Consider the following 61,951-nt stretch of genomic DNA (forward strand, 5'->3'; position numbering starts at 1 on the left):
ATAAGGTATGGATTAATGAGAAATCTGAGCTTCAAAATGAATCTGAAATAGGGTACAAAAGGAAGCCAGGGGAAACCAAAGAACTTGGGAAGAGAGAACAGTTCCAGCAAAGCACGGTGAATGGGTTCTTATTTAAGTCTTTTAGCATATTTTAAATTATATGTTATTGTTATGAACGAATGGTCAGAACCGTAAGGAGAACATGTGGTCGGGATGGTCAGGGGGTCGACGGACCTAGCTTCTGAGTATAAGATAGAATCTAGTCAGGGGGCCAAAAGGCCTAGTTCCTGAGCCTGTGGGAGGAACCTTGCATGGAATGGTCAGAGGGCCGACGGGGGCTAGCTTCTGAGCCGATAAAAGGAGGATCTATGTGCACATAGGAAAATAAGTAGTAATCGTTTTAACTATCCACCATGTGTGTAAGTAGGGTTGAGAACAAATTCGTTCAAAATGGAGGTTAGCGTAGTAACCTCATGTTATGACTTGTTTATATATTTATAAGTTGAAAGAGACTTGTAAATCTGCTACCACTCACTGGGCTTAAAGGCTCACATTTTTCTCTAATGTCTTCCTTGCAGGTAGCAGAAGAGTCCAGGTTGCTACAAAAAGATGAGGTCTGCCACGAGTTAGAATATTGCTAATTTAAGTTTGTAATTGGGATGGGACTACTGTTGTAAAATTTTATTTAAAAATATTTAATTGGTTTCCAAAATGAGTTACGTTTCTAGTTGTTTCTTAAAATTTCACTGGAAGTTTATTTGTTAAAAACGAGCTAGTAAAGTTGGGCAATAGATATCATGAAAGAGTGGTCTTTGTTGTCCTCACGCATCCTTTTGGGTTAAAAAGGTAAACTCGGGAGGGGGTATGACAACAATCCCTTGTGAATAGGAGTTCATAATATACTCAAGATTAAGACTAAGTCGACTAGGTCATCCTATTGAAATAGGAACCTAACTAGTCAATGGTGTTAAATCTAGAGGTTACTATTTCACAGTCCAGTTTTATGCAAACTCATTACATAGGATACCTTCACTTGTGTGTCACCTACAAAAATGCATTGGATCATTACGTTTGTATCAAATAGAAAGTGGGTCGTATCCACAATGTTACTAGGGTAGGGTACCCAACCTTATCCCTATACTATAGACCCTTTAGGGTGTATCTTGAACAATGGCTATTATATGAATACTTGAACTTTATATGGGGACATAAAGATGGATCAAGTTCAAGTAAATAGCAAAATGGTCTAAAGTATATGAATAAGGTTGGGTGTCTTATTCTGGTGACAATATTGGATGTGACCCACTCTGTAGTTGTTACAATTTGTTGTAAGGTGCTACAAAGTGATCTTGATTTGTTCATGTATTGACATGAGAAGTGGGGACATCCTACGCAATAAGTTTGCATAAAATTGGACCAAGAAATAAGTCACTCTTATTTTATAACGTTGTTTACTATTTAAGACTGACTATTTTTCATAGATGACCTAGGTAACTCGATCTTAATCCTGAGCTAACTATGAACTTCTATTTATTCGGGATCATCCTTAGATTTGCATCGGTAAGGGTTGGCTCAAGAATGCTGGCTTAATAAGCCTTCCATTTCAGAGGTAAAATTGGGTAGATAGCTGGGGACATAGGGTGTAAGTTAGAATTCACGCCTACCCGATTTAGGGATAAGAGAAAGGTTGTTCTCTTAAGTGCTGGATTGAAGTGTTGAACAAGGGGCCCCACCCTCTCATTGGTCCGAGAGGGATCCGGTTTAGTGGTTGGATCACAAACCAATTGTTCATTAGAGAATGAGTGGAACTTAAGGAGCAAAATGTAATTTTAGGGATAAAATAGCATATTGACCTAACTATTATTACGAAAAATCTGTGAAGGGTCTCGTTAAATCAAGTGGACACAAAAATATCTACAGTGAGGAGAGTGCAACTATTGAGCTATAGTGGTGTGACTCGGTAGTTAATAAATATTGATTAATTTGGTCTAAAGAGTTTGAGCTAATTAATCTCAAATCGTTGGAGCTCATAATCTGTAAGTCCATAAGGTCCCTTTACTAGCTCGTAAAACATGAACACCTTAGATTAGTAAATTGAGTGAATTTAAAATGGTTTTAATTTGAAGTGTTCAAATTAAATTTTAATTTGAATAATTTGAACATGTTCAAATTAAATTTTAATTTGAAATGTTCAAATTAAATTTGAATTGTTCAATTTCAAATTAAGGTTTGTATAATTATATTCGATATAACTAACGTTTAATTTATCGAAATGAAATGAAATTAGTGAGTTTTAATATTTAAATATTGACTTAAATATTAATTACATGAATAAGATTCATGTTTTAAATTAGGTGTTTTATTAATTTAATATTTGATATTAAATTATTATTTGATTAATTAAATTTATTTAATTAATTTAATTTTCAATTTTTATTCAACTTAGTGTAAAATTCTCATCAAACTCAAAATTGTATGTCATGCATGAAATGACCTATAAGTAGAAGAGTTCTATGATATTTGGTTTTTCTTGGAAAAGTGGATATTTTTTAGATTTTTGAGAAAAATCTTAGGCCTAAATCTCTCTCAAACCTTAACATATTCCTCTCCAAATTAGTCACTCACTGGATCTCACCATCCCGTTCTAAGGCTGAAGAATAGTCGGAAAGACTCTCAGGATAGTCTATGAACTGTTCATGAGGAGATTAGAGCGGATTTGGAAAAGCTTTGGAGACTACAAAGGTTATATTTCTTAAATCCCTTTGATTTATTTTGATTTGCATGCTTATTCTTTTAAATTAATCTAATTAGAGTACTTTAGATCTTTATTTCTTCCGCTACACATGTGTTCGTTTCTTCAATTTTAATATTAGAAAATAATAATTAGTAATTGTCAAAACTACCCCCAAGCCAACCCACATGCATAGCATTTGGAATTCTAAAGGTTAAGGGTTTCAAAACAATTTTAATACACTCTACCTAAATAGTTTTGATGATAAACAATAATGCATTTTGACAAGTGTCTAATCTAACTTAGAACAACTTATTAGCACCATAAACAAGGCATTCATTTAAACTAAAAATTCAACTAAATCTATTGCCAACAAAATAAGATTAGGAATTGCAAAAGGCTTACGGAGCCCCAAAACAACTTCAAGGGAAGAAAGAAGGCGTTTATGGTGCCTTAAAAACAACTTCATTGTAGGAAAATAAAGACGTGATTCCATTGCTCTAAAATCGTTGAGCCTAAAAAACCATCAACGTGAGTATAGAAAGACCTTCTCCAAACTATTTGTATCGTTGAACATTTTTTACAAGTAAACAAAACTAAACAATTCTCAAACTCTCTTCTAGTCCATGCATTGCAATCTCGTCTAATCTCATTTGCCCATTGAAGATATGAACAAAATACTGAACGAAACTATTTATATATAATATATAAGTATTCCATTATTTTTTCAAACATAAATAAAGATTTAACTACTCATTTTTTAAATATAAGAATGTGATTTTATTTTTAAATATTTAGATTCAATTCTTTTGGAAAATAAAATCAATATTTTATTTTATATAATATTATTGTCGTCTTTTTAGGATTTTTAAATAGAAACATATTATAGTTGGGTTTATATAACAAGAATCTATAAAACTTATAAATTTAATGAAAAAGCGATAGGATGACTTGTCTCTTCATATAAGGATGTTAAATGAAAGCATTGACAGCCACTGAAACAACAAAAATACTAACGGGAAGTAAACAAGTAGAGACACACATAAGTTTTAACCCAGTTCGGTGATGAACCATCTATGTCTGGGAAAGTGTGTCCAGGAAAGATAATCTACTAATATTAAAGAGTAGGGGTGTTCAAGAAACCCGATGACCTGAAAAAATCGATCATCAACTCATTTAGGTTGGATTGAATTCAAATAAATGAAAATTTTATGGGTTGGGTTGGTTCATGAGTTCACCTAATATAACCCGAACCAACCTCAACCAACCCGAATTTATTATTAACTTTAAAATATATTTTTTTGTTACTTATAACACAATTATTTATACATATATTGATTTTAATTTTCACTATATAAATTGAAATTGAGTAGTTAATCTTAATTTAATATATGAAAATAATTGAATTAGATTTTTACATATTTATGTTTTGCTTCTTTTTAGAACAAAATTTTAAATAAATGACCCGATTAACCCGAACCAACCAAACCAAAATATTTAATGGTTGGGTTGAGTTGGGTTCATTTTTTAATAAGGGTTATTGGGGTTGAAGAAATTTACAACCCGAACAATTGTGTTGGGTCTAAAAAGTCTTTCAACCTAACCCAACCCAATCCATGAACACCCCTATTAAAGAGTTAAGCAGTTTACAATACAATACTTATCTGTAATACACGACCACTATAGTGAATCACTTAGAGCTGAACTCACTGTCACCTAAGCTCCCCTTAGATGTGAGATTCTCTCTCAAGTATACTTAGGCTTCCTCTAAGTATGACAATATTAGTGTTGATCACATCGACTTTCGATGATGAATGAGACTCCTCTCACTATGTTATCTTTCTCAAGTCGGCGGACTCCCTTTCTGATTAATCTTATGATCCCTCTAAGATGAAGAACTTCTTCTTCAAAGCTAAATCTTAGGCTCCCTCTAAGACTGAGAATTCCTTCTCTAGCACCAATAGCTTAGGTTCCCCTTAAGACTATGATTTACTTCAAAGTATTACGCTTCAATGGATGAAGAACTTGCGCAGCAAAATGATAAGGAACAAGCCATAACACAACGATGCAAAAAAAATGGTCTTAAAGCAAAAATCGTCTTACTAGGTTAACAAAAGCAGCAACCCTAAGAGAGGGCTAGAAAACTCCTTATAAAATTGTGGCCAAATTAGAAAATAATATCCCTAATATATTTCCATTTTTGTCAAAATAAGATCTGCCATAAAAAGGAAAATATCGATCAAAATACTTTTGTTGAGATTTTCTAATTTAGAAAATAAAAATATTCCACAAATGAATTCCAAATTAGGAAAAAAAAATATTATGCATGATAACGACTTGTCTAAGGCAGATGTTAAGACAACAATTGTGACAACTATGAAAACCACTAGAAACTGGCTTAGGAAAAATATAAAGACAATCATTAGTTCTCCAACATTTAAGATTAATCAAACATTTGAAGTTATGAAAAAAAGAGAAAATTGAAAGAAGAAACAAAGCCAACGAAAGACTAAGAGTAGCTGGACTAATTGGTGGAAAAATACAAGTAACCAAAGGGCCAATAATTATAAATAATGATGATGAGGTATATTTTTATTTTTATTTTTAAGTATTCTGAGCATCAAATTTTGATCATATATGTAAAACAAGGAACAAAGGAGATAATGACCAAGGGGTCAGACATAAAACGTGCAACTCCAACAACTAGCAACAAACGAAAGTGGGATGCTTCTACAATAGAGGTCAAAGTTCAAGCAAAAAAACTAAGGACAAAGAGCAAGGTCAGGACTATTTGTTTCAAGACTTTATGTTAAGGGTTGAAGTTCTTATAGATCTAAATTGTGATGCAGGGTGTCAAAAAAATGATTGAACCAAAAAGGAAAGGGAGAAATGATGTAGTAGAAGAACAAGAGCAACTGGAAGTAGATGAGGGAAAAGTATGATAATGTAGATTTTATGGATTCATCGGTTAATTACAGTATATTTGTTACAATATTTGCATAGTATAATTAATAAAAATTGAAATAGGATGAACAAGACAGTAATGAGCATGAAGAGGAAGAAGAGAACCTTGAAGAGACATGAAAATGTGGAAGATGACAACAAAGACAGTGCAGAAGAAAAGTCGCACAGTCATGACGAAACAACACTATCAGAAAAAAGATCATCCAGTGGAGAGTCAGAGAAGAAAAAGGAAAAAAAAAAGGTAATCATCTACAGAATTGAATGTGAGGTATTATTACCTTGTAAATGTTAAGTAATAACTAGGTCAAAAAAGGGAAAAGGCAAAATAACAAGAGGCCAAAAGGGAAAAACAATCGATAGAATGGATATAGGTAAGGTATTATTACTTAAATACTCTGTAATTATATTTATTGGCTACATATTATTAAGATCGTGCTTATGTTTTATTTCAATTATGATAGGATTGTTTGTATTTGATGGATAATGCAAGGAGAAACGAATTACTGAAAGTAAACTTGTAAACAAAGACTTTTGTAATTGATAAAATCAAGAAAAATTTCAAGAAAAATTTAAATGAGGAGTCTCAAGAGAGATTCTGAGAAACTATTTTTGGACATTTCCTTGATTTTTCTATTACAAACCAATCTTCCCAGGTGTTGTTACATCTAATACAAAACAATGTAAACCAAAGTCATCATCTCAGTTAGATTTCTTCATAGGGGTCAGGTACTAAAATTTGGTTTACGAGAGTTTGCATTGACTAGTTCAAATTGTGGTGAATTGCCAAGCATTGATAAAAGTGAGATAAAAGGAGGAGATAATATAAGAAAAACATACTTTAAGGGTATGAAAGTTGTGGTTAGGAATTTCCTTAACATAGGTTTTAATATAGCAAGGCAGGATGTGAAAGCGACGAGATAAAAATGGTGAAGTTGTATTTCTTGGAAAGTTTTCTTCTCCCATGAAAAGATTTGGTGAATATGGATGAAGACCACATACTGATGGTGGATGACGATGATCTCTATGATAACTATCCATGGGGAAAGTTGCTTTTGATTTACTTACTGATGTTATGAATAGAGCAATACACAATAAAGGCAAATTAGAAATATCAATAGGGGGATTTATATTCTCAATCTTAGCATAGGCATACAAGTTATACCCATCTTGAGCTCCACATAAAATTTCTTTGCAAGAAAGATTTTTAACAATGTTCAAAGGATAGTAAATTGGGTTGCAGATAACCAACCCAAGTGGAAGGATCTCAAGCGAAATGTATTTCATTCAACAGAGGTATAAACATCTATACAAACAAAATAGGCGTAGGTTTTAAATTCTAAATTATAAACTAACATCTTATCTTCTTGTTTACTTGATAGCTCAAAATATATCCATTATTTGCAACCCCCTAGGAAATGAATATGCCAGATTTTTTCCCGTTCATTGGGGAGTTAAAAAGAGTCCTGCAAGAGGTCGAAGAAGAACCAAGCAGATATAGACTAAGAGAGAGTGGTTGAACTATCCTTGAATAGAGGACTGACTTCTACATCTAACAAAGATGAAATGAAACAAAGGTTCGAAGGAATAGAGAAAATACAACAATTGATGACTACAAGAATGGAGGAAAACTTTGATGCCATGAAGATTAATCAACAAAGGTTGACAAAGAAGATATATGACTTGGTGGAATCGTTCAACACAATGATTGACTACATGAAGACTACATAAACTGGTCAATCACATGCATCGGCAAGCAATCTGTTAATGGTATGTAAACTAACTACACTATATTTGTTGTGTTCCCTAGTATAAATCTTTTATAAATTATATAAAAGTAGGCTGCATCTAAGTTGAAAAAGAAATTTGATGATATTGAGAAAGACCAAGAAGAGAAACAAAAATAGAAGAAGTTGATTGATGCTTTTGATGCTCCCACAATAGTTCGAATAAAAGATGATGACGAGAACGAAGGAGGCCAAGGAAACAAGGATCGTGAATTGAAAATACCATCAGCAGTACACAAAGAAGCATGCGATGAAGATAAAAACAAGGAGTCTGTAGGAAGAGGAAGTAAAGAACCAGAGTGCAAGGTGAGTTGATATAAGTGTGTTAAAAATTATATCGTTTAACAATACATGGAAATTGACTAGCAAAATTGATTATGATAGGATAATCAAGCCGTTGATGAAGAAATCAATGAAGTCATTTGATCACTTGATGAAAGAGAGATTTACAAGAAGCTGAAAATGTCAAACAAGCAAAAGACAATAATATTGGTATGTTTCTTCAAAACTGTAAAACATTAAATTATTATATTATATCTCTATAGTAAATAAATTATTTTGCATTTTTTAACGTGTTAATAGAATGACACTCTTAAGACTTCAACAGCTAAGATTCTTGAAAAGGTACAACCATTATGGTACACGGGTCAACACTAACAACAAAAAAGCAAGAGGTAAAATACTAAAATTAATGTCAATTTGGAACTTATGATGTATATATATAAAAAAAATGTTGTTTCTTGAATAAAAAATTAAAGGTCACGAGGAAGTTGGACATGACTAATAAGTTGGATAACATTAATGAAAATAATCCTGCTATAAGGATCATACTCAAACATGTAATAACAATCGATCTTATAAATTTGATCATTACTAGAACTTGTTAAGTCCTAACAACAACTAATTGTTTATTAAATGTTGTTAGTTAAATGTAACTAATGAAGAGTTGGTCACAAGGGTTAACCAAGAGGAAGCAAGAAGAGTAAAGCAATGGGAACTTATAAGACAACTGTCAAAAGTGAATTATGCAAAGCCACCATGACAGGGATATGGATAGATGCAGCAAGAGGGATGATACAAAAACCCAAACCACTGATGAAAATATTGGATAGACCATCATTTGACTTGCACCTAAGTCAAGCTTGAACCTATAATGAATGAATCAAGTAATTTGAACTTTTATATCATTCCTGTTTTGCTATACAAATTAAATATTTTGGATTTTGAAAGTAGAATAGATTTGGATTCTATGCATCTATTTGAGACAACTCTATATTCTCGTTTTGGTATAACTTTTAAACTTTAGATTTTTTTAGTAGAATTGGTTCCTGCATTGAAAGGAGTGATTTGGATATATTTATATAGTTTTTGTTTTGGTATACAATTAAACTATTTTGGATTTTGGAAATATAATAGATTTGAATTTAGTGTAGTTGTTTTGTACAAGTTTATATTCCTGTTTTTGTATAAAATATTTGTATTTGTATTATACCATATATTCCATTATTCTGTTGCATATGGGTACATGATGCAAAATGACACAAAAAATACTGTAATTCTAAAGTGTCCCAACTTATGAGACAGTTTGTCTGGCTAGCCCTATAGCAAACAACATCAATAAGGTAGGTTTATTAAAGTCTCAATTGTCCAAAGGGCATATACATAAATTATTTGTAATTTTAGGTGAATTCAATTTTTCACATTGCACCTTTATATATAAAGTTCAACAACAACAAACACACTGTAATTCTAAAGCGTGCAACTCAATTTTCCATCCTCAATAACACAAATGACCAATGAATATATTGAATGACTTGGACTTTTTATATCATTATTACTTTGGTATACAATCTAAATATTTTGGATTTTGAATGTAAAATATATTTGGCTTTCAACTATTTGGGACAACTTTATATTCATGTTTTGGTATATCTTTTAAACTTTAGAATTTTATAGTAGAATTGGTTCATGTATTGAATGAATGGAGTAATTTGCACATATTTATATGATTTTTGTTTTGGTATACAATTTAACTATTTTGGATCTTTAAAATAGAACAGATTTGGATTTAGAGCAGCTGTTTTGTACAAGTTTATATTTCTATTTTGATATGACATATCCATATTTTTGTACTAACCATGTGTTCCGTTATTCCCACTGCATATGGTACATGATGCAAAATGACATAAAATACACTGCAATTCTAAAGTGTCCCAATGCGTGGGACAATTTGTCTGGTCAGCCCACCTCAATAAGGTAGGCTCATTAAAGTCTCAATCGTCCAAAAGGCATATACATACATTATTTGTAATTTTATGTGAATTGAATTTTTCACATCGAACCTTTACACATAAAGTTTAATAATAACAAACACACTGAAATTCTAAAACGTTTAGCTCAATTTCCCATCCTCAATAATACAAATGGCTGAACAACCAACGTAGGTTAGTTATATTAACTTCCAATTCCATGTACAATCATATTAATTAGATGTATATATACATTGAGTGTAATTATAACTAGGAGTAAGATAGATAACAAACTGTAATATCAATGCAAATGACATTTCCCTTCATAAAATTCAGTAAGTTTGAACATTAAAGAAATCTCTCATAAACTAATGTCTAGAATATTTGAATGGAAAACAAAATGCGAAGGAAAGACAAACAATACTCGAAAATATAAGACTGCTAAAAAACAAACAAATAAGAGCATTCAATGATATATGGGATCCTTACAAGACCTACAATTATGACCCCTCTTACCACACCGGCTACAACAAACTATAGCTTTGTTTTCTAAATAAGACGTGGTTCTTTTCTTCTTAGGCCTCCGAGCCGAATATTTGACTTTAGGAGGAAGAATCTTGATCATTGCCAATTGCATGAATTGTAGTAAATTGTTCAACATTATCAATAGGTCGCATTTTCTTTCTATATAATAGAACTAGGTTGGAAACACAATAGAAATCATGTGTGTATGACTACAGTTGAAGGTTCCTACGAGACAATGGAATCTATGCATGCGAGCATGAGATCATGTCTAGGTCCCAATGCCAACATGAGCAAGTAAAATTCAGAATGTTCACAATCTATTGGTTGGTGTGAACATGCACTTCAAATTCATACGAGTTAATAGGATATACCTATAAAAAAAATGATAAACTTACAATGTTAACTATTAATAACAGGCTCGATTATATATCTGTCTCTTATACACATCTAGATGTGTATAAGAGACAGTTCAAATATTGTGTAAATAAAAGAACACTTACATCCATTGACCTACTGTCACTTAAGGCTGATCGAATAATGTTCTTTACATACGAGGACAACTTTAAACGCTGGAAACTCCAATGACTATGGTGTTTATTAAATTATTTTTGAACCAAACTATTGATTGATTCAAGGAGACCAATAACAGGTAATTCACGTACTTCCTTCAAAACTGAATTCATGCATTCAGATATATTGGTTGTCATAAAGGAATATCTTTTCCTCCGACAAAATTTTCTAGCCCATTTAGATTCACCAATTAATGGAATTAGCAAGCAATCAACGAAAGAAATTAGGATCATTAAGCACTCTAATTCATCAATTTTAGCATCAAAGTAAGCATGTTCATAAAATGCAAGAAGGTTTTGAGAGTTTACCTTTGAAGAACTTCTTCAATCCTCAAAATCCAGCTTGATTCTCCTTAGCAAATAATTGTAGACCACCACTTGATTTTCTCTACTATTCTCTAGGATCTTAGATTGAATTGTGGGATTCAAAATGAACTGAATTTTTTGGAATTTAGAAAGGAGAAGAACCAACTTCTACTAGAGAGAGAAGAACCACTTCTTCAATCTCTCAATACAAAAAATTCCAGTTTGCATGTCCTCTCTCAGCTCAAATTAGAGTTGGTTTTGTTCAAATTTCCCATGTATTCAAAATGCCTCCAAGGATGACACCACCTACTTGGATAATAGAGTGAGAATTTGAGTGTCTTATATGGGATAATCCCATTAATATGTAATTTTTCTAATTTAAATTGAATTTATAATTAAATTCATTTTTTAAAAAATTTTGAAACCAATTTTCAAAATTAATAAGAAAATTCAATTCATAAAATATTAATTGTATAATTAATATAAAAATTCATTAATTTTATACAAAATTAATTCAACAATTAATTTCAAATAAAATTAATTCTTTAATAAATAAATAAATAAATAATATTAATTTAATATCAAATATTAAATTAATTAAACACCAATTCCACAAGCATGAATCCCTATTCATATAATTAATATTTAAATCAAATTTAAATATTATCCAATTCTTTAATTTCGTTTAATTCAATAATTAGACGTGTAATTATATCGTATATAATTACTAATTCCCTTAATTCGAATCTGAACTTTTCAAATTTAACTCATCACTCTATTTTAAGGTTTAATCCATTTGTGAGCTAATAGGGGACCTAATGGACCTACAGATTATAGACTCTAACGATTCAAGATTAATTGACTACAACTTTTTAAACCGAATTAATCAACATTCGTTAATTACCGGGTCACTCCACTAAAGCCCAGTAGTTGCACTCCCCTCACTGTAGATATATTTCTGTCAATTTGATTTAACCGTAATCGGTACGTCAACCCTTCATAGGTTGTTTGTAATAACGGTTGGGTCAAATGTTGTTTTACCCTCGAGATTACATCTTTCTCCTTAAGTCTTACTGATCCTCTAATGAACAATTGGTTTATGATTCAATCACTAAATCGAGTCATTCTCGGGCCAATGAGAAGTGGGGGCCCCTTATTCAAAACCTGGAATCAGTACTTAAGAGAATAACCTCTCTACTAACTCTAAAAGAGGGTATGAGTGAATTTCGTCTTGCACCCTATGTCATCAGATATCTACCCAGTCTCACCCTTAAAATGGGAGGCTTATTGAGCAAGTGTTGTTGAGCTAACCCTCACCTATGTAAATCTAAGGATAATTCCGAATAAACAAGAGTTTATAGTTAGCTTAGGATTAAGGATGAGTTACCTTGGTCATCGCTTTGAAGCAGTCAGTCTTAAATAGTAAATAGCGTTATAAAGTAAGAGTGACTTGTTTCTTGGTCTGGTAACACACTCATTGCATAGGATGCCCTACTCGCATGTCTCAACATAAACAATTTAGGATCACATTGTTTATACTAAATACAAAGTGGGTCGCATCCAATAATGTTGCAAGAATAAGGTACCCAACCTTATTTGTATATTATAGACCGTTTTGGCTATCCATTTGAACTTGATCCATTCTTATGTCTCCACATAAAGTCCAAGTATTCATGCAGTAGTCATGGATCTTAGTTTATTGGATTTGGTGCAATTTACATATTCAATAACAATTTTATTGAACAGAACTTCAATAACATCTTTATTGCAAATAGAATATATTTAATAATACAAACTGTGAGTTTTAGGACATACAACCCAACACCAACATCCTTTAAAATTCAAGTCTAATGGACAGAGTAACCTCGTTCAACTGCCTCATGTAATACTCAAATTCAAAATTATATATGCTCTTGCACATACATGGGAAGTGTCCTCAATTAGACATGACTTATGTTTCTTTTTAAGGTTTTTATACAAATGAAATGCACACAACTCATGTTCAACAAAATCATGGACAGAACTAACATACTTGGCTATACTTTTATGACCATTAGACATAATAACATAGTCGTTAGAATCTCCAAAAACAGCTTTAAGATTACGAAAAAAAACCAAGACCATGATGCATCATTATCAAAATCGACAATGGCAATTGCAAAAGGTACAATCTGCGAATTGCCATCAGATGTACAAGCAGACAATAATGTCCCAAAAAATGTGTTCTTTAGATTAGCACCATCAACTGACATAATATGAAAACAAAATTTTCATGCATCTACGAAAGCAGCAAGGGTCAGGAAGTAATACATAAACCTACCTTCATCATCAAATTTTTGTGTTGTATATGTTCCTGTAAGGAATAGACATTCAGGTTGATTATACAAGACAAAATAAACTATATATATAATTGCTTAAACTAAATATAGACAAGAAAAATACAATGACTGTTTCTAATCAACATAGTTGAAAATGATGACAAAACGACATGTGAGGACTCAGGAGTTTCCCTGATGAATTGAGAACAATCTCACGACTTCTCTAAACTTTATTATAACTTATGTTTACACCATGTTTTCTTCTCATATAGCTTACTACATCACAAGGCCAACATGAAACTTTGTCATTTATTTTAAGAAAAGATTTTGTACACTTAGCAACAATCCAAGATGTTGCTTGCCATCGACCATCTTTAACAATGTTCATAGAACATTGATGGATATCGATGAATTTCCACACCATCCACACTCCGCTATATATAGATGCATGTAGATACCAACCACGAGATAGATCCTTGCAACAATTTTCAAATGAACTTTTGTTTGACCCAGTAGTAGTAAGTTCAAAATTGTTTTTAAAAGCAAACAAATAAACTGCTTTATTCAATACAAACTTGCTCCTAAAAAGTGAACCTACTTTAATGGGAATTCCAGATTGAAAGGATTTAAAATCTTGAAAATCAACGATGTCAGTGTTGCCCTCAGGAGATTGAGAAGAATGATCAATTTCTGCTTATTTATTATTTAAATATAGTGTATTTCCAGTGTTCGAGGCAATAGATGAGGCATAGTTAACCACTACACATAAAGTCAATTTGAGGGGACTCTAATGAAACTGACATCAACCACAGAATTATTGGGGTTGATGCCCTAAATCTCTTGGGTCTTGTAGTTTGTAATTGTAATGTACAAATAGTTTATTTATTTAATAAAATATGAGATATTTTATTTGAAATTTAGTAGCATTTACCCACAAAACCAATAAACTAACATCCAAGGTCATATTTTATAGCTTAAACATGTATGTAGAGACATATAGGTGGATCATGTTTAAGTGATAACTTTATCCTCGTGATACTACGAATAAGACCCATATTGTAGATTTTATAATTGTTGTAAAGTGTTATAAGTGATCTGATATTAATCATTCATGTGGAGACATATGAGTGGGGGTGTTCTATACAAAAGCATTTGTATAACGTCGTACCACGAAATGAATAGTCGCATTATATAATGTCGTTAGTGTAGAGACTTACATTTCACCAGGATGACCATAAGTGACATGACCTGAATCTTGAGTGAGTTGTGAACTCTTACCTTGAAGGTGGTCCTTTGATTTGTATGAGTGAGAGTGGCTAAATCATCGACTCAATAAGCTTACCATTTTGGGGATTCGTCTGATTAGGGAGCTGGGAACACAACTACACAAGACGGAATTCACTCATTCCCTAATGTCGAGGTAAGTAGAAAAATTGCTCCCTTAAGGGTTGATTCCAGAGCTAAAAACAATGTGGCACCAAATTCTCCCTTGGCTCCAGATGGGTTTGATCATAGTTGGACTATGACTTATTGTTCATTAGAGGGTTTAGTGAACTTAAGGAGTTAGATGTATCTACAGGGACAAAACGGTAATTTTGGCCCAGCCGTACTTACGAGCAATTTGTGAAGATTCATCCCACTATTGACTAGTTATATCCAATAGACATAGAAATATATCTATAGTGCGAAGAGTGCAGCTATCGATCTTTAGTGGAGTGACCGGAAGTTAATGGATGTTGAATAATATAATTAAAGGAGTTTCATTAATTATTGAAGTACCATTGGAGCTTTAATCTATAGGCTCATAAGGTCCCCTCTGTAGCTCAACTAGGGTTATTGAGCATTAATTTTGGATTAATTTGAATTATTCAAATTAAATGAGCGAATTAATTATATGATATAATTATATGATATAATTAATTTGAATTAATTATATGTGTGATATAATTAATATAATGTACTTGATACTTTATAATATAAAGTTTATTTTGAGAGAAATTAAGTATTTGAATATGATTCAAATACTAATTATATGGATGAGATTCATATAATTAAATTTAATATAAATGTGATTTATATTAAATGCCATACATTATTGAGAGAAATATAAACTATAGGTTATATTGTATTTGATACAATATAAAAACTATAGATTATGTGTTATATTTGATATAACATATAGTTTAATATATATTATATGATGAATATATATATGGGTTTTTTCTTTTTAAATATAGAAAAATGAATCAAAATATTTACAAAATATAGAAAAATGAATCAAAATATTTACAAAATATAGTACATTTTTAGAACTATCAATTATAGATGGTGATAGACACTTAGGGACTTCTATCAGTGTCTATCAACGTCTATCATTGATCGTTCTAGGATTTGTTATATCTTGTAAATATTTTCAACAGTTTTACCATTTGAAATAATATATATATATATATATATATTACTAAAATAATTGTTAATTTTTTTTGTTTTTAAATTCAATTAAAATTTTTAAATTAATTGAGGAGAGAGTTGTAATTCCCTCCCCCTCTTTTCTCTCTAATGGTAGACGTGTGTGTAGGTGGTTTTTTGGATTTTGAGGGATTCATCTTCTTCACAGAAGAGATACGTTTTGCTCTTTGAGATTTTCTCCCAAGAATACACACAAAAAAAAAAAAAAAGAAAAGAAAACTCTCGTCTCAATTCTCTCCTCTTCCCAAAAGAACACAGAGCCCACTCCTCCTGTAATTCTCATCCCCTATAGAGAATATAGAGGATTAATTTATGGTGGTGTCCACGTTGAGATGGGTTTTCTGTACGTTTTGATCATGATTATACGTGACCATTTGGAGAGGAGGAATTACATGAAGAATTTGTTCTTCAAGGGTAGTTAATCCTTAACCCTTTCTCCCTAATTCCCTCTTTTTAGCATGCTGTAAAATTATGGTTTTGCATATATTATTGTTCTGTAAATTTACAATTCTGTGTAAAATTCGAAATGGGGACGATCATGCTTCTACTGCGAATCTCACCGTTCCTTAAAAAATAACTCTATCTTCAACAATCCTAATAAGATTCAAATCGGCAGAACCAACCCCGTACATTGTTAAACGAGATATAGTTAACTCACCCGAGAAAAAAAGTTTATCTTGGATATATTAAAAAAAATTGTTGAAACGATAAATTTGACGAAATATGCGCCTCAAAAGTAGAAAATTATTGAACCAGTGTCATTGTTTACGATTCTACTCTTACTAGGTATTTGTGGTTTCATCCATAACAAAAGCTACGATCTAGACAAGGTAAAACAGGAATTTGAAAATTCATGGACATGTGCATGTCACGTGAGTTTCCATAAACCTTATTAGTTTTCGATTTTTCTATTTTTTAAAAACAGACCCTAAAATCTGTTATACGCTCCAATTTCTCATATATTATTGTGGTAAAAGAAAGATAGAGGGCAAAATTTACCTTGACAATAATAGGAGCGAGATCTCAATGTGTGTGTAAAGAATTCCAATATTAGGAATTCAAAAGAACAAATTCCAATATTAGGAAGCTTTTGAGTCTCTCAAACATAAATTATGTACATGAGATGGTATTGTGTCTATCTTTTAAATGAAATTAGATTTGACGAAATAGGTTAAAACCTAGAAAAAGAGGTTGAACTTAACATGACTAACTAATCATTGAATCAACCAGATCTAATCCTAACTTGTGTAGAATGGGAAAAAATCCATCTCATTCTAATCTTTAAAAAAAAAAAATTGTAAACTACATATCAATTTTTTTTTATAAATATATACATTATTAGAACTAGGTGTGAGGAAGTTGATCTTGAACTAACTTTTGACTTCTTCTCCATTCTATAGAGATCTCTAACTCTGTCATCAAAACATTTTCTCTTTTGTTTTGCATATCCTCTCTTCCCCAAATTATAAATTTACTGTTGAACCACGAGAAGGTGATGTGACGAATTTTTTTCATGGTTGGATTTTGACATCAAACACTATTATATCCTAATTAACTAAAGGAAGTTCGAGTATAGGATGTGTGTCTAATTTCAAAGTAGATGCATACTTTGTGTTGAGTTTAGTCAAGCCCAACAAAATTTTCTCATTTATGAGAAGGGTATCATGACATCAATTATACAATCTATTTTTAAGTAGAACGACAAAATTTATATAAATGTAATTGAGGTTACGTTATTACAATATGATCACAAAATAGCAAATTTACCTTCATTATTACAACACAATAACCCATATTCAATTTCATATTTATGGTGGATCTATGCCTTTTAATTTTGTCTTTATTTCCATTGAGGACATATTTTCATCTTTTTCATGTGTATTTGTGAAGCTACTTTCCCTCTTTCCTTTAATTTTTCTCCAACATTAATTTCCTTCTCAAAATTTCCTCTGACATTTTTGTCCTTATATTGTTTCTAGTTTGGTTTTTTTTTCCTTTTTCTGATTTCAAAAAGCTTTGTGTTGATTTTTCTGAATTTCCATTGGCTTGTCTTTCTCTCATTTTGTCTTTCCTCTCATTAGCTGAGGAGATGATTAGACATTACAGCTTTAAATTCAAATAAAAAGAGACATAAAGTAGAGGAGATCAGAAAGAGAAGAAAGGGTAAAACATGAGCTCTTATTTTTTTCTTCTTTTGGAATTCTAAGAGAAAATGTCCTTTTTTATTCATATTATCTACCATTCCAACCACCTTCAACAGAAAAATTACATATCAGAATGAGAAAAGTGCAAACTAAAGAACAAACTTTTGGGTAATATTCGTTGAAATGCAGATGTGATAAAAATCAATTTGTTGCAATTTCACATTAATCATAACCTGTGCCTAAGTTTCTCAGTTCAGTCTTAAAGGTATTATTTTTAAGGACAGTTGTAAATATAACAATCATGTTCAAAGAATTAGCAAATATAACACATTTCAAAAAAAATTTAGCAATATAACAAAATTTAAATCCAGCTTTCAAATTCTATTGTGATAGACCATATCATTAAGAAAAGTCTATTAATAATAGACCATATCACTGATAAAATTCTATTAGCAATAGAGTCTATCACTTATAAATTTTGTTATATTTGCAATTCTTTAAAATTGTTATTTTACTCTTAAGTATTAACCCTAAAAATGTTATCAATAACAATTACCCTTATTTTTTTTTTTAACTTGAACATAGGGCTTTGACTTGGTGTGAATCTAAATAAAAGTAAAAAAAAAAAAAAAAAGAAAAACATTTTTTGTCGTTAAATTTTTATATATGTAACACTTTAATTCTTTAGCTGGTAATAATTTACTTCTTGTATTTTTTTTCAATTTGTAACAAATATTTATTGTATGAATTTTAATAAGTGTTGATTTAATTATTGTACTTTATCATTTGTATTTTTATATATGAAAAGTTCAAAGTCTAAAAGTGATTTTTAACGTTTTGTTAATGACAGTGACTTTTGGTAAGTCTTAGAAATTAAAGAAATATGGTCCAGTAACAAGTTCCTATACTATTAAATTTATAACAAGTAGCCTTTAAAATTTCACAAATAACAATTTAATTCTTATATTTTAAAATTTTAAACCATTTTAAAGATTAAATCATAATTTTTAAAAATTTAGAGATTAAAATAATTACAAATTTAAAAACGTATATATTAAATCGTTATAAACTAAAATATTAAAGTTTTGGAATTAAAACTGTTTTATAATTAGGGTTAAAAATACCGTATTTGAGCAAACGAAGAAAAAATAACTAGAAATAAAAGAAAAGAGAAAATTGGACTCGGCCCCATTAATTACACAGAGACATAAACTATGTTCAAATCCGATCAGCTGAAAATATACTGCCTTTGTCTTGGGTTCGGTGTTGACCTTTTGGTTTGACTGTTGGTAAGTTCATCATATTATTAATTATTTATTTATTTTCTGTTATTCATTACTCATTACTCATTACTCATTACATAACAATAAATTATAAAGTAAAGAAAATAACATCAATAGAATGTGCGGCTTAATTAATTTTAATTACTACCTCTAATTCATATTTCAACATTTACCATTTTTTTTGGCACATTTCAATATTAACTATGAATATCCGTATTAATTTTACTTAATTAATTCAGTTAATAATTATATTTTAATGGAACTATTGATATTAAAATATAAGTAGGAAGTATCGTTAATATGTTGGAGCTAAAAATATATAATTTTGCTCTTAAAGGTAAATTTCAAGTTTTAGTGTCTAAACTTATATTCGTAGGTATTTGATTCTTGAACTTTTAAAAGTGTCATAATCTTTAAATTTTCAATTTTGTATCATCCAATAGATCTCTCAACTTTAAAAATATTTAATAGATTCTTAAACTTTTAATTTTATTTCGATTAAATTTTTAAATTTGAAAAAGTATCTAATAGATTTTTAAACTTTCAATTTTGAATTCAATAGATCTCTAATTTTTCAATTTTTCTTAATAGATCCTTGACCTATTCAATAAGAGTTTTTAAATTCACATAATTACTAAACATAAAATTTAAATTTTAGGTTTTATTAAACATAAAATTTAATTTAATATCAATTATCAATTCATTTTTATATAATTGAATATATCATTGATTTATTAGCTACAATATCGAAAGTTTAGACATCTATTAGACACAAATTTTAAAGTTTAGGTTTCAAGTAAATTAAATTATATAGAATTTTCACCAACCGAAAAAAACTCAATTAACATATGAGTGTGCTAGAAACATGAGGTATGTGATTCGAATCTCCCTACATATCTGTATGTTAATTGAATTATGCTCACAACTAGTGTTTCCAAATATATATAAAATAAATGTTAAATATGAAATAATGATCCCTAATCATCTATATGTATATATATATTAAATTATTGTTTTGTAAACACATATTTAAACATTTGAACATGCCAACTATATTCATGAGAAGGAAAAACAATTTTTTGTCGATCCAATGGACAGGGCAATTGTGTTGATACAAGGATTACAAATATCATTTTGGACAATGTTTGGTTCAAGGTAGGAATTAGGAGTGAAGTTATTAACTCTGCTCTTTATTTGATTCAATAGATATTTAAATTTGTTGTAACTAACACAATCGATCAATTTCATGATTTATTAATTTTTTTTCCCTACAGATCTGGGACTAAAGAACTTTATTTTAGAGAAAAAAAAAAGTAATTGCTTTAAACAGAAAATGTTGGAAATATTTACAAATATAACAAAATGTTACTATCTATCAGTGATAAACACTGATAGACATCTACCACTGATAGATAATGACATTTTGGTATATTTGAAAATAAGGGTGTGTTTGGAATATATTTTCAAGTGTTTAATTTAAAAAAAAGTCATTTTAAAAGAAATTAGAGTGTTTGACAACTACTCGATATAGCTTTTGAAGTGTATTTTAATAAGTTTTTATCAAAAGTGTTTAAATAAAAATGAATTTTTTGAAAAATATTTTTTTCAAACGAATCCTAAATTGACTAATTTTTCTATATTCGAAAACAACTCGAGAAAAAAAAAAGTTATTAGCTAGTTAGTAATGAGTACTGTAGGGAATAAAAATTAAAATTTGGAGATAGGTTGAGGCAAAGAAAAAGAAAAAGAAAACAAGGAAATACCGTTGGATGTTTGATTGAAATGAGTTAAAAGTTAGTTGAGTCGTCTTCTCTCTTACATCCAATATCTAACAGTCAACCCCTACCGGTCTCTCTCTCTATCTCTAAAAATTAAAAAAATTAAAAAAAGAAAAAGAAAAAGAAAAAGAGTGATCGATCTGTAGAGAACGACAGCAAATACCCAATGAGCTCAGCCATTTTGTTGTCATCTCCTTTAAAATCTCTCCACTCCCTCTTCTTCACTTGTCTTCATCTCAATTTCTTCTCAATCCCCTTTTAATTTCACCATCCATCGCCCTTCTTTCTATGGGTGCCGACATGTCGAACAACAACAATAATACTAATCGCCTTGCTTTCACCAAAGATTTCTTCTCCTCTCCGGCTCTTTCTCTTACCCTTGTATCTATATATTCATTTTTCTTTTCCCTTTTTTGACAATATTTTTCTAGCTCTGGCTCTGATGAGTTTGTTTCTTCTTTATTTTTATTTTCGAGGCGGGGATTTTCCGTCGGGGAGAGGTGACGGAGAAGGGGGATGTTGAGATGGAGGAGGTGGACGATGGAGCACGGAGAGATGATACGACAGCGGAACTTAGTAGCGAGAATTCGGGACCGATGAGGTCGAGATCGGACGACGAGGGTCTTGACGGCGGGGGAGGGGAGAATGAAGATGGGGTGGATCATGGGTGTCATGTAAAGAGAAGGAAGAAATATCATCGGCATACAACGGAGCAGATCAGAGAAATGGAGGCGTAATTTGTCTATCCACATTATTTATTTTTATGTATCTTTTTGGAAAAATGTTTTGAAGTGTTTTCTTTTATTATTATTATTTGTTGAATTTTGTATAGGCTGTTTAAAGAATCACCACATCCAGATGAGAAGCAAAGGCAGCAGCTAAGCAAGCGATTAGGACTTTCACCAAGGCAGGTCAAATTTTGGTTCCAAAATCGTCGAACCCAAATCAAAGTATGTTTTAAACAATCTAACCTCTAACCCTATCTTCTTTTCTCTTCTCTATTTCTTGAGAATCCCAAATAATGTCTCCTATATGTTGAAGTAAAAAGCGTCAAATTTTAGGACTGGTTTGGATTGATTTTTTTTCTTTTAATTAGATAACATGTGGTTTCAACTAAAAATTAATTCATAATAAGAAAAGTACTTTATCTATATTATAAAGTGTGTGAGGTTCTTTGATTTTTTCAATACGAGTTTTTCAACATTTTAAGCACTTAGAAAATCAATTAAAGCAAATCCTTATAATGTATAGAATAAGTACCAAAGATCCTATTATTGGTATAAAATTAAACTAGTGGAGTTTTTGTTTAAAGTTTAAGAGTGGTTGTAAATATAGCAATCAAGTCCAAAGTATTAATAGATATAGCACAACGTAAAAGAATTTGTAGATATAATAAAATTTAGATGCAACTCTCAAAGTCTATTAGTAATAGACTATATTGCTGATAGGATCGGTTTATCAATGATATAGTCTATCATTGATAGGAGTCAAAAGTACTACCCATTATAATTAACCTAACGTTTAATATCTAATATCTAATAGGTTCATAAACTTTTAATTTTGTATCTCATAAGTCTCTAAATTTTTAAAAAATATCTTACAACTCTTTGAATTTTCTATTTATTTATTTTTTGATAAAGATACGTTATGTAACTAAACTTTCTATTTGTTACCTAAGCCATTGAACATTCAAGTTTGTGTCTAACAATAGTTTAATGATTTATTAAACGTAAAATTCAATTTTATATATAATGGATTCATTAAATTAAAAACGTATTGAATACAACATTAGATAATTTTATTAGACACAAAATTGAGAGTTCCTCAACTTATTTCGTAGTTTTAAAATTTCAAGGACCTATTAGAAGTAAAATTGAAATTTCAAGGATTTATTAGACATAAATATGAAAGTTGAAAGATTATACATTTGTGATTTAATCCCTTCTTTCATTTCAACGAATCGTGAAGATGAAAATCTAAACGAATCCAAACATTTTAGTCGATGATATATGTGGGTGTTGTGGGTTTAATGGATTATTGTTTGGTGCAGGCTATTCAAGAGAGGCATGAAAACACATTGTTAAAAGCTGAAATGGAGAAACTTCGAGAAGAAAATAAAGCCATGAGAGAAATTTCTAAGAAGAAAGTTGGCTGTGCAAACTGTGGAATTTCCGACGCTGGGGAAGACCATGTCGCTTTGACAACCACGGAGCAATTGCGTATTAAGAATGCCAAGCTCAAAGCCGAGGTAACATTAAATTTACCTAAATCTATCTAACTATAGTGTATAGAGTGAACATAACTAATATTAATAATCTAAATGAAAATTAATAAATTCATTAAAATCAATTACTTTATTGTTTTTGTTTTGGGCAGCTTTTAAATATAACAAAATCAACCACATGATATATAGGAAAATTTCACTGTCTATCCGTGATAGACCGCGATTTATTACTATCTATATCTATCTGTATCATGAAAAAAAATTGTCTAATGACATTTTGTGATTAGGTCCTTAGATAGGCTGCACAAAGATAGCATAACTCAAGATGTACTCAAATATTCGTCTAAGAAAATATATAATCATTTGCCTAGAATTTATATTCAATTTTTATTATTAGACAATTACATTGAATTAAGGGGAGTTGCAAATATAGCAATCACACTTGAAGTATTAGCAGATATATCACAATGCAAAAAAAAAAAAATAGAGATATAGCAAAATTTTGATAAGTTTTATGGATCTATTAGTGATAACACAATCTATCACTGATTTGTAATTTTTTTTAAAATGTCATTATAACTCTATTATTATCTCTAAAAGTACTATCCGATAATTTCTTCGACCTTTACACCCTTAGCTTTGTAATTTTCACAGGTTGAGAAACTACGAGCTGCACTAGGAAAATACCCACAAGCAGCAGCGTCTCCATCGTACTCATCAGGGAACGAGCCAGAGACGACGAACCGAAGCTGCTTAGATTTTTACACAGGAATTTTCGGGCTTGAAAAATCAAGAATCATGGAGAAAGTTCATCAAGCTCTTGAAGAGCTCAAAACAATGGCTGCCGCCGGCGACCCACTTTGGGTCCGTAGCGTGGAGACCGGAAGACAGATTTTAAACTACGATGAGTACTTGAAAACCTTTCATCACAACAATAATAATTCTAACACTCGTTGGCTCAAAACACACATTGAGGCCTCTCGTGAGACCGCTCTTGTCTTCATGGAGCCCTCTAGGTTGGTTCAAAGCTTCATGGATGAGGTAATAAACAAATTCTCGATGAACTTTTAAGCTATATTTGATCATTTATTTGATTTATTATTTTTTTTTTTAGTTTTTGAAAATTGTATTTGTTTTCTCAAACATTTGATCACTTGGTTTTTCAAAAGGAAATCTATTTCCTCTCAGTTTCTTATCATAGTTTACGTTTTTTTTTTAATAAAAGAGTTGACTTCTTAACCAAATTCTAAAATAGAAACAAGCTTTTTAATTTTTTTTTTTGTTAAATAGTTTTCAAAACTTGATTTGGTTCTTGAAAACAATGGTAAAAAGCGGATGACAAAACAAGAAATTTAGAGGTGAAATGAGTGTTTATAGACTTAATTTTCAAAAATTAAAAAAAAACAAATCGTTACCAAATGATGCTTTAATTAGTTTTCAAAACTAGGTTTATATTCAAGAGATTAATAGGTGAAACTAGTGTTTGTAGACTTAATTTTTAAAAATCAAATGATTATCATAAATGGGTTTTCGATTTTTTTTTCTTTCCAGTTGTTTGATTAATGTTACTCCACTCAATAAATAAATAAATAAATATATTTATTTATTGGACCAACTTTAAACATGCATACTAACATGTTGTTACAAGCATGGTTTCGAGTTACATTGATTTGAGTAGAGCATTAATTGGCAAAGTGGCAAAGTGCATATTAGATAGGAAAATAAGAACAATGATTAGATGCAGCCTAGAATGCACTAACTCTTGTGCTCTCCACATCTCTACCACACAAAAAAATTAGAAAAAAAATATTTTTTAAAAAAATAAAAATGTCACGTGACAACATTTTATTGAACTATATTTGGGATGCACCAAGATATGGTGCATCCAAAAGGGACCAACGTAGTTATAATTAAAGTTTAATATGAAACAAATTGATCATTTATCGACTATAATGAAATTGAAACCTCTTTTTTCCTACGTGTTTTTATTAAACTCGTTAGAAATCTTTAAGCATTTGAATAAAAAGATCAAATTTATTGTTACTTATTAAAAAAAATTTAGGTTCAATATGGTTTATAAGATACAATATGTCATTTTGTTTTGTTTTCCTTGCAATGTTAAAATTACACACTTGATCTTTTTAAATTATCAAATGAACCCCAATTAGCTTGATTGATGGGTGTAATATAATGATAAATTTAATTTTGTATAAAGACTTTAACAATATACATATGTTTTCCACCAAAAAAAAAAAAGTAATATTCTTTAAAATACCAATAAAAGATTAAATTTAGTGTAACTCAAGTTTTAAGAGATTGATGAAGTTTAAAAGATTCTAATTAAGTGTCATTTTGTTGGTGTTTTGTTGCTCGTTAATGATAGAATTAGATATGCTTAATCCTTTTGTAATTTTGTATAAATATAGTTTTATAGAGAGAGATATTACTCTTTAACATAGGAATAAAATATAAAATTTAGAGTAATTAATTCTATAAAATTAGCTTAGTTCAACAATAATGAAATGCAATTTTATGATGTCTTCTTCAATTGTCTCACATATGATTTGATGGTAGAATAAATGGAAGGAGATGTTTCCTTTCATGATATCGAAGGCAGCTACAGTTGATGTTATTTGTAATGGAGAGGCTGCCAATTGGAATAATGGAGCAGTGCAATTGGTAAGCCTCCATAAAAAACTTAACCTTTTTCTTTCCAATTTGTGAATTCAAATTCGTTTTTTGTTTTTGAAAATTAAGTCTCTAATTTTTTTTAGAATATTTATATTTTTAGTTGAATTGATAGTTAAATTTTAAAATTTTAAACTAAGTTGTTAAAAAACAACCATTACAAATAGAAAAAATATTAAACTATTTATAGAAATATAAAAAAATACTGATAGACTTCTATCAGTGTCTAGCAGCGATAGACTTCTATCAGTTTCTATCACTAATAGACACTCATAGAATTAAAATTTTCTATTTTGTGTAAATACTTTTTCTTATTTTTCTATTTTTGAAAATTTCTCTTTTAAAATTTGGTTTGGTTTTTGAAAACATTGGTAAAAAGTATAACAAAACAAAAAATTTAAAGGAGGGAGTGTTTATAAACTTGTTTTTCAAAAACTAAAATTAAAAAAAAAAAAACGAAATGGTCACCAAATGGAGTTTTAATAATTAAAAATAAAAGACACCTAATTGTCAAACAAGACCTAAAAATCACACTTAGATCATGAATTAAAAAAATGACTCTTTCAATGTCTACTATAGATGTTTGCAGAGGTGCAAATGCTTACACCATTAGTACCCACGAGAGAAATGTATTTCATCCGCCATTGCAAGCAGCTCGACATTGAACAATGGGCTATTGTCGATGTTTCGATCGAAAACATTGAAGATAACAATATTGATGCATCGTTGGTGAAATATAAGAAACGTCCATCTGGTTGCATCATTAAGGATGAATCTAATGGCCATTGCAAGGTATGATTTTGTGAGACAACTTAATTTTATATCTTAACGTCTAATTGAGCTATACTTAGATTGACAGCTGTATTGCGGTTTATTTTCAGGTAACAATGGTGGAGCATTTGGAATGTGAAAAAAGCAAAGTTCACAACTTGTACAGAAGCATAGTGAACAATGGCACTGCCTTTGGGGCAAGACATTGGATGGCAACTCTCCAACTCCAATGTGAACGCCTTGCTTTCTTCATGGCAACCAACATCCCCATGAAAGACTCAACTGGTTAGCCCTCCTTCCTTCCATACACTTAACATCAAAGAAAACTTTAACACAGGAAAAAGTTAATAATCGAAACTAAGAAATTTTTTGGGAGGCTGCCACAATACGGCTAACAGTTTTTCATCATTGCATATATGAGGAAAAAACGGTAAAAGTACTTTCGATTTGTTTCCAGTAATTACTTGGAAAATGTAAATTTTCAAACCTCACATCCAATGGTTGTTAAGAGATGACAACTTCTCATCAAATAATTTTTTCATCAAAAGAAGGCCAACCATTGCTTAGTTAATTGTCTAAGGGATTGAAATAACTGAAAATTAATTAAATAAAATTTTAAAGTTTACTTTCTAAATTTGCAATGTACATATTAAAAGATTATGATATGAAAAATGTTGAATTATAAGTTTGGTGTATGAAGTTTGAGAGTTATGTCAAATAAATGGCTAAACTTTCTATATTCTTATATCCATTAGATATAAAAAGATGTCAAAAAGAGGGGCAATTAGAATTTGTATATATATATAGCATAATTATATAGCAAATTCAATAGTATTACCCTAAAGAATATAATGAGATAATACACAAATGTTTTGGATTGTATCTAAAAGATGTGTCAAAATAGAGGCTCTAAAACGTATTTATAAATTAAAGATATTTTAGACGACACAAAATTTCATATGAGAACTAATTTGAAAGTGTAAAAATATATTAAAAATTTCTAAAGCTTAGAGATTTCATTATATTCGATATTAACATATATAATTCAGAAGTTTAATTAGACATACGACTTGAAAAAATTAACGAGAATTAATAGCTCTATTGAAACGGTATACGTATGAAATTAAATGTTACACAATCGATCAGGAGTTGCAACACTAGCTGGAAGAAAAAGCACATTAAAGTTGGCACAGAGAATGAGTTGCAGCTTCTCCCAAGTAGTTGCAGCTTCAAGTTATCAAACATGGACCAAAGTTGTGGGAAAAACTGGAGAAGATATTAGGGTTTGTTCAAGGAAGAATGTTAGTGACCCTGGTGAACCCATTGGAGTTATTTTATGTGCAGTTTCTTCTCTCTGGTTGCCTCTTTCTCCCCATCTTCTCTTCGATTTCTTCAGAGATGAATCTCGTCGAAATCAAGTAAATTTTCATACGACGATTTAATTTTTCTCAATCGAATCAAAGCATGACATAAAATTGTTAGAGACTTAGAATTTCTTTTTATAAGAGAATTTGTTCATCTTCCATAAAAAAAAAAAATATTTATAACTCCTATTTTATATGGAAGAATTCTTTTATTATTCATCGTGGTTTTTAATTGAAATCATTTTACGTTATTTCTCTTTCATTCTTCTTCAATATTATTCTCAATCTATTGTTATTTGAGTAGAATCATTGCCCAAAATATATAACCCATCTATCATATGTTTCTGATTTTAATAATTTTCTTTTGTGATGAATGTTATAGTGGGACGCTATGTTTGGTGGAGATAAAGCTAAGTCCATTGCAAATTTAGCTAAAGGACAGGATCGAGGCAACTCAGTTACCATTCAAGTAAATTTATTCTCTTTTTCTCCCCTCTCTCTTATATTCTACTTGAAATTGAAATCCAATAAGTAGTCAATCTTGGAGGCATAATAATTCTAATTTTTTAACCTCAACTTATAAAGAAGATCATCTTATATCGATATCTAAAATTGAAAAAATAATAATAATAATTATTATTATTCTAGGATTAATAATGAATTATATTGTAACATTTTTAAAAGAAGAAAAATTCTTATAAATAGAAAAAGCTAAAAAATATTTACACTCTATAGCAAAAAGTTCCAAAAGTATCAAGTATAAATTTTTTAAACATTTTTTATATTTAAAAAGACTCTTTAAAAGAATTGCAAATATAGTAAAATCTATGACTTCTATTAGTGATAGACTCCTATTTATAATATAGTCTATCATTGATAGGCTTAGAGAGTTAGAATCTAGATTTTGCTATATCCATAAATTCTTTTGTATTGTACTGTATCTACTAATATTTTGGGTTTGATTGTTATATTTGCAACTTTTCCTTAAAAGAATTATAATTAATTAAGTTTCACTATTTTTTAAGTAACTATTAGAATTATAATTAACTTCATTATTTTAACGTAATTAATAGATATTAACGTCAAAGACTAATGTGAGTATTTAGTTGATGTAAAAATGTAAATCTTGAAACATAGAGGTCAAATTGAAACAAAACTTAAATCTCAAAGATAAACTCAAAAGCTAAGAACTAAAAGTTTTAACATTTTAAAACTTAAAGAATAAATAAAAATTAATCCAAAAATTTAAAAATGAAATTTTTTTAAATGACAAAACTGCTAAAACTATTTACAAATAATAGCAAAAAATCACAATCTATTTGTGATAGATTGCAATAGAAAGCGATAGACTACTATTTGTGTCTATATGTTTCATGATAGACACAAATAGTAGTCTATCACTATCTATCGCAGTCTATCGCAGATAGATGATTATATTTTGCTATTATTTGTAAATATTTTGGTTAATTTTTCTATATTTAAAAATAGCCCAATTTAAAAAGAAGATTTTTTTAGGAACAATTACAAATATAGCAATCAAAGTATTAGCTAATATAGTATAATATTAAAGAAAAATTACAAATATGACAAAATTTACATAGCCTATTAATGATAGAGACCATATCGTCGGTAAGAGTTTATGAGTGATAAATCATATCGCAGGTAAAAGTCTATCACTATAGACTTTGTTATATTTATAATTTTTTTAAAACATTGCTATACACTTGATTATTATTTTTAAAAATGTTATCCATTACAATTACCTAAAAACTTATGGCATAGTAATGTAGTTGGACCATTAAGATACGTTACAAATATGGTATGGCAAGGAGTTTTTTTTCTTTCTTTCTTTTTTTTCTTTCCCTTCCATTACAACTTTATCGTTCATTTTTTATATATTAGATCGTCAATAACCTTTTAATTTAAGAATTTCAATAAAATTTAAATTTTTATCTAATACTTCTATCATATTTGACATTATTTTCAAGTCATAAACTCGACCTTTATTTTTTGGAAAAAACCATTCTCTAATTAATTTGTAAAAAGAGTATTTTCTTTTTATTCTTTTAAGTTAAGTAATAGACATTAACATAGACACTGATAAGTGAGTATTTAAAATTCAATTTAAAAATATAATTTTGAAATTTAGAGATCAAATTCAAAACGAAAATAAATTTCAAGAATAAATTTGTAAAATCAAACTAAAAATTAAAGATTAAAAATGTAACATTTTAAAATTTAGCGATGGAACGAAAATAGTACCAAACATGTATTCTTCTCTTTTCTTTAAAAAAAATGAAAAATTAACAGTAAAAATGAGTGCAGCTCCAGGTTATTTACCATACAAAAAGTTTATGATGAGTGAAACCTAAACTAAGAAGAAGAATTGTTGCAGACAATAGGATCAAAAGAGAGCAACAACATGTGGATCCTACAAGACAGCTCCACAAACTTATCGGAATCCATGGTGGTCTACTCCGGAGTAGACGTTACCAGCATGCAGTCAGTGATGTCAGGTTGTGATTCCGGCAGCGTTACCATCCTCCCTTCAGGCTTTTCAATTCTCCCCGACGGCGCCAACGCCAGGCCGCCCCTCCTCATCACTCGTTGTAAAGACGACAGAACTTCCGACGCTCATGGTGGTGTTCTACTGACCGCCGCCATCCAAATCCTTACCGACACCTCTCCCTCTGCAAAACCCACCATGGAATCCATCGAGTACGTTAAAAGCATCATTTGTTGTACGTTAAAAAATATTAGAACCAGCATGTGCTGTGAGGATGATTGATACTTATATAGCTTATTATAATATTATTGATCCATATATATATAACTGTAAGTAAAGCTTTTCTTTTTTCCACGATTGGGGTTCTTCAATTTGTTTAAGTAGAAAAGGGTTGGTGGGTGGCTGATCTCTTGAAGTAAGACATTATGTCGTTGCCAATTTGATGTCTGAAATATGACTTCTTTTTGTGTACATATACTCATTTTTGTCAGCATAATTAATATATTTGTTTGGGGTGGCGAATCTAGAAATTTATGTGCAAGGCACAAGGTTAAAAATTTAGCTCATGAACTTCTAGATTTGTGTTTAGTTTCTAAACTTTAAAAATGTATAATAGGTACTCAATTTTCGAATTTTGTATTTAATAGATTTCTAAAATATTAATTTTGCATACAATATGTTTTTTTACATATTTGGAAATGTTAAAAGTTAAATGTTATATTAGACATTATGGCCACGTTTACCAATTCATAATAAATTTTGGTGTAATGAGAATTGGATTGCATTGATGGATCAATGGAAATGGACCTAAATTGTAACCGTTATTTGGTTACAATTGATCACATTTACTATGCATTTCACAAAGGTAATCTAATCCTTATTGAGGTTGTTGACTTAGAGTTATAAGTGAAAGGACAAAATAAGATTACAAAAATACCCTCCATTGTAAATTAAATTTTCGGGCAAATGACATAACTCCTATTTTCGCAAATGTTTTGACAATATATCTGGAATGTTCGATTATCTTCTTCTTCTTCCTCTTGTTTCTAACGTTTGAATTACAATTTTAGGATTTAACATCTAGGCATTCGGTCATCAGTAAGATATCATTTTTAGTTATTATGCTCCATTAGTCATTCATTTCACAATTTGAATATATCCTCTCTCCATACCTATTCATCTAGGGCCATAAAAATTTTGGGTGTTTTTTTCGATTTTCTTGAACTTGTAGTCCGAGTTTGAAAAAAAAAAAAAAAAAAAAAAAACTCCATTTTAAAATTGACACTGTAGTTGCATTGAAATGTATGTCATTGCATGTTATGTTTGTTCTACTGAATTATTCTAAAGTTAGCACTTGGTATATCGATAGACTCTTGTATCTTTGCACTTGCCTGTTACTGTTTCTGTTTCTAGCTATGACACAATTATGATAAGCCATCACAAGAATTTGAACGTGACCTTGAACCCGAATGAAAATGGTAAATAGGTAATGCTAACTGAAATGGTAACCTAAACAGTAATAGATGAATATCTATAGTTTCTTACATAAAAATTGTTACAGAGTTATCATGGCACAAATCCAATAAAAGATTTCTATGATTGAGTGGTTTCCTGCTCAGCACACCAGTCTATCCCATATCAAGCATGTCAACATTGTTATCAAGAGGAAGTTGACTCTTACGCAATTGGATATGTTTAGAAGAATGATATTCATTCACTTTATTGATTTGAATATTATATTCAGTAGTGGTCTCATTAATGAGGCCTTATCCATGGAGATTGTGGACGACGGAGAAAACTAGATGTCATTCAACATTATGAGGAGCAAAATGAGGTTTTGGAAAGAAAATTTTCTATTGGTGTTGGGATCGTGGTTACCCACACTTGTCGTTGAGCGAGCGAAATTTGTTGGTTATTGATACAAGTCATGAAATGCATATTTTTAAGCCTTTATTTGTGCGCTTTTACTTGAAAAATTGGACTTTTGCATGTGTTTTCCCCTAAATTTAGTCTTAATTAGTGAAAATGAGATTATGAGAGTTTAATTGAGTTCATAAGATGTTATTTACTGATTTAGAGTTGTTTTTGTGAATTTTTGTAGGAGATTGAGGTTAGATTGTTAATTCTTGATCGATGCGATCGCATCATCAGATCCACTACGACCACTTCAGTGAGCCCTAATTTTCCAGATTTCGTCTCAATCAAGAGTAGTTGCAACTTTCATATTCTTGAAGGAAAACCAGTGAAGGTGTCTGAGCGGAAGCTGAGATCGATCCTAATTTTTACTTTTTTACAGAATTCCAGAATTACAGAAACATACAGAGAAAGGAGATTATGCATAAATAAATCCTAAATTTTACAGCATGCATTTTAAGAGAAAAAGGAGAAGAAATATCCTTTGAAGAACACTTTCTTCACGAATTTCCTCAAACGAATCTAGATCACGAACCGAACTCCCAAGCTTTGCACAATTCTTTGGAAGAAGGAAGAAGAAGAGAGATTGAGAGGGAAAGGAGTTTTTTCTTCTCTGTAAATTTTTGCAGATGGAGTTACAGTAAAAGATTTTTTCAGATCCTACGAAATTGGAAGAAGATGACTGAATCATGAGATGAAATATTAAAAGTATAGGTTACAGTAAAAATAATTTAATTTAATTAAATTAATATATATAATAACCACCTTATTATATACATATATATTTTATGTTATATCAAATATATAACTTATAGTTTTATATTGTATCAAATACAATATAACCTATAGTTTTATTTTCTCTCAATATTACATGATATTTAATATAAATCATATTTATACTAAATTTAATTATATGAATCTCATCCACATAATTAATATTTGAATTATATTCAAAATTTAATTCCTCTCAACTAATTATGGTATTTAATATAAATCATATTTATATTAAATTTAATTATATGAATCTCATTCATATAATTAGTATTTGAATCATATTCAAATTTCTCTCAAAATACTTTATATTATAATGTAACAATACATAATATTAATTATATCACATATATAATTAATTTAATTAATTATATCATATATAATTAATTGTCTCAATTAATCTAAACAATTCAAGTTAATCCAAAATTAATTCTCAATTAAATCTCTGTTGAGTTACAGAAGGGACTTTATGGACTCATAGATTGAAGCTCCAATGGTGCTTGGATAATTAATTGAACTCTTTAATTAAATTACCCAACTTTGATTAACTATCGGTCACTCCACTGAAGACCAACAGCTGCACTCTTTGCACTGTAGATATATTTTTGTGTCCATTGGATATAACCAATCAATAATGCGATGACCCTTCACAAATTGCTCGTAAGCACAACAAGGCCAAAATTTCCGTTTTGCCCCTATAGTTGCATCTAACTCCTTAGGTACCACTGATTCCTCTAATGAACAATAAGTGATATTTCAACTATGACCAGTCCCACTCGGGCCAAGAGAAGGTATGATCACATTGTTCAAGCCTCAGAATTAGCCCTTAATGGAGCAATTTATCTACTTATACCGACATTAGAGAATGAGTGAATTTCACCTTGTGTAGCTGTGTTCATAGCTCCCTAATCAAACGAATCCCCAAAATTGCAGGCTTATTGAGTTGACAATCTAGCCATTCTCACCCATATAAATCAAAGGACCGCCTTCATGAGCAGGAGTTCACAACTCACTCAAGATTCAGGTCATGTCACCTATGGTTATCCTGGTGAAATATAAGTCTCTATTATTAACGATGTTATATAATGAGACTAACCATTTCGTAGTTCGATCTTATACAAACTCTTTGTATAGGATACTCCCAGCACATGTCTCCACATGAATGATCAGGATCAGATCATTTGTAGCACTTTACAACACTTGTAAAATCTACAAAGTGGGTTGTATCCGTAGTATCACCAGGATAAGGTACCTAGCCTTATCCATCTACTACATACCGTTTAGGTTATTAATTAAACAAGATCCACCTGTATGTCTCTACATACTTGTTTAAATAACATAAAATAACCTAGGGTCTTTAGTTTATTGGATTGAGTGTATACTTGTAAAATAACAATTATTTTATTAATAACAATTTTTTATAAAATGGTTACAAACTACGAGAATATAAGAGATTTAGGACACCAATCCCAACAATCTCCCACCTGTCCTAAAGCTTAGGGAACCTAATGTAAATACAAATAAAGTACAAAATACAATAAACAAGGGCATATACTATACTCAGTAACATCTCCCACTTGCCCTAGAAAATATGTCGCATATCTCATAGAACCAGACTTTCTAGATGACCTTCGAACACTTTAGCCGTGAGAGCCTTTGTAAACGGATCAGTAACGTTGTGATCCGAAGCAATCTTCATGATAATCACATCACCTCGATGCACAATCTCTTGAATCAAATGATATTTTTATTCAATGTGTTTACCTTTTCGATGACTCCTTGGTTCCTTTGAATTTGCCACAACATCACTGTTATCACAATAAAGTGTGATGGAAAAAGTCATATTTCAAACAACTTCCAAATCAGTAAGGAACTTCTTAGGTCAAACAGCCTCTTTAGCAGCTTCACAAGTAGCTATGTATTCGGCTTCCATAGTGGAGTCGGCATTGCATCCTTGCTTGATGCTTCGTCAAACTATATCTTTTCCATTCAGAGTAAACACTGACCCTGATGTGGATTTTCAAGAATCTCGATTAGTCTGGAAGTCAAAGTTCGTGTATCCTGTAAGGATCAAATCCTTATCTACATATACAAGCATATAGTTCTTTATTCTCCGAAGATACTTGAGGATTATTTTAACTGTTGTCCAGTGATCTAATCCTGGATTGGATTGATATCGACTGACAATCTCTATTGCATAGCAAATGTCAGGTCTAGTACATAACATTGCATACATAAGGTTACCAATAGTCGATGCATAGGGAATTCGTTTTACTTTCTCAACTTCTTGAGGAGTCTTAGGACATTGTTCCTTAGTGTTGGGGTTGATGCCCTAAACTCTCGTAGGGTCCTGTAGTTTGTAAACATCTGTATGAATAAACGCTTGTGATGTAATAATATGGGATATTTTCTTCACTGTTGTCTATGAAATATGAGATATTTTAGTTGCATTTACCACAAACCAATAAACTAAGATCCCTAGTTATCTTTGTAACTTAAGCTTATATGTGGAGACATACAAGTGGATCATGTTGGGATTGGTGTCCTAATTCTCCCAGAGTCTCGTTGTTTATAATGATACACATTGTTTTATGAATAAAATAACTGTTATTTCATTCTAGCATTTACTCATATCCAATAAACAAAGCTCCATGGTTATCTTATGTAAACTTAAGCATGATGTGATATACAAGTGGATCATGCCTAAGTGATAACCTAAATAGGTTTGTAGTATAAGGATTAAGGTGGGATACCTGATCCTGGTGACACTACGGATGCGACTCGCTTTGTAGAGGTTTGCAAGTGTTGTAAACTACTACAGATGGTAGATCCTGACCATTCATGTGGAGATGTGTGAGCGGGGGTGTCCTATACAAAGAGTTTGTATAAGATCGGACCACGAGATGACTAGACTCTGTATATAACGTTGTTGATACTAGAGACTTACATCTAACCTAAACGACCATAGGTGACACGACCTCAATCTTGAGTGTTTTGGGAACTCTTGCCTTTGAGGGCGGTCCTTTGATTAGTATGGGTGAGAGTATTCAGATTACCAACTCAACATGCCTACCTTTTTGGGGACTTGTCTGATCTGGGAACTGGGAACTCAATACACAAGATGAAATTCGCTCCTTCCCTGAAGCAAGGATAAATAGAGAGATTGCTCCCTTAAGGGTTGATTCCGGGGCTTGAACATAGTGGTCATAACTTATCTTTGGAAGAGAGAACTCATTCATAGTAGGACTATGACTTATGTTCTTTAGAGGATTCCGTGGTACTTAAGGAGTTAGATGTAACTACAAGGGCATAACGGTTATTGGCCGAGTTGTATTTACGAGCAATTTGTGAAGGGTTGTCGCATTGTTGATTGGTTAAGATGGACACATAATATATCTGTGGTAAGGAGAGTTCAGCTATCGGTCTTTAGTGGAGTGCCTGGCAGCTAACGGTTGGTGGATCCGGTGACTAAATGGTTTTAGTCAGTTATTCGCATACCGTTGGAGCTTCAAGCTACAGGTCCATAAGGTCCCCTTGGTAGTTCAATGGATTCAGTTGAGAATCAGTTCTTGGTGTTGATTTGAAATGTTCAAATTGATAAGAAGTAATTCGATTATATATGATATGATCGGTATGACGTATGAGATACATCTAGTGGAGGATTAATGCAAATGAAATTTACATTAAGTACCATGGAATAGAAAAAGAGCTACGGTTTATATGTTTCATGAGATGAAATATTAAAAGTATAGGTTACAAATATAGTATGATAAGTTAGTTATCATTTATATTTATAATAATATTAATTATTGGATAATTAACTCTTTTTCTCTAATAACCAATTGATTGGGAGGTTATTGGTGGTTTCATGGTAACTGTGAGATAAAAGAAAAAATGTTTTCCTAATTTTAGTAAGCTTGAGATTTTGTGAATTTGAGATTTCCTCTCTCGGAAATATTCTCATGAGAAGTCAAGTAAATAGGATTTACTAAGTGACAACTTGGATGAGGTAAATGATCGTGGAGTGTTAGTAGGCGACAGACACTCAGCTAAGCGATGAGCTAAACGATCGCATAGCTTTTGCTAGACGATTGTATAGCTTTTCCTAAACAATTGGGCATCGACCTATACGATAGGTTCTGCCATCTCCCACTTGCCCAATCGTTTACACGATAATTTAAAGGAAAATTATTTTAAATGACAAAACTGTTGAAAATATTTACAAATAATAGTAAAATATCACAGTTTATAAGCGTAGATTACGATAGACTGTGATAGACTACTATATGTATCTATCATGATACAAATAGACACCTATAGTAGTCTATCATAGTCTATCGCAGATAAATAGTGAAATTTTACTATATTTGTAAATATTTTGGTTTATTCTTTTATATTTGAAAAAAAAAAACCCTAATTTAAAACTAATAAAACTTAACCAAAACTTAAAAGGAAAAAAGAAAAAAGTGCAACCCACTGTACACTTGTCAATGGCAGAACAGGCACTGACTAAAAAAAAATTTAAAAACTTCAAAATATGGGTTTAGTGCCCATACAAACCCACAAACACAGATAAATAGGAAAAAATTGATTTGGCACCATTACATCCTCCATCTTTTCCTTTTCCTCTTTTTAATAACAAGAATAACAATATTAATTCAAATCTCCTAAAACTCTTATTTTTCTCAACTTCTTTTCTCTCACATTTCAAACTTTTTTCTTTTCCTTTTGTTCAAACTTCTCACTATTTTTTCCTTCCTTTATTTTTCTTCAACAAGAGGCTAAACTTTTTTCAACACAGGAAGATACACTCACTCAAAGGTATGTATTACTCTTTTTTTTTTTTTTTTACACATTTTAAATCATTAATTTTTCTTTAATAAAACAGCAAAATAAAGAAGAAACTAAGAATAGATAGAGACGATAAAGAAAAAATAAAATAAATTAAGGTCAAAATAGAAAAAATATATACATATTTAGATATAGAACAATGCAAATAGAGATAGGTAGGTAAATGATCACATAATAAGAAAATAAAAAGGTAAGAATCTAGCGTCCAAACGTCATGGATAAATCGAGCTAAATAGATTAAACACTAAAAAAAACTCACTAGAAATAAAGATTTCCGCGACAACGGTGTCAGCGGCGACGGTCAATGATTGGCGTGACGGCGTTAGCGTGATTATGGACGTGCAACGACAGAGAAAGGTGTGACCACACTTGTACATAGGAGAGAGAGACGAAGTTGAAGGAGAGACAAACGAAGTTTAGAAGTTCAGAAGGCTAGCGACGCACTCGTGACAATCAAAGTTTGGAAGGCTAGGGGCAGGACTGGGCGGTTGATTGAGGCACGGCGGTGTTCTCCATGTGGCTTCGTGCGCATTGGTGGTTAGGCGCGCGTGAAGTACAGGGGACCCGATTTGGGTGTTTCATGTCAGCTCCCAAAATCTTCCTTCTTTATATCAAACCCTAAAAAAAGTTTTAACTTATAAAATCAAACTCAATTATTCAAACGTGTCAAGTAAATTAAGAAACTTCTTGATGTTTTTAAGATGTTAAGTTTATGACAGCGTGAAAAAATTCATAAATTTCAGTCAACCTCTGCGTTTTTCATCAAAATTACATGTTATTTGACATTTTTTTCATAAAAACGTTAAGTACTCAAAAGTTCCAAGTGTCAAGAAAGGTAGTTTTTCTAGTAGTGTAATAGCAAGAAAGTAGATTTTCTTTATAGCCTTTCCTTTCTCTCTATTTTGTAAAGGTTGTTTGGGTGCTGAGATAATATAGGATGTCAAGAGTTCTGATATCTGTATTTTAGTGTGCAAAGTTGTTATGCCAAAGTTGATATGTCTATGTTTGAGTGTGCAAAGTTATTATGTTTGAGTTCATGTCTGTGTTTGAGTGTGCAAAGTTCATATATCAATGCTATCTGGTTCAATTTTTGTACTCTATAATAATTTGGCTGTATGAACACTATTTTTTCTAGATCTTATAATCCAATTATTATATCCATCCTATTTGGAATAAGACATTGATTACATTTTTTTTAATTCTTTCTAATCTTAAGATATAGTATACAGTTCAATTTTATATTATTCATTCCAAACTTCTCATCAAAGAAAGTCAAATGATTTTACAAAAAAAGTGTTAATTTAGACTGGATATGAAATTCATTAAATTCATTCCATTGATAAAAAAATAAAAAATAAATAAAAAAAAGACCGGATATTATATTCATTCCCCTCAAAAGATTTTACATAATTTGATGGCCTTATACATGACCATTTTACAACTTGCCTAGAAATATTTGCATTCATGTCTAAGGGCCACATGCCACGGGCTATTTGTACATGTCACAAAAAATCAACAAATATATAATACCTATGGAATAAGAGACTAGGAGAAGTTGCAAAAAATAATAACAAACTAACTTGCAAACACCGAGAGCGTAATTAGTTAGTCTTGCCCAACAAATGCATGCAATACCTTTTCCTTTGTGGTATTCTTACATTATTATATGATGTATAAATATTTCTTCATCGAGGAATAAAAAACATCAAGTTCAATTTTGCTATGATCAAGTATGAACAAATATGATCGAATATGATCAAGTATGAACGATCGAGTATGATCGAGCATGATCAAGCATGATTGAGTATGAACGATCGAGTATGATCGAGTATGTTCAAGCATGATCGAGTATGAACGATCGAGTATGATCAAGCATGATTGAGTATGAACGATTGAGTATGATCAAGTATGTTCAAGCATGATCGAGTATGAACGATCGAGTATGATCAAGCATGATCGAGCATGATCGTGTATGATCGAGTATATTCCAACATGATTGATTATGATAAAGCATGATCGAGTATGGTTGAAAGAGACGTGAGAGAGAGTACTACCAATATGCGTGAAATGGAAGGAAAATAAAATGTGACATACGATACATGGAGGAAAATGAAACGGTGAGATAAGAAACACGGAAGAAAAATGGGCCCACAAACAATTCAAATCGGTGAGAAAAGATAATGGGCCTCCAAACACTAAGATGATATACCAACCCATGTTATACCATCTCATGTTAGGCCCCCCAAATAGCCCCATAGATTTTTAAGAGACAAGAAGAAAATTGAAGGTTGAAATCAGAACTTGATGTCGCGCATTGTCTGATGTGTGGATCCTTGGGACAAATGCCCTACCAAGTGCAACCTCCAACGAAGCTAGACTTTTCTTGGTGTTCTGAGCTTTGAGAATTTTTTTTATAAGGACTTTTGGGCTGTTTTTTGTGCAAAAGCTCATTGGTTTTTTCTCCGTCTCTCTAGATTTTCTTTATGTAAATCTCAAATGTTCTCTCTAAGTTTTTTCTCTAGGGTTTCTCTCTATGACTCTCCTTTTTCTCTCTCTCTCTTTGGTAAAAATCCCTCCTTTTGTTTGGCTAAAGGAAGAAAATATTTATAGCAAAAATACTTCTTCAAATGACTGCAAATTCTATTGGCTATTTTTTTGAATTTGAAATCAATTCCAAAATTGGCTCAATCTAAAAAGGAATGAAATTTTGAAAATAAATACCAATTGAAATACTTACCTTTTTTTGTATTTTTTTCCAACCAACCTAGTTACTCTAACTAACCAACTTAGTTATTTTAACTAAACTACACACAAAAGTTAAAAAATAATAAAAATAAGCTTAAGAAGGTGGATAATCATAAAATTTAAAATTAGTAAAATTAAGACAAAGTTAATCTAATGATTAAATTATTGGGTTTTATGCCCTAAAATTCGTAGATAGTAAATGTAATTGACCGTCATCAATAAAGAGTTGTCGATGCTATTTCATCAATAAAGAGTTATGGATGTTATTTCAATAAATATTATTGATTATGTTGTATTCCATTTTGTCTTAATAACCCTAAATCTAATAAACTAACATCCTAGGCTGTCTTGTGAGTCTTGAACAGTATGTGGAGACATACATGGAGCAACATTCAAGATACAGCCTGAAGGGTCTATAGTATAGGGATAAGACTGGTTACCTTATCCTGGTAATACTATGGATACGACCCACTTTGTATTTGATACAAAAGCAATGATCCAACGTGTTCATGTAGGTGACATGTGAGTGGGGTATCCTATGCAATGAGTTTGCATAAGACCAGACTGTTAAATAGTAACTACTAAATGTAACACCATTGACTAGTTAGGTTTTTATTTCACTAGAACGGCCTAGGCAACTTAGTCTTAATCCTGAGTGTATTATGAACTCCTGTTCATGAGGTATTGTTCTTTAATTTATATGCGTGAGAGTAGTCAGTTCGCTGACTCAATAAGCTTACCATTTTGGGGATAAAACCGAGTGGGGAACTAGGAACATAATATTACAAGATGGAATTCACTCCTTCCTGACTTTGGGGTAAGTAGATGAGTGTTCCCTTAAATAGTGTCTCTAGGACTTGAACAAAGGGCTCTACCAACTCGTTAACCTGAGAGGGATTGCTGTTTAGTGGTTGGACCATAAATAGGTTGTTCATTAGAAGAGCACTGGTACTTAAGGATACAGAGGTAACCCAAAGGTAAAATGGTAATTTGACCCAATTGGTGTTACGAACACTCGTGAAGGACTAATTTATTGTTATTAGTCTATATCCATGGACATAGGAATATATCTACGGTGAAAAGAATGCAGTTGTGGGTCTTTAGTAAAGTGTACCAACAGTTAACGAATATTGATTAATTTGGTTAATGAGTTTAACCAATTAATCTCATATCATTGGAGTTTCTGATTTGTAGGTCCATAAGGTCTTATTGTTAGCTCGCTAAATGATATTAATGAGGAATGATTTGAATAGTTCAAATCAATTGAGGAAATTATATATTAATGTGACTAGTATATAATTAATTATAAATGTGATCTATAATTCACATTATGTGAGAGAAATATATTTGAATCAGATTCAAATAGCAGATTTATGGGAATTAGATTCTTAAAGAGTTATATACATATAAATATGTAATATTTATATGTTAACTCTATATTAAATATGATTTAATGTATTTACTTAATTGATTAATTAATTGTCAATTAATTGATTAAGAAATGTTACAGGGAGGTGGATACATATAAACATATGTGTTTATATTTATTAGTTAACTATGTATATATATTAAATTGGAGTTAATATATATGGTTATTTAATTGGTGTGTTAATTAATTAAATAAAGGTTATCTAATTAATTTAGCCCAAGGGTAAAAAAGGAAAGACTTGGAGAAGGACACCCTCCTCCATATAAATTCCTCCTTATGACCCTTTTTAGGATAAGTTTTCATTTGGTGAGATTTTAACCTAGCCACCAAAAGGAAAAACTCTCTTCACTCTCCCAAAGATTTTTCTCTACCTCTTCCTTTTCTAATTGTTAGATGCCACTTATCTAATTATTGGAATGCCTAAGACAATAACAAGGTTATTCTTGTGGTCATTTTTGAGATCGATTGAAGAGACATTTGTTTGAAAAGCTAGAGGAAGGTTTGAGAGGCCGGGAGTCTACAAAGGTAAGAACAGTTTTTTCCCTTTGTTTCTCCTTCATTAAAGTATGCTTTTATGATGTTTATCCCTTTTATGTTCTATTTAGCATGTTGTTTTTGTTTCTCATAAAATGTAAAAATCGAATGCAAGACGACCTATACACTTCCACTCGGGATTCAACTCCGAACATAAATTTATTTTAGATAAGACCAGACAAAAATAGATGGCCACAACATGCCTCTCTTTCGTACATCCTTGTAGAATTAGAAGGTGAATGAAGGTGTAGCCAATATTTTTTTTAAGATAAAATAATTCAAACGTATTAACAGTGTCAAGGGCTAGGGATAAAACAAGCGCCTTGTGACGAAATAAAAAGAGAGCTGGAGGCTGGGGATAAATAAGCGTCATTGCAGCAAAAAGTGTCATGTGTCGGGATAAACAAGCACCTCATGACAAAGTAAACAAGAGTTGGAGGCCAAGGATAAACAACCACTATCGCAGCAAAAAGTGTCAAGGGTTAAGGATAAAACAAGGGTTTCATGAAAAAGTGAAAAAAAAAATGAGTTAGGGGCCAAGGATAAACAAGCATCATCGCAGAAAAAAATATCAAAGGTCAAGGATAAACAAATACCTCATGACAAAGTAAACAAGAGTAGGAAGCCAGGGATAAACAAGCTCTATCACAGCAAAATGTGTCTAGGGCCAAGGATAAAACAAGTGCCTCATGAGAAAGTAAACAAGAGTTGGAGGTCAGGGACAAATAAGTATCATCGCAGAAAAATTGTCAAGTGTCAAGGATAAAACAAGCGTCTCATGACAAAGCAAGTAAGAGCTGGAGGTCAAGGATAAACAAGCATCATCTTAGCAAAAACTGTCAAGGGCCAGGGATAAAACAAGAGTCTCATGACAAAGTAATTAAGAATTGGAGACTAGGGATAAACAAACACCATCGCAGCAAAAAGTGTCAAGGGTTAGGGATAAAACAAGTGCTTCATGACAAAATAAATAAGAGTTGGAAGCCAGGGATAAACAAGTGACATCAAAGCAGAAAATGTGAAGGGCCATGAATAAAACAAGTGGCCCATGATAAAGTAAAAAATGAGTTAGAGACCAGGGATAAACAAGCGTCATCGCAACAAAAATAAAATGTTGGGGGCCAGGGATAAAACAAGCACCACCACAGCTAAAACATAAGGATCATACATGAATATATGTATGCATGTATATGTTTGCTAAAATATGCTTATTTTAATGGACGTTTTTTAACACTTCTCTTGATTTTTTTTTTTTTAAAAAAAACAAGTTAAAGCATCCAAAATAACTTGTTTACTTTTCCACAAAAACTGACAATTAGGTACCACAAACTTGAGTTGTAATCCGACTTCTATCTTGTCTTGAAAATCTCCTTGAAGTGATTAATCTTCAAGATCAATGGTAAAAAGTGGATCCATAAAAGATAAAGTGAACTTGTAACTTAGACCTTGATCAACTTAAAAGGCTAGAGTACTTAAATCTTTAAAGACTTTTTTTTATAGGCTCCTACATAATCGTCTTTAATAGTCTTTAATAAAATGAGAGGATTCTCATCGAAACTAATTCTCTTCTGCGAACATTTCATGGCCTGCAATGCAGTCCTACTCAAGCGAATGGCACATTAACTTCGATAGGGAAAGCTGGTTTCACCTTATATATTAAATAAGGAGAGACTACTCGAGATGTCTTTAATAAAATGGGAGAACTCTTTTAAAAACTTTACTCTTTTGCAAACAATGATGACGAATATTAGATATCCGACAATATAATCCGCATCTTCAAATGTAGTCACATTCAAGCAAATGATACTTAACTTTTGACTGGGAAAATTGGTTTCAACCTAATATTAAATGAAATGAGGCTACCCCAGTTGATGTGTAAAGAAATGATAGCATCTCAAGACCATTTTTCTCAATAATACTGATACTTTGTTGGATATTTCCACTACACCAACTCAAATTTCAACAGAAAAGAGTTGATGCTACAAAATTTTTACCCAATCTAGGTATAACCTAATGCATCTTTATACTCACAAAGTGGAGGTATAATGGCTAAATAAACATACTTTGTTGACCAAATGCAGGCTCATACTACTTCCAAAGGTTTTGGTCTGGTAGCTGAATAATCTTCTTGTTCTTCTTTTCAACTGCTTGAGCATATTTTAATTTGTCTCCCCATGATTAAGGGATAGAAATTTGAAATCAAACATTGATGTTGATTTCACTTCCAATGTTCTTATTAATCCTATATTATCTTTTATGATTAGATTAAGAGGATGAACCACAACATCAAGAATATACTTGAAAAATGGTAGCTAATAATCCACTTTATCCCAAAAAAAAATGAGGCATATGGGGCTATCAAGATGCCATCCGATTCAACAAAAGATTAAAAGGTGCCTCTGTTACAAAAAGGTCTTGCACGACCTTCAAAATACCTGGTAATAATTACTCTCGCATTTCTCTAACGAACTTTGATGGCTCTTTGACTTCCTAATTGTTAAGCTCAGATTTTGGGGAGCATGGATAAACCAACTCATCATATAGAGCTACATTTCTAGAAATTATTGAAACAAAGTGCTTTGTTACCCTTTCTTTATCGATCGTTGATTTGGTGTATCTAATTGACTTTTACCTTTTCGTTGAGGATTTTGAACATAGTTCATTTGTTTAAATGGTGGTGGTGACACATGGCTAATAATGCTCTGGCCCAAGTTGATCTCATGCATTTCATCTTCTTTTCTTGTGGAACCATGTTTTTGCATCATTTTATAATCCTTCCACTTTTAACTACACCCTCAATTTTTTCTTCCTATTGTTATAATGTCAGAGAAGTTTGTTGAGACACTTTCAATTAATTTTTTGTAATATGGGACACTCAAAGTACTTATAAACATCAGTGACATTTCTTTATAAGTCAATGGAGGTTGCCCTTGAGCAATGGTTTTTTTTTTTTTTACATTTTTTAGCATATTCCTTGGACTTTTATTGCTTCATGTTCCATGCTTTGAAGACTTAATGTTCTAAAGCTAAATTAATACTTTGCTTGTACTGTCTCAATACTTGTGCACTTGAAAGCTATTCAACTACATAGACCAATGAGCAACTTAGCAAATTAGGCCATCTTTTTTTAACATGCAACTAAAAGAAAAAGTGGAATGAATAGGTGCACCGGAACATCTCAATTAGGTTGACACATTCTTAGTGCCTTCATCACAACCTACACCCAATAGAGAAAAAATTCATTGCCACGAGATGAAATAATGCCAACTAGGCAATCCTGAAAGTGGTGGTTCAATAAGTTTTTTCCTCGTGGAAGTGGATTGACATTTTCTGGTCATACATGATGAGATGGCTTTTTGGGGTAGTTGCCCCATTATACTTTTCAAATTCTAACATCTTGAACTTGGGTGGAATAATGATGACGTTCGAGATTAGGCACAGTTGTATTGCCCCAATGCCTTCATAAATGTTAGTGTCTTCTATTGTATACAACCTCTCTTTTAGGAACACTTCCTACATATTTAAAAGTCTTCTTGCAAATTTGCATCCTTAAGGTAAAACTAAGTCATTCAAATGGCTCATTTGTCGTGGAGCTTAACAATGATCTTTATGTAAAGTACATCTTCAATTTTACCAATGATGGTTCTGATAACTTTTTAGGAGTAAACCATGTGGGTAAGAAGAGATGTCATCTGGAGCTTGATTCTGTACCAATCTTGCTTGTCTGAATTCCCCTGCTAATGGTCTATCTTTAACTGGAGTGAGTAATTATAAAACCTTTTTCACTTGTCCTTGTAACTCTTGAACATCTTTTTTATTGCTTGCACTTGGCTTGTAAACTCTTCCATGACCTCGACTTTACTTCTAGTCCAATAATGATGGAAGGGGTGGAGATCTTTTGAGCTATTATGTAAAAACTTTGACTGTTTTAATCTTTTTAAAGAAAGAGAATGGTTAAATTAGTCCAAAAAAGTTGATTATTAATATGAAGTGTGTGTGTGATTTCATTGATAATGTATCAATTATAAAGATCTAATGTGAACAATGTTCATTCAATTTCAAGAAGAAATAACTAAATGCAATGGCTAATGAGATTTTAATAAAAATGCTAGTTAATAGTGACACAACATGTAAATTAGTGTTTATAAGTCTATGGTTATGCATGATGATGAAATGACTCGCGATAAAACTTAGAGGATATGATGATGGAAGAAATATTGGGATTGGTGTCCTAATTCTCCCGGAGTCTCGTTGTTTGTAATGATACGCATTGTTTGATAAATAAAATAATTGTTATTTCATTCTCGTATTTACTCATATCCAATAAACAAAGCTCTTTGGTTATCTTATGTATTTAAGCATGTATATGTGATATACAAGTGAATCATGATTTTAGTGATAACCTAAATAGGTCAGTAGTATAAAGATTAAGGTGGGATACCTGATCCTGGTGACACTACGGATACGACTCGCTTTGTAGAAGTTTGCAAGTGTTACAAACTACTATAGACGGTAGATCCTGGCCATTCATGTGGAGACGTGCAAGCGAGGGTATCCTATACAAAGAGTTTGTATAAGACCCAAACCATGAGATGACTAGACTCTATATATAACGCCGTTGATACTAGAGACTTACATCTCACATAAACGACCATAGGTGACACGACCTCAATCCTGAGTATTTTGGAAACTTCTGCCTTTGGGGGCGGTTCTTTGATTAGTAGGGGTGAGAGTGGCCAGATTGCCAGCTCAACATGCCTACCTTTTTAAGGACTTGTCTGATTTGGGAGTTGAAAGCTCAATCCATAAGATGAAATTCACTTCTTTCCCAAAGCAGGGATAAGTAGAGAGATTGCTCCCTTAAGGGCTGATTCCGGGGCTTGAACATAGTGGCCACAGCTTCTCTTTGGAAGAGAAGACTCAGTTATAGTAGGTCTATAACTTATGTTCATTAGAGGGATTAGTGGTACTTAAGAAGTTAGATGTAACTATAAGGGCATAACGGTTATTGGTCGAGTTGTACTTACGAGCGATCTGTGAAGGGTTGTTGCACTGTTGATTGGTTAAGATGAACACATAATATATCTGTGGTAAGGAGAGTTCAGCTATTGGTCTTTAGTGGAGTACCTGGAAGCTAACGGTTGGTGGATCCGGTGACTAAATGGTTTAGTCAGTTATTCGCATACCGTTGGAGCTTCAAGCTACAGGTCCATAAGGTCCCCTTGGTAGCTCAATGGATTCAGTTGAGAATCAGTTCTTGGTGTTGATTTGAAATGTTCAAATTGACAAGAGGTAATTTGATTATATATGATATGATCGGTATGGTGTATGAGATACATCTAATGGAGGATTAATGTAAATGAGATTTACATTAAGTACCATGGAATAGAAAAAGAACTATGGTTTATATGTTTCATGAGATGAAATATTAAAACTATAGGTTATAAATATAGTATGATAAGTTGGTTATCATTTATATTTATAATAATATTAATTAATGGATAATTAAATATTTTTCTCTAATAACCAATTGAGTGGGAGTTATTGGTGGTTTATGGTAACTGTGAGATAAAAGGAAATTTTTTTTCCTAATTTTAATAAGATTGAAAAAAAATATGATTTTGAGATTTTCTCTCGAAAAAAGAATCTCACGAAAGTTGTCAAGTAAATACGATTTACTAAGCGACAGCTTGACTAAGGTAAACAATCTTGTAGTATTTTGTAAGCGACAGGCACAGAATTAAACGATGAGCTAAACGATCATTTAGCTTTTGCTAGACGATCGCTTAGCTTTTGCTAATCGATTGGGCATCGACCTATACAATAGGTTTCAGCCATCTCCCACTTGCTCAATTGTTTACACGATTGTTGAAGCCTTCGTCTTCTGCCTCAAACCAAGTCCACACAGAGCCCACCCTCTAGATTCTCACACCAAGAATACCAAGGTAACCTTCTTGGTGGTGTCATACTCAACTCGACACCACGAGGTTCTGTTGGGGTGTTCGTGGCCGAGGAGATCATAGAGTTCCAGTGTGCGGTGTTCGTGCTGTGTTGCAGTCGTGTTGTTCGAGCGTTCGAGGTTGCTGTGTTCGAGCATTCGTGATCAAGGAGTGTGGAAACGAGTCTACAAATGTGTGTAGAGATTTCTCTTCTTGATCATTTGTAGTTTCATGTTGTAATTTCTATAATGAATGCATAATTATTTTTTTTTTTGTTTACGACTGTAGTTTGTAATGTTCATACATGATTGCAATTTGGAATGATTTATTTCACTGCTCATGGAAATCCTTGTGATCGATTTCTTTCAAGAACAAGTAAGAATAAGAAAAAAATGAAGAAAAGAAAAGAATATATCATCACAATTCATTACATAAAAGATTCAAATAAAGTGGGACTAATTATAAGACCCCTAAATGATAATGATTCCCAAATTGGTCAAAAAGTAATAAATGACCAAATGACCAAATTGAGTGAGAATTTTTCGTATGCCTACACGGAAGCATAAGGCTCTTGAAGGTCACACTACTCTATTCTCGATGATAGACCTAATAGGTAAAGCTCAGGTAGGAGGGTTGTGATAGTGTGTGAAGTAAAATAATAAATCATTAAAATCAACATAAAGGATTCAATCAAAGTGAGGTTTGCTCTAATGTCCTATATGAAAAAGGCCCTCAAATTGGTCAAAAGTCGTACGTGTCCGAGACGACGTGAAGCGACAAACGTCCTCAAAAAAAGGTTTATTTTAAAGGAAAATAAAAAGAAGTCGTCACCAATCTTTTTTACGGTGTGATTGATTGGACATCGAAATAAAATAAACAATTTTAACTAAAAAAATGGTTAGCGAAAAACTAGAGTTGAGTTCGTGAGTTCTTTGTATATGGGAAGGTGTTAGCACCCCACAACACCCGTTTAGAAAACAGTAGCCAAAATTCAAATCTTAAATTGAAAATAATCTTTAAGAAAGTTATTTTTTTAAAAAAAAATAATAAATTCTTATTTTACCCCTCATTACTCCAATAATCGAAGTAATGATCCATAAGATAAGTGAAAGAATTTCTATCACTTTGACTATGTTAGAATTGAGGAAAAATTTCAATCAAAATCCATCATAGAAATAGTCTTTTAATAAAAAGATTTTTTTTTAAAAAAATATTAATTAAATTCATTTTTCTTGGAATCAAATCTCGTACTCTCAAATATTATGATTTTTCACCTCAAGAATCTAGAAAAATAGACTATGAGACATTTCGAGATTATATCATAAGATTTTTTTAAGAAAAATAGCGGTCTTAAGAAAAATAAATTATTAAAAAAACCTTTTGAAAGAATATATTAATTTTTAAATGTTAAAAAACACACAAAGGGTGTAATTGGAATAAAATTTATGAATGACTTAAAAAGAAGTTGTAGAAAATATTTAGAAACTTAAAGAAATTTAAATTGGACATCAAATAAGATTTATCTTGGACATAATATAAGCAGAAACTTAATTTAAAAAAAAAACATAATAATGAATTAAATAATTATAAAAGAATGTATTAAAAATTTAATAAAAAACATAGTAGACATCAATCTCAGACTCCTATAGAATCGACTCCCCACCTCAAGAATTATAGAAAAGTGGACTTCCAAATTTTTTAGATTTCGTCGTCAGTATTTTTTATAAAATAGAAATAAGAATTAACAATATTAGTATAATAAAATCTATTTCATATCATGGACATATCAAAATAATAACACAATAAAACACTTGAAAAATAAAATAATTAAATGCAATATCTAAGACAAAATTGATAATTATCAATATAAATAAAGTATAAAAACAAAAATATGGGAATTAAAAAGAAGACTGAATTAAAAGAAAAAAAAAGTAAAGTTTAGAATAACTTGTTTTTTAGAAAGAAAGTTTAAAATAATTTTAAACTAATAAAACTTAACAAAAACTTAAAAAGAAAAGGAAAAAAAAGTGGACTGCACTTGACATTGACAGAATAGCCACTGACCAAAAAAAAAAACCTTAAAAATATGGGTTTACCACCCGGTGTCACGGTCATGCTTGTCCAGGGCCTATTGCCCATGGCCGCATGCCCAATCCAACCCCTTTTATCATGCTTTCATGTCATGTATTGTATTAGTTTAGTTAGCTTGCTTTCCTTGTATTTTTGTTGTAAGTGACCACTCGCCCTTTTGCATATGCAAGGATGTCAATTGGCTTTTTGTTCAGAATGCACTATATGAGGATAAGACTAATCATCACTTCCCATACTCGGAGTAGTACTCTATAAAGCCATTGTTGTTGCTCATTGCTTTCTAGTCTACTACAATCTTTCTTTCTTTACTCACATACTCAAAAATGCTTACAAAAACCTTTTTCTCCAAACCCGTTTTCTAAAACCATTTTTCCTAAAACGGGGGTGGAGATTGCAAGAGGTACTCGGTGTACCATCAACGGCTCATTTTGGGTTAGCTAACTTGCTCATGAGCAGGGACAAGTGCGCACAATCGCTAAGAGAAGCTTCCGAAAGGGCGATTGTGACAGTTGGTATTAGAGTCAAGTCAGCTCATAGAGGGGAAAATTAGTGATCATATCAGCGATAATGAACATGAATAAGTCCCATGTGGACAGGCTGGTAGAGATGGAAGAACAAATGCTCTACTTGAGAGAAGTCCCTGACAATATCCGTTTCCTGGAGACTCGGTTACAGGTTGCCGAGAAAGCTGACGGAATTGATGCGGTAGTTGGCCGCCTAGACGGATTACCCGTCAGAGAACTGATGAGAGGGTGGAGACCCTAGAGACAAAAGTTGCACGATCTGGCAGTTTTGAATGTGGTGATAACTCATCGGGCTCTATTGCCCACATAGAGAAGTGCAATCGAAGAGTTGGACGGCTCCCAGAAAGTAATAATTCAGATAGTAACTGATCTATCTGAAGATTTTTTATCGGCCCTTGACGTCGTCAGAGCCGAGATTGCGGATGTGAGTGCAAGGATGAAGCTCACCATCCGAGTAGTAGGAAACCAGGCCCCATCTGGGGGAGCAATGCCCTTCTGTGGAGTGCAGGAAGTGAAGGCTCTAGAGGACTTCATCTTCGACCTTAAGCAATACTTCAAGGCGACGAACACTGTGACAGAGGAGTCAAAAGTCACATTAGCGACCATGCATTTAGTTGAGGATGCAAAGTTGTGGTGGAGATCACGATTTATGGACATACAAGAAGGACGATGCACAATAGATACCTAGGATAGGTTGAAACAAGAACTTCGTTCGCAGTTCTTCCCTGAGAATGTCAAGATCTTGGCTCGATGAAAACTCCGAGAATTGAGACAAACAGGCAACATTAGAGACTATGTGAAGCAATTCGCAGGACTCATGTTGGACATATGTGACATGTTCAAGAAAGGCAAAGTCTTCTGTTTTGTTGAAGGGCTGAAACCGTGGGCAAAGTCGAAGTTATATGAGCAGAGAGTACAAGATCTCCCCTCTGCCTATTCGGTAGTGGAACAATTATATGACCTTAGCACTGACTCTCAAGACGTGAGGAAACAGTTAACTTCCTCAAATTGTAGGAACATAAACAGTCGTTCCAACCCTCCCAGATCTGGAGGGGGAGACTGTAAGCCCTCCTAGCCGAGATCAGGGAACAATTGGCGGGGGCCGCCACAACAGCATAATACATAATAACTACAATCGCCCCCTATCTTGTTTCATATGTAGAGGACCACACAGAGTAGGCGAGTGTTCGAATTGAACTACTTTCAATGCCTTTCAAGCCACATTGGCCTCTAGCTCAAAAGACAAGACTGAAAAGGGCAAAACGGAAATTGAGCCAGCTACAGAGAGTGAAAACTCTAGGATGGGGGCATTGAAATTCTTATCTACGCTTCAAAAGAAAATGGGAAAGACGAAGGAGCCATTGAAAATGAGACTCATGTATGTGGACACTTAGGTCAACCAGAGATCGGCCAAGAGCACTACAGTCGACTCTAGGGCAACCCATAACTTCATGACTAAAACAGAAGCCTGTCGTCTGAACTTAATAGGAAAGAGACGCGGAGAAGATGAAAGCTGTGAATTCTGCAGCCCTATCGATTACGGGGATAGCAAAGAGATCACCGGTGATGTTAGGGGACTAGGAAGACCTTACTGACTTCGTAATTGTCAAGATGGACGATTTTGATGTGGTGTTGGGGATGGAATTCTTACTCGAACAAAAAGTTATACCGATGCCCCTCGCCAAATGCCTAGTAATTGTTGGATCTACACCTACCGTGGTTCAAGCCAGTATCAAACAGCCGAATGGGGTGAGAATGATCTCAACCCTCCAACTGAAAAGAGGCCTTGCCCACAAACCCATGTTCATGGCCATTCCGATTGAGTCAGTCGAGGCCGCAAAAGAGAAAGTTCCCCGAGACATTCTATTTGTTGGAAGAGTATCGTGATGTCATGCCTGAGAACTTGCCCAAGTCTTTGCCTCTACAAAGGGGAATCGATCATGAAATAGAGCTACTACCAGGGGCGAAGCCGCCTGCCAAGAATGCATATCGTATGGCCCCGCGGGAGTTGGCCGAACTCAAGAAGAAATTANTGGAATTCTTACTCGAACAAAAAGTTATACCGATGCCCCTCGCCAAATGCCTAGTAATTGTTGGATCTACACCTACCGTGGTTCAAGCCAGTATCTACCAGGGGCGAAGCCGCCTGCCAAGAATGCATATCGTATGGCCCCGCGGGAGTTGGCCGAACTCAAGAAGAAATTAGATGAGCTGTTAGATGTAGGGTTTATTAGACCGGCAAAGGCCCTTTACAGAGCACCAGTGTTGTTTCAAAAGAAGAAAGACAGAAGCCTTCGGTTATGCATCGACTACCGGGCTTTGAACAAGCTCAGAGTTCGCAATAAGTACCCCTTCCTATCATCACAAACTTATTTGATCGGCTCCACGATGCCAGATACTTCTCAAAACTGGACCTCGATCAAGGTATTATCAGGTCCAAATTGCTGAAGGAGATGAACCCAAGACGACCTGTGTCACAAGGTATGGAGCCTTTGAATTCCTTGTGATGCCCTTTGGCCTCACCAATGCTCTGGCAACCTTCTATACTTTGATGAACCAGGTGTTTCATGAGTACCTCGACAAATTTTTCGTAGTATATCTAGATGAAATCGTGGTCTATAGTGCCTCAATGGAAGACCACCGATACCACCTCCAACTAGTCTTTGAAAAACTGATAAAAAAACCAGCTATCCGTAAAGAGAGAGAAGTGCTCCTTTGCTCATGAGCGCATAAATTTCCTCGGCCACGTGATTGAATGTGGTCGAATTGGCATGGAAGAGGGTAAGGTGTCCACTATCAGGGACTAGAAATTTCCGACATCCGTGATGGAATTACGATCCTTCCTCGGACTAGCTAACTACTATAGGCGGTTCGTAGAAGGATTATCGAGAAGAGCAGGGCCATTGACCGAGCTATTGAAGAAAGATAACCAATGGATTTGGACTCCCGAATGTTAAGTCGCCTTCGAGGGCTTGAAGAAAGTGATGATCGAAGGACTGGTCCTCGGAATTGTCGACGTGACCAAATCGTTTGAGGTCGAAACTAATGCTTCTGACTTTGCGCTGGGTGGTGTTCTCCTTCAAGATGGACATCCCATCACATATGTGAGTAGGAAATTGAATGATGCAGAATGGAGGTATACTGCCTCTAAGAAAAAGATATTGGCAGTATTCACTGCTTAAGGGCCTGAAGGTAATATCTCTTAGGGGCCAAATTCGTAGTCAAGACCGACAATAGTTCCTTTTTCCATTTTTTCAACCAAGGAAGTTATCATCAAAGCAGGCACGGTGGTAGGAGTGTTTAGCAGAGTTTGATTTTCGATTTGAGCATAGACTAGAGAAATGCAACCAAACGGCCGATGCTCTAGAGCAGAAAAGCGAACATGCAGCCCTGTGCATGTTCGCACACCTGAAAGCAAGTATGTTGAAGGGAATAGTGCGAGAAACTGTCAAGACACACTTGGCAAATGACACATCGACGCAGGCCATTATGCAGTTGGCCAAAGAGGGGAAGACACGCCAATTTTGGGTAGAAGATGACCTACTATACACCAAGGCAATTGCCTCTACATTCCCAGATCTGGGGAGTTATGAAGATCGCTAATGAAAGAGTGTCACGAACACCATGGGTAGGATATAATGGTTCGTAGAGAACTTATGCCCACTTAAAACAAGGTTACTATTGGTTGAGCCTTCGAGACGACGTCATGCAATTTACTAAGACTTTCCTTATCTACCAACAAGATAAGGTCGAAAAAGCGAAATTAGCGGGTCTGTTAGAGCCCCTACCTGTGCCCTCTAGACCATAGGAGAGTGTGTCCCTCGACTGCATCACCCATTTGCCCAAAGTTGGAGAGTTCGAATCGATCCTTATTATCATCGACCGGTTCTAAAAATATGCCACGTTTATCCCAACACCGAAGATGTGTACAACTGTGATGACTATCCAACTGTTCTTCAAGCACATTGTGAAATTTTTGGGGCATCCCTACGAGCATTGTTAGTGATCGGGACGGGAGATTCACTGGGACCTTTTGGACAGAATTTTTCAAGATATTAGGATCAACATTTCCTCTAGCTACCATCCCCAAACAGACGAGCAGACGGACCCTTTAACAGCATGCTCGAGGAATATCTGCATCACTTTATCGACGCTAGACAGAAGAACTGGGTCCAGTTGTTAGATGTTGCTCAGTTCAGCTTCAACGGTCAGCAAAGTTCTGCAACTGGAAAGACGGCCTTCGAGGTAGTGTGCGGCAGACAACCACTCATGCCACATCTGGTGGACCATCCCTATGTGGGAAAAAGCCCTCAGGCGCACAATTCATCAATGGAGTGGAGCCAATCCTCTGAGATAGCTCACGTCTGTCTAGAAAAAGCGTCAATGAGGATGAAGAAGTGGGCTGATAAGAAGCGGAGGCCCCTTGAATTTCAAGCTGGGGATAAAGTACCTATCAAGCTGTGACCAGAACAATTCCGTTTCTGAAGCCAGAGAGACCAACGTCTAGTACGAAAATACGAAGGGCCAGTGGAAGTGATTGAGAAGGTCGGGAAAACCTCGTATAGGGTTCAGCTACCCTCATGGATGAAGATCCACCCTGTCATCCATGTGAGTATTCTGAAGCCCTATCACCCTGATCGCAATGACGAGCAGCGGAATATGTTGATGTGCCCACTCATCACGATGAAGAATTCAACTGAAAAGAAAGTTCCACAAATTCTGGATAGACGTACTCACCGTATCACAAGACCAAGACGAGAACAGAGTTCTTGGTAAAGTGGAAGGACCTCCCTAACGAAGAAATCAGTTGGGAGCACACGGAAGACTTGAAGAATACAGCTCCAGCAATCGCCAAGTTCGAGCAGGGTCAGTTGACAGGGATGTCAACCAATTAAGTGGGGGAGAATGTCACGGTCATGCTTGTCTAGGGCCTGTTGCCCATGGCCGCAAGCCCGATCCAACCCCTTTTATCATGCTTTCATGTTATATATTATATTAGTTTAGTTAGCTTGCTTTCCTTGTATTTTTGCTGTAAATGACCGCTCGCCCTTTTGCATATGCAAGGGTGTCAATTGGATTTTTGTTCAGAATGCACTATATGGGGATAAGACTAATCATCACTTCCCCATACCTGAAGTAGTACTCTATAAAGTTATTGTTACTCATTTCTTTCTAGTCTACTACAATCTTTCTTTCTTTACTCACATACTCAAAAATGTTTACAAAAACCTTTTTCTCCAAACCCATTTTCTAAAACCGTTTTCTCTAAAACGGGGGTGGTTGCGAGAGGCACTCGGTATGCCATCGGCAGTCCGTGTTTGGGTTGGCTGACTTGTTCGTGAGCGGGGACAAGTACCGCACAATCGCTAAGAGAAGCTTCTGAAAGGGCGATTGTGACACCCGGCGCCCATACACACCCACAAACACATATAAACAGGAAGAAAAAAAATGTAATTTGACACCCTCACATCCTCCAACTTTTCCTTTTTCTCTTCTTAATAACAATTATAAAAATTTGGAGAAATTGAGTGTAAACCTTGAACCCTACTTTTCCTACCTAAGTATGTTAACTATGTGATTATGATGTTAAGTAGGTTTACTTATAAGGAATGTTACATTGTAGGGAAAAGTTGAAGAATGAAGGAAAAAAAGAAGGGAAAACTCTAAGTGTTGAGTTGAAACCCTCGAGTAGGCTTGTGAATTTAGCCGAGAGTGCTTTTGGTAAGCCAAATTCTAAATCTTTATGAGATATATTGAGTTTGGGATTTATGTTGAACAAGGGTGGAAGAATACTAGTAAGCATAATATGATTATTATTATTATTGATATTAAAGGCTGAATGGAAGTAAGGAATTAAATAATTTTGTGATTATTTGGAGGAAAAAAAAAAGGAAAAGAGGAAAAGGTGCAAGTCAGTGGGATCACTCTTTCCCCATTTTTACGGCCGACATACCTCCTCCTCCAAACTAAAACAAGTGAGGTACTTCAGCTAGGCATCGAAATGGAGAAGAAGAAGAAGGTTTGGGGTTAAGTGGGTAGAATGTGAAGAAAACTTGAAGAAAATTTAAAGAAGAATTGAAGCTGATATGGAAATCAAGTAAATTGGACAGGTTATGATATTCGAAGGATAACAAGCTGTAGAGATGGATTTTGGAATTGAATATTTGAGGTTAGTAAGCTAACTCATTTCTTAACAACTTTTGTGAAGGATGCCTGAGCTAAATGTGAAGGGAAACGGGTGAAATTCGAAGAAGCACTGAAGCTGGTCTGGAATTAGAGTAATCTGGATAAGGTAGGATATTCGAAGGATAACAAGCTGTAGAGATCGAGTCTAGAGCTGAACTTTTAAAGTAAAATAGCTACTCAATTCTAAACAAGTTTGTAGAAGGAAGTTTCTTGAAAAGAATTCTAGATTTTGAGTTATGAATTTTTGAAATTGAAATAGGAATTCAATGTGTAAACAGGCAGCTGAGCAGCTCACCGAGGGAGCGAGAGCTAGACAAGAATTATGGGAATCTCGCTAATTTTTGTGCTGAATCTCGCTTTGAAGAAGAAGCTTGCTGAATTTTTGGACTAAATCTCACTGGTGTTATAAGTCTCGCTAGTATTGGTAAATCTCGCTAATGATGAAGTCTCGCTAGTGTGATGCGTGATCTCGCTCATGAGGATGATCTCACTCGTGAGGAAGGTCTCGCTCATGATGACAATCTCATTAGTATTGATGATCTTGTTGATGAAGGTTTCACTAGTAAACAAACTATTTGAAGCATCTTGATGAGAATCCTAAGGAATCTAATAGGGAATTATGTTGCTTCAGGCCAAGAGAAGCTAGAAGAAGCCTACAAACAGTTAAGAGCCCAGACGAGTAGTGAGTGACTAAAATAACTTAATGTTTTCAATGTTTATGCATAAAAGACCATGTGATTTCAATAATGTTTGATGATAAGTTTATACGTTTTCAAGCAACCAAGTTTTTATGAATTGCATAGCATTTCTTCTCCAGCATGTATATGTTTTATCGCATGCCAAGGTTATATGTTAATTCATTACAAAAGTTAAGTTTCTATGATGAAGCATGCATTTTCAAATATAGGCTATGATTGAATGATTCCTAATGTAAATGTTTTACTGTTAAGGCTTGATTTGATTCTAGAGAAGAACCTGGTACTGAAGGACTCGGAGAAGGTACCTGGGTAATAGTACCTAAGGTGTTAACGATACTTAGTAAACTCCACGTAGGTATTTCTAAAAGAGATGCTGAAGTATAGGTCTCTTGGCCGGATACAGATGTTGGGAGCTAGAGCGATGTATGCTAATTCTCAACTAAGGTTTAATGATATTTATTGATGTTTAATGAGTTTTCTTCTCAAAAGCTTGATGTTATAACCATGTTTATGTTTTAAAGGAAGTTGCTTGAAATGTTTCCCAGTATGTTTGCATGTTTTATAATAATGTGAAGCATGACATAATATGATTTCTATAGTCACTCACTAGGCAACTAGCTCATAATTTCCTATGTTTTCCTTTCCCAGGTAGCGGTCAGATTCCTTAAGGTTGATCCTGCTGCTGATTGCCTCTGAAAGGCCCGGCTAGTTTAAAGAATTTAGGTTATTGATCTATATCAATGTACACATGTTTTGAGGGGAAACAGGGTTTTGTTAGTAAAGTTTGGACCCAACTGTAAATATTTTATCTATAGATATTGTGTCATGGTTGTTAAGAATGTGATCATATAGAATTATGTAGAGCTTTCCGGATGTGAGCTAATTGCATACGTTAATAATGTTTATCAGGTTGACACTTCAAGAGTAAAGTAAGCAAGTAGAGGTGGTAAGTGTTGGCGATAGTTAACTGCACTCCTGATGTTCCTCATGTAGTTAACGTAATCAACATATTTTATTATTAATTTAGATTATGTTTAACCACTTTTCAAATTAATCTCAATTTAATTAAATATCCAAATTTTTCTACCAAATTTTATATTATAAATTTTCATAAATTATCAAATTTAATTTTATCTAATCAAATTTTAAATTTATTCTAATCTTTGAATTGTTTTTCATAATTTTATACATATTCTTACTAAATTAGTTGATATTTCTCATATCCTTGAATATTTAAATTACTTTATATTATTAGATTTTTATATTATTTTAACGATTTGAAAAATAAATATTCATCACTATCGTAAAAAAATACCAATCACTTTTGTTATTCACACAAAGTGTTATTGATTTAAGTTTTCTTATGGTTTTTTTCACTGATTAGACTTCTTTTTTCCTCTTTCCATCAATTTATCGATTTTCTTCTTTTCCTTCTCATTTTTTCTTGTATGACAATTCAATCTTTTTTTGTTTCATTATTATAATCAGCTTTCTTTGTTTTTCGGCCAAAAAAGATGAAATCTTGTTCATCGAAGGGAATAGAGTTAGACACTACAATAAATCGGCATTTCCATGGTTGCGGGGAACGCCGGAGAATTGGAGTTATGATTTTTGTGTTGTGGTTGACCATTTTCTAGTGTACCTGTAAATCTTGCAAATACACTATACATTTGAATAATAATTGAGTAGAAACAGAACCTTCAACCTTTTGAGCACATTATTATCAATTTTGGTTTATCTAACTCTTTTTCAATTGATTTAGCTTTTTGTATAAAGTTAAACGTATTTCCAGTTTGCCCTCGATGGGCTTTGAAAATTAACTAATATACATTTACAGATATAGTATAATTGTAACATGAAATTATGAGATTAACTAATCTACATTTACATTTTGTAATTGTTATATGAAGTTTAATCTTTGTTTTTCGTGTTTCATATTTAAATTATAGATTATCATAATTTTTCTCTAACAATATCTATTTGAATCATCTTTTTGTCATCAGATTATGTATTAATTTTTTGTGTATATATTATTATTCCTTTTTTTTTTGTACTTTTTACAACCAACCCAATTATTATGACTATCCAACTTAGTTTCTTTAGACAAACTACATACAAAAATTAAAAAGTAGTAAAAATAAGCTTAAAAATGACAAGGATAACAAATCAGCCTCATCAGCAGGTGACAAAGAGCCACATGGGAGCTGATGTCATTGCCACCGTGGATCTTCTCTCTCCCTAACCAATTCTGGTACAACGGCCTCCTGCACCTGCAAAATGACAGATTTGATTTATAAATTCATTTTTCATTCTTTTGTCTTTTACCATATACATATTTGTATATATATAGAAAACATTCACTATACAAAATATACTAAGAAAAAGGAAAACTATTATTGAAATAGAAAAGGAAAAGGGAAGAAGAATCATCTCCCTCTTTTCGTCATCTAGCCGTCGGTCCCTTCTCTGCCTTTCTTATTCCTTCACCACTGTCTTAACTTGGTATCAGAGACTTCGGCTACCAACGGATAGAATAGCCTACAATGGTGAATACATCAGCTACATCATCGCCTATCTTCCCTAGAGCTATCAACAATGGCAACATCACAGGACCACCATTAAACCAGCTACTTAATCAGGTGACATTCATTAAAATGGATAGGTCAAACTTCCTACTCTAGAAAAATTTTGCTAGGCCGATACTCAGAAGCTACCGATTGGATGGTTTTCTAACCGGGGAAAACCCTTGTCCTAGTCAATTCATCATCAAACAGACCAGTGAGCACTCCGGTGAAAGCTCGAGTGCCAATCCAACAACTGCTACAATGTCAGATGCTGAGCTGCAACCGAATCCAGCCTATGATGCTTGAATAGCAGCCGATCAGCTCCTCTTAGGACGGCTCTACAACTCAATGAATCAAGAAATTGCTACACAAGTAATGGGATACCAAACTGCTAAAGAACTATGGGAAGCTGTCCAAGAACTGGTTGGAGTTCAATCAAGGGCTGAGACAGATTATTTTAAAAGGATGTTCCAACAGACCCACAAAGAAGCATTGAAATGAGTGAGTACCTTACTTTAATGAAATGGTATGCTGATGGTCTTGCTCTTGTAGATTTACCGGTCACCTCACTTGACCTTATATCACAAGTATTCTGAACTTGATGAGGAATATAACTCGATGGTAGTAGTAGTACAAAGCAAAGGAACAACTTGATGGTCCGATCTTCAATCTGATTTACTGTCAGATGAGAAAAGGCTTGAGTGTCAACTTGCAATCAAAACTAGAATCACTGGAATGGCAAATGTTTCTCTCTCGCCCAGTTCACCTTCAGTTAATGTTGTGCAAAACAATCCTAACACTTCAGCAAATGTCTATCGAAATTCATATGGGAACACTCAACCCTCAAACTTCAGGGGCGGGGGAGGTCGAAATAGGGGACATGGTCGATGGAACAGTGCTCCAACAACCAAGCCTACTTGCCAAACTTGCGAAAAACTTGGTCATACCACTGACATTTGCTACTTCAGGTACAACAAGGAGTTTAACAACCCTCGACAGACACACACTCGTNCACTGACATTTGCTACTTCA

The 61,951-nt window shown here is 32.8% G+C and overlaps 2 protein-coding genes across 2 annotated transcripts; both read left to right on the forward strand.

Moving 5' to 3' along the window:
* The first annotated feature begins 21,282 nt into the window (after positions 1-21,282).
* On the forward strand, positions 21,283-31,025 carry LOC120091012 (homeobox-leucine zipper protein GLABRA 2-like). The gene is made up of 11 exons (XM_039048797.1): positions 21,283-21,501; positions 21,597-21,853; positions 21,953-22,070; positions 23,171-23,368; positions 23,999-24,385; positions 25,919-26,023; positions 26,612-26,824; positions 26,914-27,088; positions 27,950-28,221; positions 28,550-28,636; positions 30,563-31,025. The coding sequence occupies exons 1-11, from the start codon at positions 21,409-21,411 to the stop codon at positions 30,953-30,955; spliced, it is 2,298 nt and encodes a 765-aa protein (XP_038904725.1). The 5' UTR covers positions 21,283-21,408; the 3' UTR covers positions 30,956-31,025.
* Positions 31,026-55,590: 24,565 nt separating this feature from the next.
* LOC120079806 lies at positions 55,591-58,035 on the forward strand. Its single transcript, XM_039034218.1, has 4 exons — positions 55,591-55,917; positions 55,963-56,243; positions 57,095-57,192; positions 57,917-58,035. The coding sequence occupies exons 1-4, from the start codon at positions 55,591-55,593 to the stop codon at positions 58,033-58,035; spliced, it is 825 nt and encodes a 274-aa protein (XP_038890146.1).
* Positions 58,036-61,951: the final 3,916 nt, after the last annotated feature.

The sequence above is a fragment of the Benincasa hispida genome, chromosome 1 (genome assembly GCF_009727055.1).
Source record: "Benincasa hispida cultivar B227 chromosome 1, ASM972705v1, whole genome shotgun sequence".
In the NCBI taxonomy this organism is placed as follows: domain Eukaryota; kingdom Viridiplantae; phylum Streptophyta; class Magnoliopsida; order Cucurbitales; family Cucurbitaceae; genus Benincasa; species Benincasa hispida.

Coding starts and splice junctions, on each gene's coding strand:
- LOC120079806 (XM_039034218.1), top strand. CDS start 55,591: ATGCTCGAGGAATATCTGCATCACTTTATCGACGCTAGACAGAAGAAC. Junction 56,244..57,094: donor AGACGAGAACAGAGTTCTTG/GTAAAGTGGAAG, acceptor GTTACATTGTAG/GGAAAAGTTGAAGAATGAAG. Junction 57,193..57,916: donor TTTAGCCGAGAGTGCTTTTG/GTAAGCCAAATT, acceptor AAATTGAAATAG/GAATTCAATGTGTAAACAGG.
- LOC120091012 (XM_039048797.1), top strand. CDS start 21,409: ATGGGTGCCGACATGTCGAACAACAACAATAATACTAATCGCCTTGCT. Junction 21,854..21,952: donor CAGATCAGAGAAATGGAGGC/GTAATTTGTCTA, acceptor AATTTTGTATAG/GCTGTTTAAAGAATCACCAC. Junction 23,369..23,998: donor ATGCCAAGCTCAAAGCCGAG/GTAACATTAAAT, acceptor TAATTTTCACAG/GTTGAGAAACTACGAGCTGC.